We start from the raw sequence: 60,948 nt of genomic DNA, 5'->3' as shown, positions 1-60,948 counted from the left end.
ACTCAGGTCTTCTGAACTCCAAAGTCTGACATTTCCTCCCCTTCAATCACTTCCAGGATAAGGGGTCCACCACCTAGGAACTGCTTCTTCCGTTGTCTAGACAAATGAATTCCCTAGAATTCCCTAGCCCTTCCCTAGAAGTCCCTTTTGGAACTTGACTTTGGTGTATCAGAAAGGGCACAGAATTCAGTCAAAAGATATTCCTTCAGATCTTGTCTTTGCCACATCTGGGTGGCTCTGAGCAGGTCACTTTAACTTCTGGGCCTCATTTATTCATTCATCCATTCATCCTCAAAGATAGATTCTGGGCTTCTTTTGATAGTGGGGGCTACCAGACCAAGGATGAGGGAATGGAATGAGGTTGGGCAGAAGTGGGGATGTTTGTCACCTGACTGAGGCTAGAGTAATGTTTTGTATCCTGAAGACACAGGAGGTGGGCTGGGCATGGTTTAGGGGACAAGTAGATGTCCTAGATTACAGCCTGATGGTATCAGAGTATTACCGGAAGATATATGGACATATATATATATATGTCCATCTCAAAATCTAGGGGAATATTTCTCTCAGTGGTCTTTCCTTATTGTGAGTCTCTGATGCCCAGAGTCACCTTTTCCTCAGCATTAACAAGAATGCAAGGAAGAAAATGAATTTTCTTGCTTTCTGTTTGACCTGAAATATCTCTAGGGTTTGGTGTGTCCAAAGGAAACCCCAAGGCCCCATGCCACATCCATCTATCCATCCAATTGAACAACCTGGAATGCATAGATTTGGGATTCAAAGACTTGGATTTAAATCCCAGACCTTCCACCTTAATCCTTCTGGGACTTAGTTTCCTCATCTGTAAAATGATAGGGAAAGAAGGGGATAAGAGGTTGTGGTTAGAGTAGATAACTTCTAAGGGTCTTTTTAGTTTTAAGTATACATATTTACCGTCTCCAAGGGATTCAGGACCTGGGAGAAGGGTGAGATCTGACTGAGTTTAATTGGAGGATGCTCTGAAAATACACCTTTCTTGGTTTTCTGGGAGCAGAATCTGAGGGGAATACCCTGAGGAGAGGAGGGATGTTTACTTAAGGGTGTTAGAATCTCTGGGGCTGCTCTGGGAATGGGAACTGAAGAGCCCTCAGGTTTGAGGAATGTTACTCTAAGGACAGGGGTGGCAAGGTCTGAAATGAATTAATATGAAGAGAAATCCGGGACTGTGGGCTAGGCTAGTGGGGAGAAAGGGATTTGAGGGAGCAGAGCCCAAAAGGAGAATGGAAAGGGCATGATGAATCTCAGAACTGGAGAGCTGGAGGGGATCTCATCGCTCATCTAGTCCAACCCATACAGAAAAGGAACCCAACAAGTCGTTGGTCATCTGGCCTCTGCTTGAGGAATTCTACGGTGGGGGAAAGCCACCACCTTTTGAGGCAGCTCCCTCTACTTTGGGACTTCATTAATGTTGATCAGGTGCTTCCTGAGATCAAACTTAAGGAGCCTCATTTAAACTTCCATCCCCGGCTCCCTCCTGCACTCTCGCCAACCAGGATTAGTGTCCACATGCAAATTCTCCAAATATTTGAACACAGCTCTTTTGCCCTTTGAGAGTCTTCACTTCTCCAAGATAAACACAATCAGTTCCTTCATTCATTCGAAAGGTAGACTTAAATGGCCTTTCGCCTTTCAGGTTGCCCTTGTCCAGAATTGAATACAATCCTCCAGATAAGATCTGAGGAAGGCAGAGGACTGTGGATAGGTGAGGCGAGTAAAAGAGAGAATGAAAGAATGGAGAATGTGTGCCAGATAATGCGCATAGGTGGGGAAACCGGACTTAGAGCCAATGACGCCGGCATCACGGATTTCTGGTCTTTGCTTCATTTAATTCCTTCAATCATTCATTACATCAAACAACCACTGCTAGAATCTGTGCTGGCCCCTGCGATTTGGGGGCAAGAGGTGTTGGGGTTCGATGACTTGGAGCCAGAGAAGCTGCGTTCAAACTCCAGATCTCCCTCTAATAAGTGCCTTTGGGCCAAGTTATTTCACTCCCCTGGTCTCAGTCTCCACAACTGTAAAATGAGGGAGGTCGGGTCGGACAAGGGGGGTTGGCCTTCCCTTCTAGAGCTAAGTCGAAAGTGTTTTCCTGTCTGGCCCTCCCACCACAGGTCAGAAGTAGAGGAAGTGGGAGGGTTGGGGAGGCACAGCCCCGCCACTAATCAGCTGGGCGACCTTGGGCAACTTATTCGCTTCCCTTCTCTGTACCTTGGTTTCCTTCTTTGTAAAAAGCGAGGAGGGGCGTTGGCTTGGACTGGGTAGAATGATCTCTAAGGGTTTTTTTCCTAACTCTAGAAATCCTCCGAGCCTCCTTTAATTTGAATGACCGGTTGCTCCGCCCCGTCCAAGCCAGACTGGAGGTTCGAGGGGTTGGCCCTTTAAGAAAAAGTAGATCCGGCCGGTCTTCGTAAGGGGAACCGGGAAGGGGCCGGGAGGAGGCCGGGAGGGACGGGTCACAGGGTAACTCCCCTCGGAGTGCTCCGCGGAGTTCGGGGAGAGCCCCTCGGTAGTGAGTGGTGCCGTAACTCTCACGCGCGTGCGCAGCTGGGCGGTGGTTGGACTGCGAACCTGGGGGGCGTCGCGGAGCTCGAGCAGGTGAGAGGGGTGAGGCTGAGCATCAGCGTTCTGACAGCCGTGGGGGCGGGGAGATGAGGAGAGGGAGAGAGGGCACACTGGGATCCCACCTTGAGGAAGGGGTGAGGGGTGTTTTGGGGTTGGGGGATCCTCACGGCACGCGGAGCCCTGTGGAAGGCCTGGAGAAGGGTAAGCCTCCTTCCGAGAGAAAGGGAGGGAAGGTGCCCCTCAGTCTAGGGGAGCCTTGCTCTGGGTTCAAGGGCCAGCTATATCTTTCTCTTCTCTGGGTCTCAGTTTCTCCGACTGTAAAATAAACCGCACCCTCCACCGTATTTGAAGCGAGGGGGAAGGGGGTTTGGACCGAATCGTTGACCTGGGAACTTGATTTTTAAAAAAACATTTTGATGCTTTTATTTTTTTAAAATGTTTTTAAATTACTGACTTTTACAACAATTGATTTCCTTTGTAATCCTGTATAATTTATTTTATGCCCTTAAAAACGACATTCAAAGGAGACTTCACCAGATCCACTTCCCCCTAGAAGTGAAGAACCCCCTGCCTGGGTGGTCTCTATGACACCACCCCCCCAAAGTGTTTAATGACTCTCTTGGGGGTATGTCTAAATCGCGACTTCCTGGGCCTCAATTTCCTAATCTGTAAAAGAAGGTTGGGTTAGAGGACTCCTAAAGCCAATCTTGCTCCAAATCCTTGGGATGGCCTAAGGAAAGCTACTTTTTCCTTAGTCTCCTCCGTTGCCCCAACTGGAAAGTGAAAAGGTTGGACGAGAAGCTCATTTTAATTTGAGTCCTTCCAGCTCTTAAATCCCGTGGTCCTCATAAATCGTTTCACTGTCTTGTGCCTTAGTTTCCTTATCTATAAAATAAGGGAGTTAAGGTAGTAGAGCCTGCTCTGATGTATTCAGTCGTTTCCCTTCTCTGGGATACAGGGTCCCCCTTCAAATGAGGTATTTTCCAGTTTGTTGAGTTAGGGGTGACTTTGAGCCCGCTGATTTTAGAAGGGGACTGCCAGAGTGGTCTTTACTCCCTTCCTTGTGAAGATGACTGTTAGGGAAGGGGAAAACCTAGTCTTTGAGAGCAGTCTCAAGTGGTCTTTCATTGAGAATTTGTTGGAGACTTAGGTGAAGACTGTTCCTGTTGGGAGTTTTCTGTGGCTTCTTCCTTTCTGGTATTTTAAATTGTGAAACACCAGAAAATTTCACCAGGGACTCTGAGTATGAACTTTGGATTTTCTTGGTTGTTGACTTTATTTAAAAATACTTGCATATATATGTTGCCTTTTTAAAGTTTAAAGATACAATGCTTTAACTTTTTTTTTTTTAAATAAAAGCCCTTATGAGTCTGGCTCTTGAGTTTAAACAACTTTCATATTTGCAGTGAGATTTCTGAGAAAGGGGCAATCATCCAGTGTATGTCCTAATAGTGAGAGCATTGTAAACAAGAGAGTAAATAGTTCATACGATAATATAGGGCAAGACTTTTTTTTTTTTTTTGGAGGGAAGTGGTACTAATTCCATTCCCCTTAGGAAATCCCTATGCCAGAAATTCCCATGCTGGAAATCCCCACTGTGTTGGCATATTAAGAAGCATCTTGGTGTTTTTTGTCCTTTAGAAAAATAATTCCAAATGTGGTGATCCTAATTTTCTGAATTGTGTGAAGTCATTTTCAATTTCCTTTCTTAGTGATTCAGATTAATATTTTTTTTTGCTAATTTGCTAAAGGGAACTAGATATTAAAAAACTTGAAACTGCTAGGTTTTTATAGAATTCATATAAATTGGTCAGTCACATGATTACAGAGTCTCAAGAGATAGAATCTTAAATTTTACTTCCAGTTTTGACATTGAAAAAGTGCCTCAGTTTATCACTTTATTAAATAGGAATGATATTCAATAGGAACTTTTTCTGAGACAGGTATTAAGCTATATGCTTTGGATATCTTGACAGACTGCAGAAATGCTAATTAAGTACATGGATATTTTTAGAGGAAGATTTTTTTTTTACATTTTAAAAATAGATTTTTATTGAACTCTTGTTTTTATATCAAGTAGATTTTACTCTTATCTTCAGAGAACCATCAGAAATAACAAAGAACTTTTGGAAAGAAAAAAAATTCAGCAAAATCATTTAATACATTAAAAAAATCTGGCATTATATACAGTGTTCCCCTCCTCCTTTTTCCTCTCCCCCCCCCCCAGCAAAGGAATTGAAGGGGAAAATGTCTTCTCGTATCTCTTCTTTGAGGCCAAGCTTGTTCTTTTACTTTTGCAAGACTTTTTTGTGGTTATTGTTGTTTCCAAAAATTATTGAAGTCTTTTGGGTATATTGTTTTCCTTGCTCCACTTGACTTTGCTTCAGTTTTTGCTTCTATGCTTCTCTGAATTCATATTTGTCATTTCTTAGAGAAGAGATGGTTTTCTAAACAATTTTAGTGGTATTTTCTTATATAACATTGGTCAGTTTTTAAAAAGTAAAATTATTTTCTGAACTTTATTCTTTTTAAAATTTTAGCAGTAGATAACTTTGCAAGGACATTTTTTTTTCATTTTAATTTTTTTCCAAAGTAGAGAATTAAAGAAACTGAGCATATCTGAATTTAAAGCTGTTTTAACTTGTACACATTTATCTATTTGTGTATATCCACACATATGTATATATTTTACTCTTGGAACTTTAAAATCTTCAACTGTGTGTGTGTATGACTCTTCCTGTTTTCCTGGAATTTAGAAATTCAATTACTAAACCAGACAGAAAGTGAATCAGCCAGGCTACTGATGGGTGGGAAGAACTAGAAGTTTTGTCTTTAAAGGCAATCTTTACTGATAGTTCCCCAGAGTATCCTAGCCTCGATTGAGGAGTTAAATAAGAGTGACTCTGATGTTTAATTGCCTTTCCTGATTTTCTGAGTACTAGACATCTTTTTGTGATTTTTTAAAATAACTAAGCCCTTATTTCATCCTGCTTTATTTGAGAGGTTTTCCTTGAATATTTCGAAGCATTTTTTTTTTTAATTTTCTAGCTAGATTGGTTTCAGACCTACTTTTGTCAAAAGGAGTTTTGATCCCTTCCTTTTGAAGTTAAAAAGTACATTCCAGAATTACTGACCAAATTAGAACTAAAAGCCTCCAGTAACATTTGATGCATATGAGATTGCCACTGGCCTGGCTTATTAGGCCATACTGAGGCTAAAATAGTTTTAAAATAATCTCATATCAGTTCTCCACTTACTAATTTGCCAATTAAAAGTGTCCAATTACTATTATCTTTTAGACTAGAAGGGAAAAGAGATTTATCTTTGGATAGATATATTAGAGCAACGATTCAAGATTTTAGGAAGCTTGAACTTGATTTTAGCTGTAATGACAACTTCTGTGACCTTGGGTAAATCTTCTCTTCATGCTTTCACCATTTTTCTACTTTAATAGTGTAATAAGACGTCTAGGTATCATAGTGAGTAGAATCCAAGGCCTGTAATCTAGAAGACATGAGTTTAAATCCAGGCTCAGACACTACTAAACTATGTGAGCCTGGGCAAGTCAGGCAAACTGCTTCAACCTGCCTCCAAAAGTGGTCATGAGAATCAAATAAGATAATATTTATAAAGTGCCTGGCACATAGTAGGCATTGTATTATTATTATAATAATAATAATAATCCATGACCCCATGGGAAGATTGGTTTTATATGTGCATTGGTTCTTTTTCCTTCCTTATGTTGTTGCTTATATATGCTTGATAGTTTTAAAGGATTTAAATTAAACTTTTCTATTGCATTACCCCTGTAAACCTTAAAATTTCTTAGACTTGTGAATGTTGGAAATTTCACCATTGGAAGGTTTCATGCTTGTCTTTTAAAGTGATTTCCTTGTCACACCCCTATGATAAAAAATTTTTTTTCTGAGTATGAAAATTGTGTATTTGCATTGAGGTATAACTTCTTCTGTCCTACCCAAACAAAAAAGATGGAGAGGGTGTACATGAGGCTTTTTACTCTTGTACTCTTTCTGGGACACAAGTCTGCTTACAGCCAGGAGGTATGAATTTTCCCAGTGTTGCTATGAGTACCCACTAGCAGTTAGGATATAACTGTTCTGAGGGACTTGGTAAGACAAGTGGAGTGTTGAGATAAAAGAGAATAGGGATAGTTTTGTTAGAGACTAGTACTGTGATTGACTATTGCAGGTAGGGTGGAATTTGAACTCTTTCTATACCACCCCTCCCCCACTACTGAATTGTAAATCTGTAGAAAAGATTATTAAGTTGGGAACTGGAATGAATAGCTTTTGACTTGCTAAACTTTCTGGTATCTTAGCCTAGGATAGTATTTTGTGATGTATTCTGAATTGACGCTTTGAAATCTGGAGTTTTGGGGGCAGTTAGGTAGCTCAGGGGATTCAGAGACAGGAGGTTCTGAGTTCAAATCAGTACACAGTAGTGATTCTATGACAGAAAGTAAGAGTTTTTTTAAAAAAGAAAGGAAGGAAGAAAAAAAGAAATATGGAGATTTGAAGAAAAGAGCAGTTGTTAACTTAAATGTTTAGAATTTTAAAAAACCTTTGGCAATTGAGTGAATTTGACTATCTATGTAAGTGACTAATCTAGAGCCAAGTATTTCTATTCATGTTCACCTCCACATACCAGCAAATCTGAGTTTTTCTGGACCCATTGTTCTTGTCCATTGGTCTCTTGTTAGTGTCCTAGAATTTCAGAGTTGGAAGGGATCTCAAAGGCCATAACTGAAAAAGAATGTCTTCCACAGCAGAGTCTTTGCTTGACAGCTTTCTATGTGAGGAATCCATTGTTACCCAGTGAACCTTTCCTTCATTTAGTGCTCAGTGGGTAGTCATTTTATTTAGGTTCCATAAAAGTTGAATAATATTTAAAGTAACATAGAGGTAAGTGTTATAATTGCTCATATTTGGAGTAGAAAAGTTGGTTATTTTAAAATTTATTTTCTTTTTTCCCTTATTAAGGGAAGTGTATGGTTTTTGCTTGTTATTCAAATACAAAATTTATTGTTAAACTTTTTATGTCTGGGCAGTTTCTTATTCAGTCCTGGAGGTAATTGGGAGTCACTGGGGTTTATTACCTCTTTGGAGAGGCAAATAAAGAAATTGATAGAATTGACTTTATTGTGGCTCCAAAGGTAAGAATAATAATATTTATGTAGTACTTCATGGTTTAAAAGGCCCTTTACAAATATTATCTCCTTTTATTCTCACAATAACTCTGTGAGTTAGATACTGTTATCCCCATTTTACAGATAAGGAAACTGAGACACAGAGAAGTTTGATGACTTATCCTAGATCATACAACCAGTAAGTGTTTGAGCTTGATTTTGAATTTAGGACATCTTGACTTCCAAGACCAACAATACTACTGTGCCACCAAGCTATCTTCAACAAATATAATTAAAAAAAAATTTGTTATGAACATAACTAACACAAACAGAAAATATAATTTCATGCAATAATCTTTTCATATTGCAATCCTTGTGAATATTTGCAAAAGAACTACCATGAAAATAATTGCAGGTAATTTATGTACTATCTACTATCTACAGAGTAGGAAATAGAGGAATCTTATGAATAACTCAGATTCTCCAAATTGGATCCACATATATTTTAATAGTGACTTCAATAAAAAGATGGGAGTATCATGAAGGGCAACCATATATATGGCAGAATTGAAATTGAAATGAAAATTCTCATTCTCAGGAAGATTAGATGTAGTCCAAGTCAAATAAGCCCACTAGGTTGAGGTGTTCCAGTGTACTCAAATCAAATTAGTGCAATTTGGAAATGTTTAACAAAATAAAAAAAATACTATGTAGATAAGCATCAGGGTTTCTTTTATGAGTTTGACCCTGATAACTTCAGGCAATAAGATCTTCCAAATGACTGTAAAGCCCCCTAAGTGAGATCCATGGTCACTCATTAGTAGATGAAGAATATCTGTTGTCTGTACATGTAGTAGGTATGTAGTATGTAGTTGGATATATGACAGCCTATAGAACTTGTCCTTAAGCATATATTTCTTGGACAGATACTGTCTACAGACTGTAAGTGGAACCTAGAAATAAGCAGAAAGAAGAGAATGAGCCAGAAAGTTCTATTAATGATGCCAAGATTCTCCCTGAAGCAAAGGCCCATCTTATTTTGTAATTTCTTTGCTCTTAAAAGATGAATAATACCATTGATATTTTCATTTCCAGATACATACTCCCTATTATCTTAGTGAACCTTACCTTGAAATAGAGGGGGGGAACCCCAAAAAACAAAACCAGTGTCTGACATAGGAGGGAAGCAGTGTGGTACAGAGAAAGCATTTGGAGTCTGAAGTTAGAGAATGTGGGTTCTAATTGTCTCAGACACTTCCTGGATGACCTTGGACAAGTCACTTACTCTTATTGAGCCTCAGTTTCCTCATTTCTAAAATGAAGGATTTGGACTGGAGTGCTTCTCAGGTCCTTTCTAGCTTTACCTTTGATAGTCTTAATGTATAGGCTCCACCCCCCCAAAAAAAAGAATGGCATGCATTTCATATTTTCTCTAACCAAGATGTGCCATTACAATTTGTTTGCTTATAGTACTGGTTTAGTTTACATTATTATAGTCTTTGGGAATACTTTTTTCCTGGTTTTTCTTATTTTGACTCCATCATTTCATGCAAGTTTTTGATGTTACTCTGAATTCTTCTTTCATCATTTTATAAAGTGCAGTAATGTTACATTATAGCAGTGTTCTCTAATTTATGCAGCCATTCCATACTTGATGAGTACTCATTTTTTCCCCAATTTTTTGCTAACATAAAAAATGCTGCTATAAATAAGATAGTATTTATGAGATCTTTCTTTTCAACTTTAGATCTTTTGGTCATAAAGTATCAACAGTTTAATGACTTTTATTGCAATTCCACATTGTTTACTACAATGATTGACATATAGGCTATCCTATCACCTCTCAGTGTCCTAGGCAACTAGAGTTACTGAGCAAATGCTGATCTGCATTGATTTTGTAGGTCTAGATCAAACACCCTGCCCCTCATTCACCAAACATGCCCTTAGCATAAAACAGTAGTCAGACCAATTCACAGCACTGTAGTGTGTTCATGTAGAGCCCTCTTCTTTTCAAAACCAGTATTCTTCTAGTGTTGTGTAGGTGTGAGTTGTGGAACACTACTGTTCCAAAAATGGAAATGAATCAGTGCATGATGAATATAAGTAGGCTACAGCACTTAGAAACAAGGAACTGCATAGTAGAAATAGTAAAGGAGATGTCTATCATCAAAAAAAATGGAATGGGGAGTGTGGAAGAAGATTGGGTAAGGTAAAGGTGAGGAATGACCAATCATTAACTCATGTATTGCAGTGGTATTCTTGTGATCTCAAGAGAAAGCATAGAAGGTTCTAAGAATTTTATGAAGATCTCCTGTGGCAGAGTTATGAGAGGACAAGAATACGAGTGACAGGCTAGGCAGGTCTACCATCTACCTTGCTGGGGGGGATTCCTTGAACTGATGAGTTCACCAACCCTTTGGAGTATTTGAGTAAGCAGAAAACCCATCTGGGAGTTCAATGTCCTCTGTACAAGCATAGGATGCAGGCAGGGCTTGGCAACCATTCATGTAAGAAGAATCTCAGGTTGTGGTAGACTAGATAGTTATGGTTTTCCACTATTGGTTACAACCTTACTCTCCAGTCTGATTTCACAAGACTCATGAAGCTGAAAAGGATCCCAGAGGTCATCTAACCCAGCAGCCACCTGAGCAACAGTTGGTGATCCAGACTTCACAGAAGACCTCTAGGAAAGAGGAACCCACTAATTCTGAAAGGGTCTTATGTAGCTCTCATCGTTAAGAAACTTTTCTTAATATCAAACATAAATCTGCCGCTGGGACTTCTAACTTCTATTTTTGCTTGGTCTCTCTCACTCTGTCTCTGTCTCTTTCTTTGTCTCTCTCTCTCTGTGTCTGTCTATCTATCTATCTACCTATCTATCTGTATGTCAAATTCTGTGCTTTTTTCAGTAATTTTTCTTCTCCCAAATTTCTGGCCTTGCATTAGGGGAATTCAGTATATATACATGCTAATACTCCTTCAAACACCCTAAACACTTTACCTTCCAGTTCCTCTGCTAACTCATTTCCTGTGTCCTACTCCTCTATTCCACCTTAGCTATATATGGAGATGGTCATACTCTTAAACATAGCCTCTCACTTGCTTTTTTCCAACTTCCTTATACACACATTTTACATTAGCTATCCTTGAATTGAACATTCTACAAGTATTCTCCTTCCACATTCATGAACTCTGAAATTCCTTTATCTGATCATTATCGTTGACATTCTACCTCTTCCTCACAACCCTATATCCTGTTCTTCATTCTAATCATTACCCCCATTTCCTAGATCCCTCAATTCTTTCCCAAGCCCATCACCCTTGCACTTGCTAGTCTCTTTCTTTCCTCATTTTAACCCTTTGGTGAATTAGTTCAACTCAACACTGTGCTCATCCTGTCACCACCCTTTCTCTGCAAAGCCCGAATCCTGGGTTACTCCCACCATCCACTGCCTTTACTGATGTGCTGTTGAATGAAATCATGAAACCTTGCAGAATGGATCAACAACATATTCATGTTACATAATCTCAACTGGGCCTTCATGCAGCAAGGCAGTCCTTTTATACTACTCCATCTAGTTACTGTCTCATTCACCATAACAGCATAGAGAGACTAAAGATAAGTGAGAGCTTATCTGCTGGAGAGGAGGGAATGTTCAATAGTTTGATGCAGTTCTTTTCTGATTCTTTGAAAATTGATGTACATTCCATTTCCTGACCAAACTGGTTTACAGAATTCAATGTTATATTAATTTGACCTATAGATTTAGGGGAAAATCACCACTCATATTTTATAAATTGTAAAGTACTATGTAAATAGAAGTTATTACTGTTCTGTTGAAGTGCATGGGGATAAGAATCTCAAAGAGCAATGAAGTGAAGGAATAAAAATTTATATTCTTGGGGTAGTACAAAAGTTATGAAAATTATCTCATGCTAAATATCTTACTAGAGTGATTGCTTCAGTAATTAGAAAAAATCATCTTTGTTAATGTCTGACAGAGTTGCCGTTTTAAAAATCTAAAAATTCTAAATCTTAGTCACTTAAGTCACTTAGTCACTAAGATAAATAAAATACCTGTGAATATCAATTTTTAGATTTTTAAAACGGCAACTCTTTCACTAAGGCTTAGTGAAAGAAAAAATAAATAAAAATATGTATAAATACATTCTGTATTAATCCCAGAAAAGTAAATTTTTTCAAATAGATTAGATTTTGGTGTGCATCTTTTTTCTCTTGCCATTCTTTAATAATGCTCTGCTTCTGGTAGTCTTTGTTGACAAACTATAGAACATAATAGCAGCTGCTTTGACTTGAGTTTTAGAATTATTTTTAAACCACTTGGAGTGAGAGTTTTACTTTTTCTAACCCTTTGAGCCCCTCTGTAAAATTTTAAAACATAATTGCTAACAGCCTAAAAACTGAAACATTTTACAAGTATCCTCTTATTAACAGGATATGAAATGCATAGGCAACCGGAAGGAAAGGGATGAGTGGTGGTGTGTATCTCTCTATTTTTGAACCTCAGTTAGGGAGGGGTCAATGTTAGTTTGCTTTGTAAAAACCATAGGAACAATTACTTAAAGCAAAAGGGGGAAGTTTGGTCAAACTAGCTTTAGTTTGGTTTCTTAGCACAACACATACCATTCAAATCTCAAAGGGTATTTAAATAGCATGAACAGGAAAATGAAGGTAATTGTTTTATTTATAACTTATTTAACAATTCATTGAACACTTTACTTTTGCTTGAGAAGGTATCTATCTGAATATATTTCATGTCTAGTTCTCGATTCATAGTTTGTTCTCAACAGAGCAAGAAAAAAAATATGCTTTGTGGGGTCAGTCTGGAGCAGCAGTTTCCTTTTTGAAACTTTTTACTCATTTATCAGTTGACAATTAGTTGAGACTAAGGATAGAATTTTAGAGCATAAGTGATTAGGCCAAATCCTGCATTTTGTAGAGGAGGAAATTGAGACTTCCAAGGGAAAAGAATTTTCACTTTTATTAAGTGGCCAACTTGGGATTCAAACCTAGGTCAAATATAATACTTTTGTTTGCTCCATTACTTCTGAGTAGCAGCATCAAAAGCTAACATTTTCAAATCATTCTCCTCTTTCCCTTCATCATACCCTGCCCTCTCTCACTTCCTATAGCCCTCAAGAGGAAGAGACACCTTCTAATAAGGTGATTGTTTCAAGTCTGTGGGATGAATACTTGTTTACTTTTAGAATGCTCCCCTAGGAGTCCAGGAAGTTCTTCAGAAAATTACTTCCACTTAAAAAAAAATTCTTCCCCTTTCTAAGGAGGAACTCCAGCAGAAACTTTGTAAACACTAAACTTTTATTTAATTATTTTTGTAAAAAATAATTTTCAATGCTGTAAATAAAATACCTGTGAATATCAATGTTTCCATTATAGAAGGCAAACGTTGAGGAAGACTTGCTAATATTTGTATGCTGTTTTGGTAGCAGGATTATATGGTGAAAAGGGAATTGTCCTGAAAGTAAAGAGAATTCTAGCCTAGATCTTCATTTACCTTAAGTTACTTAACCTTTTCTGTTGCCTCATGTTTGCAGAAATAGTATCTAATTCTATTTCCTGAGTAGTGCTGGAGAACAAAAAAGAGTAACAGAAAAGACAACGATTAGACATAAGAAGAAATAGACATGCCATTAGCATGGAACAATTATGTCTTTTTAAGTTGACTTTGAGAATAGCTGACAATTTGGGAGCAGGAAGCATTCTTTTGTCATTTCTTCTTTAAGGGTTTTCTTCCTGATTTTTAGACATTTTAGCCTGAACATTTCACCTGTTTCTTGGCATTTCAAGCTTTCTATAATCTCTCACCTACCTTTCTCAGTTTAGTTCCTAGTCTTCACATATTTTACCTTCTAGTCCATTTGGTCTTCTAGACATCCTTGAATTCAACATTCCATCACCTGGCTCAGTGCCTTCAAACAGATAATTCCTGATACTGGGAAAACACCTTCACACAGTTTCTTCCCTTGTGCCTGCAATGCATTCATTCTTCACTTCTGCCTTTTGGAATCCTTAGCTTCAGAGCTCACTAGAAACCTTCCTGATCCCATAAGTCCTTGGGAAGAATGGATTTTTCCTCCTCAGCTTATCTCATTTTCTTAACTATACATGTTATAATCAGTTCCTCTCTAGCTGAACTTCCAGCTAAAGAAGAGATACTGAATGCCATCAAGCTCCTCTCAAATGGCATAGTACCTGGTGCCGATACACCATTGCATCAGAGATCTATAAGGCAGGGGGTCTATTGCTCATACAGAAGCAGACAGAAATCTTCTGGGTTATACAACAAGAGGAGGTCATCTTCCAGGAGCTTCAGAATGCCTCCATTATCCATCTCTATAGAAGAAAAGGCTGTCCTTTGGGGGGGGTGGTGCTTGTTTCCCTTCATTATGTTTTATTCTTCTTCAATTTGTTTTTTTACATTTTGAATACCAAATTATCTCCCTTTCTCCTCTACTCCTTTTCTGACACAGTAACCAATTTGCTCTTGGTTATATATGTGCTATCATATAATTTAATCATGCTGTGGAAGAAGACATATTTTAAAAACCCATAAAGAAAATAAAGTGAAACATGGTATGCTTTGTTCTCCATGCAGACTCCCATTAGTTCTTTTTCTGGGGGTGGGTAACATTTTTTGACATGAGTCCTTGGAGTTTGTCTTGGATCATGGTATTCTGAAGAATTACTAAGTCATTCACAGTTGTTCATTGTATGTCATTGCTTTTACTGTGTATTGTATTCTCCTGGTGCTGTTCACTTCACTCTACATCATTTTATATAGGTCTTACCAGGTTTTTCTGAAATCCTGATCCTTATTTCTTATAGCACAATAAATAGTATTCCTTTATAATAATATACCACAGCTTGTTTACCTGTTCCCAAATTGATAGGCAACCCCTCAATTTCCAATTTTTTGCCACCACAAAAAGAGCTGCTATATGAGTATTTTTGTAAAATAGGTCCTTTTTGCTGATAGTATCCTTGCCACAACCCTCTTTAATCTTCTGATTAATTTTCTGGAAGATAGTCACCTACCCAGGAGTCTTTGTGGCTTTAGAAAGGGCCTAGGAATATCATGGTGGTATTTGTTAGCCAACAATTGTTGTTCCCCTGGAGAAATGCAGGAGCAGAATAGAAGTCTGTATACAGTGTGTGTCAACCTGACCAAGGCCTTTGATACCATCAGTTGTGAGAGCCTGTGGAAAATTGTGACAAAATTGGGGTGCCTGGAGAAATTTGTCAGCATTGTGTGCCAATTTCATGATATCATGCTCTGACAGATTCTAGATAAAGGACAATGCTCTCAGGCTTTCCCAGTTGCCAATGGAGTAAAATAGGTAGGGCTGTGTACTTGATTCTGTGCTCTTCAGCATAGTGTTTTTCAGTGTTATCAAATACCTTCAACAAGTGTGAAAACAGCATCAAGATCAGCTTCTGCACTGATGGTAAGCTATTTAATTTGAAAGAGCTACAAACCTAGATAAAAGGAGAAGGAGAATTGGTGTCCAACTTTGTGTTCATAGATAATTGTGCACTTAGTAAAGCCTTTGAGGCAACAAAATGTGGATTGATTCTCTGCCACCTAAGCAAATTTTGGCCTGAAAATCAAACCCAAGAAAACAGGTTCTCAACCAGCCACCATTTGTATATCTGTAAATGGAGCTGTTTGATCACAGTAAATGGAGAAATTTTGGATAAGTTCACTTACCTTGGCAGTACATTCTCCTGGGCTGTCCACATAGATGCTAAGGTTGATGCATCTAGGTTAGCATTTGGGAGCCTCTGAACGAAAAGATAGGAGAGAAGATGTATCAGGCTGCTGTATACTGTTGTATACCTGTGAAACCTGGACAGTCTATTGGTGGCATACCAAAAAACTGAAATGCTTCCACTTGAATTGTCCCAGTAAGATCCTGAAGATTACTTGGTATGACAAAAATACCTAGAGATCAGCTGAATTCCCTGAGAACAGAGGAATGAGGGCTGAGTCTGAGCCTCCAGAGTTTTAAAAATAGAAATAACCTAGTACATTGATGGTGAACCTTTTAGAGACAGAGTGCCCAAAATGTGTACCCTCTTACCCCAGACAGGAGAGAGAGGAAGAGCTCCCATTGGGTTGCTGGGCAGAGGGGCAGGTAATGAGAGAAATGTCCTCAGGCAAGTGTGGAGAGGGGGAAGGAATCATCCCCCTCCAGCAGGCATGCCATAGCTTCACCAACACAGATCCAGTATATGAAGAATACATCTAATCACTGGCAAGATAAGGTGCTGAACACAGGTCCTCTCTAGAGCTGAACTGCCAAATATCCAAACTATTGCAGAAAATGCAGCTCTGGTGGGCTGATCATGTAGTTTAAATGCCAAATGCATGATTACCCAAAAAAACTATTTACAGAGAACTTGCAAAGGTAGGCTCTCATATTGTGGTCAGAAGAAGCAGTATAAGAATTTTAGTATCAACTGAGAGTCATGGGAAACTCTGGCATAAGACCATCCAGTATTGCATTCCTGAATCAAAGAAAGTGCTATACTCCATGAGCAAAGCAGAATCATAGAAGCATAAAGGAAACATGAGCTGTGCACATCCATAGCCACTTCCATTCTAAATGTTCTAATGGATGACTTGTGCCTTAGTAGTGCTTTCCAAACTCATATTGGTCTGATCAGCCAAAATCAAACACATCATATCCTGATTCCAATATTACAATGTCATTAGTCTTTGAAATCAGAGGATGAACAAATATCAACAGCAAGAGATAAAGAAATTCCATCTAAAATAACTCTAGACAATATGAAATACCTGGGAATCTACTTGCCAAGGCAAACAGGAATTATATAAACATAATTACAAAATACTTCACATAAATTAAGTCATTTAAATAATTGGAAAAATATCATGGGTAGGAATTGGAAAATGGATAGGCCAAGCTAATATAATAAAAATTACAATTCTACCTAAATTAATTTATTTATTCAGTGCCATTCCAATCAAACTACCAAGTAATTATTTTATGGAACTAGGAAAAAAATTCATCTGGAAGAACAAAAGGTCAAGAATATCAAGGGAATTAATTTTTTTTAAATGTGAAGGAAGGTGCCTACCAGTACCAGATCTCAAACTGTACTATAAAGCAGTAATCATCAAAATAGCCTGGTACTGGCTAAGAAATAGAATGGTAGATAAAGGGAATATTTGGTTAGATATACAATATAAAGATGTAAAATGAATACCTTTGATTATATTAAATTTAAAAACTTTTGTACAAACAAAACCAATGCAAGCAAGATTAGAAGGGAAACAACAAACTGGGGAAAATTTTTTAATAACAAATTTCTCTGATAAAGAGCTAATTTCTCAAATGTATAGAAAAGTCATATAAGAATACAAGCCATAAAGTCGGGACATTAATTCATTGCTGGTGGAGTTGTGAGTGGATCCAACCATTCTGGAGGGCAATTTGGAACTATGTCCAAAGGGCAATAAAAGAATGTCTGCCCTATGATCCAGTCATAGCACTGCTGGGCTTGTACCCCAAAGAGATAATAAGGAAAAAGACTTGTACAAGAATATTCATAGCTGTGCTCTTTGTGGTGGCCAAAAATTGGAAAATATGGGCATGCCCATCAATTGGGGAATGGCTGAACAAATTGTGGTATATGTTGGTGATAGAATACTATTGTGCCAAAAGGAATAATAAAGTGGAGGAATTCCATGGAGACTGGAAAAACCTCCAGGAAGTGATGCAGAGTGAAAGGAGCAGAACCAGGAAAACATTGTACACAGAGACTGATATACTGTAGTACAAGAGAACGTAATGGACTTCTCTATTAGTGTCCATACAATGTTCCTGAACATTCTGCAGGATCTAGGAGAAAAAAAACACTATCCACAAGCAAAGGACAAACGGTGGGAGTAAAAACACCAAAGATAAGCAACTGCTTGACTACAGGGGTGGAAGGGACATGAATGAGGAGAGACTCTAAATGAACACCCTAATACAAATACCAACAACATGGAAATGGGTTTGAATCAAGGACACATGTGAAACCCAGTGGAATCATGCGTTGGCTAGGGGAGGGGTGGTTGGAGGGGGGGAAGAAAAGAAAAGGATCTTTGTTTCCAAGGAATATTGTTTGAAAATGACCAAATAAAATAATGTTTAAATTGGAAAAAAAAGAATACAAGCCATTCACCAACTGACAAATAGTTAAAGGATATAAGAAAGCAGTTTTCAGATGAAGAAATCAAAGCTAACAATAATAATTTTTTAAATGTTCTTAATCACTCTTGTTTAAAGAAATGCAAATTAAAACAACACTGAAGTACCACCTCATCTATCGGCCTGGCCAATTTGACAATAAAGGAAAGTGATAAATGTTGAAGGAATGTGGCAAAATTGGGACACCAATTCATTGTTGGTGGAGTTGTGAACTGATTGAACCATTCGGAGGGTGAATTGGAACTAAGGTTAAAGGGCCATAAAATTGAGCATACCCTTTGATCCTATAATACCACTACTAGGTCTGTATCCAAGAGAGATAATAAAAAAGGGGAAAGGACCCTTTCAGGAGGAGAGAAAAGACTCAGGAGAACATTGTATACAGTAACAGCAAAATTGTACAATGATCAACTGTGAAAACTTGGCTACTCTCAGCAATACAGTGATCTGGGACAATCTTGAAAGACTTATGAAAGAGAATGCTTTCCACCTCCAGAGGAAAAAAAACTGTTGGATTTGGCTGGATGCGGATCAAAGTATACTATCTTTCCTATCAGTGTATTTACAATTTTATTTTGGGGTTTTGGTTTTTGTATGAGTATGCTCTTACAATAATGACCAATATGGACATGTGTTTTGCATGGTAATACATGTATGGCCTAGATCAAATTGCTTACCATCTCCAAGTGGGGAAAGGGAATGGAAGAACAGAGATAGTTTGGATCTTATAATTTTGGAAACTATTTTGAAAATTATTACATGTAATTGAGAAAATAAAATATCTTTGAATTAAAAATAAAATAAAATGAAATTAGGTATAAACATGTATGTGTTATATCTTCTAAGGTCAATGAAGTCTCCTTGAATATAGCCATTGTTTTTCTTTTTTATATTCTTTGTGTCAAATCCTAAGACCTAGTACATAGACTGTTTTCCTTCTCATATCTTAAAGCCTTTTGTCATTGTTCCACATTTTATTCTTCTTTGCTTTTATTTCTTCTGAAGAGATAACTTTCTACTCTTGTACTTGATCCCTTCTCTTGTCCTGTTTCCTGGAAACTTGTTCCTGGATTCAGTCTCCTCTGCACCCCCATTTTCCAATCTTTCCCTGTATTTTGGCTCTCAGGTATAGATCAAATCTCATACATGCTTAAAAAATATCCTTCATTTGACCCCATTATCTTCTCAAGCTATTATCCTGTACCTCTCTTGCTTTTCATGGCCAAACTCTCATTTAAAAAAACTGTATATCACCCGATAAAATCTGGTTTCAGTCTCATCACTCATTCCAAAGTACTCTCTCCAAGGTTACCAATGATCTCTTAATTGCCAAATGATTGGTGTATGAGATATTCAGGGAAAACTAGTACCTCTGGTATCTGTCGAGCCCTTTTTAAAGCTGCTTATCCTCCCTTGGTGTCTATCTGTCTATCTGCCATGGTTCTAAGAAGCTGTGACGTACACAGTAGCCACACTCCAGTAAACTATCAGGTTGAGGATAACTGACAGATCTCAGACCTGTCGGTTGGGGGGTGGGGTGGCGCATGTCTACACCAGGCATGTAAAGACTTCTCCTAGTGGCAGGGGCAGATCAAAACAATGACCATAAAAGTGGCAGAAGCAGGCTTTGTGTAATACTTAAAACTTAGACATTGAAGAAACCAAGATCATGTGCTGCATCTAAGCCATCACGAGTTCTCTTGATTTTGTCTCGCCCCTGGACTTCAATGACTCTGGAAAAGAGTGAGGCTGATGACTGCAATTCTGCTTCACTTAAATCCAATGTATGCTTCAATCAAAAGATATCACCAGTGATGTCATTTTGGTCATTCTGGACCTTTTCTAATACAAAGGAAAACAGCCATCTAGTTTCCAAATCCAGTGGTCCTAATTCTCATGCTTCTTTATAGCATTTGATACCCTCTTCTCCTGACCACTCTCTCCTCCCTGGGTTTTCATAACCCTGCCCTCTTCTTTACCTGTCTCTTCTATTTCTTTTTTTGGATCAGTATACATATTTTACTGCCCCCAACCTCAGTGCTTTGTTCTAGTTCCTCTTTTCTTCTTTTTCTGTACCCTCTTAGTATTCTCATCAACTCCTATGAGATGAATGATCATCTCTATACATATAGCTCATACATGTATATATGCAGATATATATGTATATAAGCACACATATATATATTTCCAACTTTAACCTTTCTTTTGATCTCTAGGCCTTCATCACTTGCTGTCTATTGGACATTTTCATTCGACTATCCTATTGGAATCTCATTCTCCAACTTCAGTCCAAAACAAAACCCATCATCTTCTCCTCCATCTCCCCCTAACTGATTTCCCTATTTCTTTTGAGGGCGTATACCTACTCTTCCAGTCATTCAGGTTTATAACCTCAATCTTGTCCTCTCCTCCTCGATTCCACTTGTCCCACATGCTCGAACACTTACCAATGTCTCCTCTATCTTGACATTTCTTGCTTCCACTCCCATGTAACCTGACACATACACTCATTAAACTACAATGATCCCTTTTTACCTCCAGGATCAAATATAAACTCTTCTCTTTGGCATTTAACGTTCTTCACAGCTCAACTGCCCCTTACCTACTTTATCTAGTCATATATTTTGACTTCTAAACATTTTTACTTCTGTTCTCTGACACTGCTCAGTAAATAGAACATTATTATCCTTACTATATGAAGTAGCCAATTCCCATGAAGCATAATAACAATTTTTCATATTATTGAATTTGTACCCTTTGTCAAGAGTTAAGTTTTTGTTTGTAAAGAGTAAGTTAGAACACAGTTTTGTTTGGTTACCACAATAAACTCCATGTGTATAACACTTATTCTTAGTAGCTTTGGTACTTGTGGAGTATGATTATCAGTTTATGTATCTATCTCTTGAAGGGTAGGGAGAGAAACTTAAGAGAATGTGAAAATGGATGCAGTTGTTGAAGATTGCAAATTAGGAATATAAATCACTTGTTTTCTGGTATAATCTCTACATGTTAAAATTGATTATAGCTGTATAAAGAGCGAGTTACTCAAACTAATTTATATTATTCTGCCCCTTGCTAACAATTCTTTCTCTTAATTACTTTAAGAACTTTCACTATAACAGATTTAGAAAAAGTACATTCTAAAGGTCTGGTGGCAGTTTTAGTATAGAACCTTGTCGTTTGGTTGGAGAAATTCGAATTATTATAGCTATCTTCAGATTTTCGAAGGATTGTCATGTAGAAGAGAATTTAGGTTTGTTCTGCTTCAATTCAACATAAATTTAAGTATTTGATGCTTTAATAAATATTTATTAATTAACCAGCAAGTTACTGGGCTAGGTGCTAAGGAAATAAAGACCTACTACCTACTTCCCCCACCCCACCCCAAAATAATAAGCCCTGTCCTGAAGGAGCTTATTTTCTATTAAGGAACATGTCAGCCAGAGGTGGACAAGACACAACATCAACACCAATAAATACATCAATGATAATTTGAAGCAGAAAGGAGTATGAACAATTTGGGGAGATTAGGGAAAACTTCAGAGGTAGTCAAACCTGAGCTGAGCCTTGAAGGATGATTAGAGTTCAAGGAGGGAGAGTTAAGGGAGTGTATTCCAGACTTGTGGAAAGGACTACAGAGGCAGAAGAAAGTTGAGTTTAGCCAACAGCTAATATCTACTTTGTCTAGATTACAGGAAATGCACAGGGGATTGTGGTATGGTGTAAGGAATTTAGAGTTAGAGGGCATGGAGCCCATCTCTACAACTTATGGTATAATTTTAGACATAACCAGCCCTCAATTTCTTCATCAATAAAATGAGAGTAGACTGGAGGTCTTCTAAGGTCTCCTCCAGTTCTAAAACTATGATCATATGACAATGTAAATGAAGACAATAAAAGATAACCTGAATTTTAGAGGGCCTTAAATGCCAGGTTGAGGAATTTGTAGTTTAATCTAAAGAGAGCATAGATTTCAGAATTCAGAGAAAGAGTAATCATAATAATTGCTGATATTGAGATAGTGCTTTTCACATTTGAGCCTCAGAACAACCCTTTGGTGATATAGTTATTACGTATATTATCCCCATTTTATAGCTAAAGGAACTAAGACTTAGAAACTTAGAATTGCCCATGATCATATCTACTATGTAGTGTGTTATATTTAGGATTTAGGTCTTCCTGATTCCGAGTCCAGCACACCATACCTGGCAAACATTTTTACAGGGGAAGTTTGTCCAAGTAATGATGAGATGCCCTTAATAATGAAATTCTTTTTAAGTTTTATTGAAATTTTTAATTTTTATATTATGTTTCCTCCTAACCCCCAGAGATGGGAAAAATGATTAGTGAAACTAACTAATGCAAAAGGTAAATCCAGTATTATATGTAATGTTCCATACCTATTAGAGTCCTCCACTTCTGCAGAGAAGGGAGGAAATTGCAAGAATATTCTTTTTTTTTTTTAAACCCTTACCTTCCTTCTTGGAATCAATACTGTGTATTGGCTCCAAGGCAGAAGAGTGGTAAGGGCTAGGCAATGAGGGTCAAGTGACTTGCCCAGGGTCACACAACTGGGACGTGTCTGAGGCCAGATTTGAACCTAGGACCTCCCATCTCTAGGCCTGGCTCTCAATACACGGAGCTACCCAGCTGCCCCCAAGAATATTCTGAATATATAAGCAGAAATTATTCAAACACAGCAGAATAAGGATAGCAAACATCTCTTTAGCAAGGTTTGGAAAGTACTTTACATATATATGTATATCTATACACATATATATATTTATCTCATTTGATCTATCATAATGACCCTGGGAAATAGATGCTATTATTATTCCCATTTTATGGAGGAGAAAACTGAGACTGACAGACAATCATTTGCACAGTGTATAGAACATAGGAAGGCTTGAGTTCAAATCTATTTTCAGATACTTGTGAAAATAAAATGAAATGTTTGTAAAGTGCTTTGCATCTAAATATAGAAAGTGCATCTATATAGTTTAGATGTTTGATAGTTGTTTTAATTATCATTACTTGTCCATGTATTTGTTGCAGGATTTGAATTCAGGTGTTCCTGACTCCCAACCAGCTAGGTAGAAAAACAAAAGTGCCCCAAAGAGACTTATCTGAATGCATAAGAAACTTATGAACAAACTCAGATTTTTTAAATATATGAACCAATAACTGAGAATAAATACAGAAGGCCCTATTCTATAGGAATTATGTCAGGACTACTGAAGCCTCCATTGATAACCACAATAATGTCAATCAGGAGCATAAGATTAAGGTGCTTAGCATTTTAGGTGGCACTCTAACACACACACACACACACATATAACCTCTGATGAATTTATGGGAAATTATGCCCAAGATTCACAGGATGCGCAGGTAGGGATGAGTTTCAATTTGTTTCATTAGTGGATCTACCTATATCAAAATCAAAGGTCTACTGTGGGTTTTTAACCTGAGACCTGTGAACTTGTTTTTAAAATATTTAAATAATAAAAGAATTTACAAATTCAAATAATTTGGTAATTTGAAAATTGGTATTTCAATATAAGTAGTTTCCTGAATAATACTATGTGTTTTCTTTTTATGCCTTCTGAACCATTATTCTCAGAGGGATCCATAGGCTTCACCCCACTGCCAAAGACATAAAGGTTAAGGACTCCTGCACTAGAGTACTAGATCTCTTGCCCTCTTTGTATCTCGTTTTCTTTATCTGTAAGAGGAAGGGGTTGGACTAGGTGAACTTAAAGGAAGGAAACAAGGTCTACTTGTAAAGCACACAATGCGTCAGACCCCGACATTCAGGAAAGCCTTAGTTTAAGCACTTTACAATTACATTACTATTACAATTACAACTTTTTACAGTTGGGGAAAAGAAGGCAGACAGAAGTTGAGTGACTTATTCAGAGTCCTACATCTAGTAAGTGTCTGAGGCCAAATTTGAACTCGTCTTCCTCATTCTCAGCCCAGAACTCTGTCCCCGTGTCTCCTAACTTCTTTACAGGTTATGTCTTTATCTTCCTGGGATGGCAAGGGAATGGCCTTTCTATCTTGAAGTTAAGATAATGGAACAACTTCATGACCTTTCACATTATAAAGAGTCTATGTTATCTGAAAAGCAGGAGTATCCTGGAACCAACAAGTGAGCCAGTTATTAAATTTTCAGTGAAATCCAGAAACACTACAAATCAAGATTTGAATTAATGTTTTATTGATTGTCTGGACTCAGGAAAGTAATGGAAAAAGTGTGAATAAACTGAGATAGAAGTTATCCAGGGTCACACAGTGTCTGAAGTTAAACTTGGGTTTTCCTGATTCCTGGCCCTGTGCCCTATCTCCTGGGCCATCTAGCTGTTTCTAACATTCCTTCTGGATCTAAATTCTGTGATTGATTGAATCCAGTATTGTCTCCACGTTATGATTAGGCATCAGAGTAGTATTTAGTGGAGCTTAGTGACAGAAAACAGCCATCAGGTGAGAAGAGAAAATACAGTTGTTTATGGAAAAGCTTGTCTTCTGTTTAGGGTCTCAGACTTTAAGCATGTCCTGATAAAAGACATTCTCTGTTATTCCACTCCTGGTTAGGGACCTATTAACAAGGCAAATACAGGATTTGAGAATTAATGGAATGGGGTGTTGCTGTTAAAGTTTTACTAGAAGCAGCTAGATAACACAGTGAATAGATGACCAGACCTGGATATGGGAATACTGGGGTTCAAATCTGGCCTCAGACACTTCCTAGCCATATGACCCTGGGGAAGACATTAGCCCTAACTGGCAACCCTTTCTGCTCTTAGTATCAATCAAAAAGGCAGAAGGATAAGGATTTTTTTTAAAAAAGTTTTATTGGTTTCCATTGCTTACAGGATAAAGACCAGAATCCCCATTTAGAGAATGAGTAGAGCCATCTGCAATTTTGTTCCAGTCTACATTTGTTCCCCTACCTTTCATTACTTCATTACAAAAATCTCTTCTTCACCATAATATAGTTGGGCATTCCTACATTAGTCCTGTTGCTTAACACCATTCCCTTTAACTGGAATGTTTTAAGTTTCTCCTTTCCACTTGAGTCCTATCCAACAGAAGCCTTCCCTGAATCACTCCTCCGCCCCAAAAAAATCAAAACTCTTCTAATCATTTAGTATTCAGTATTTTACCTTTGTATATCTTGCTTCCCCAACTAAAATATAAGTGCCTTAAGGGCCAGTATTATGTCTTATATCTCTCACATCACTGTGTTTATAGTAAACATTTAACTATTAAATAAATAAATAAATTTACTGAGTACAAATCTTATAACTTGGCATTTCTCCTTTCTTACTCCAGACTTTGAAGGGTTTTGGTAGAACTTCAGCCTGCATTTCTTGAAGGGAAGGTCCCCTAGGAGTCAATCAGCTAATCCCTCTTTCACATCTCTTTTTTCTATACTCAAGAACCAATTTGATAACCTCTCTATATTAAAGTGAGTCTTTGTCTAAACAAAAAAATCCTGTTTAGACCCAGGGAGTTCTCTGAGGCTTGTTTTATATTCTTTTCTGTGCTTCCGGGGTAAAGATAATTAAGGACTTTTGGGTACAGGATGTGGTGGAGTTATGACTTGTCTCTCACTAACCATACATTGAAATCAGAGAAATATAGATACCAACTATCTCCCTCTGCAGCTTGTTTCTTTTTCAGAATCATGTTGTTTGTTATACACCTACTAATAATGTACACTTGGGTTTGAAGGAAGCTCATTTTCTTCTGACTATTTGCTAGATTTTAAACCTTAAGCTAGATTATAGTGATAATTATGATTATACTTACTGAGTTGGACCTTGTTGCCATGTTTGATGTCACATTGCCATTCTTTAGCTAACATAGGCTATATTGCTATCTTAAAATACATTAAGTACTTGTACTTGGGTACAAATTAACTACACCAGTATAAAATGGAGGAGATATGGAGAGACAGTCCTGAAAAAGAAATGTCTTAATTGACTTAATTAAAGCCAATATAGAGTTAACAGTGTAGTGTAATAGCCAGAAATGATCATGTGAATTTGGGCTACATTAAATGAGGCATAGCCTCCACAAATAGGGTAATGATAGCACCACTGTAATCTTCCCTCTTTGAGTCTCCTCAGGAGCAAAGTGTTCAGTTCCCATGGTCTAAGGACAACTGATAGACTGCCCATCTGGAGGAGGATAGCCAGGATGATGTAGGAGCTTTGGGAAGATTGAGAGGGTATATGAAAGCTATGTTCACATATTCAAAGGAGTGTTATGTGGAGAACGGACTAGGTTTGTTCTATTTGGTCCTAGAATAGAAGTTGTCAAGGAGCAAATTTAGGCTTAATATCAGAAAATTCCCAACATCTCTGTCAAAAGTGGAATGGGCTGCTTTGACAAGGGATGAGTTCCCCTGCTTAGGAGGTCTTTAAGCAGAAGCTAGATGACCTCTTGTCAAGTATGTTATAGTTGGGATTCCTTCTCTATATGAGTTGGACTAGATGACTGCTGAGGTCCCTTCCAACTTTCAATTCTATGAAATTAGAGCCATGGATAAGCAAGATAAACCTCTCCATGTTTGACCACAACCTTGGAACATCTTTGAAAAGAAAATAAATTAAGGTCAAACTTTAAGGATCTGTGTTTTCCTTTATGACCACAGTTTCAACCTGCTGTTTTCTGGAGAACATTAATGTGTGTCTCTAGGGAGCCAGGAAACTTGTACCATTTTGTATGGATTTGAAATTTCTCAAGAATTCAAAACTGGCAACACTCCTCATTGTGAAAGTTCAGCCAACTTTTGCATTGGCAGTGGAGAACTAATGCCAAGGGAGAAATCCCTAACTTCTAACACATACTAATTATTTAATTTTATATTACAGATCTCAGAAAAGGGCCAGATCTTCCAGTGAATTTTCAGGGCCCTCCTTCAAGTCAATAGGCATCGTGCATTTTCTTTGAAGAAGTGTAAGGAGAGGACAAAACCATAGCAGAAGGGGGGAAAATGTCCAACCCCTTCTTAAAGCAGGTTTTCAACAAGGACAAAACCTTTCGGCCCAAGCGCAAATTTGAACCAGGCACGCAGAGATTTGAGCTTCACAAAAAGGCCCAAGCCTCCCTGAATGCAGGACTAGATCTGAAGTTAGCAGTTCAGTTGCCTTCTGATGAGGAGCTAAATGACTGGGTGGCTGTCCACGTGGTAGATTTCTTCAATCGCATCAACCTCATTTATGGAACCATCAGTGATAACTGCACCGAACAGTCATGTCCAATAATGTCTGGAGGCCCCAAGTATGAGTATCGATGGCAAGATGAGCAGAAATACCGGAAACCAACTGCTCTCTCTGCACCCAAGTATATGAACCTTTTGATGGACTGGATTGAGGTTCAGATCAACAATGAAGACATCTTTCCTACCAATGTTGGTGAGTTATGGTCATGGGGATCCTATCTGAGAAATAAGAAACAAGGAAAAGAAACTTTTGCTACTTCCAACCTTCTCCTTTCCATTTGCCACTCCTACTTGCTTTGACAGCCCTGTCTGCCTGGGGCACTTATTTCCAAGTCTGTAAATGCTGTGTTTCCTGAGATGTTGAGACTTGAGTGTGACTATTGTGAGTCAGTTCATTTCAGGACCCTGCTGCTACAGAAGCTGAACCTTCTCTTAGAGAAATTGGAAAGAACATGTAGATACTTCACTTCATGAAGTTCCTGGAACCAGAGCAAAGTTGTGGCAGGGGAAAATGAAAAGGAATACTTTGGAGGACAGAGAAATACTGATTTCTGGTTGTCTCTGTGTTCTTTTCTTAATATACTTGTGGTGCAAGGGTCCAGCTGATTCCTTGTTAAAATAACCAGGTCAGTTTGGGACTGGTCACCTTTAACATGACCCATTTCTGACAAGTCACAGAAATTTCAGGCAGTGTGAGGTTATACTCACTTAGCAGCTCTAATATCATCCCAACTATCCTGCCCCCCCCCAACCCCCCCGTCAAATCAGTAACTTAAAATGTAAAGTCAAAAACAAAAACAAAAACAGGAAGGCTAAGCCAAATCTTGTTTTCCTTTCACACCAAGATTCCTATTTTCACTTTTTTCATTTTAGGGAAATAACAAATAGGTTCATTACCCAAAAGACCCTTGCTAGCTTCCTTGAGTGAAATTTATCAGTACTTAAAGATTTCTTGTTATGGCGAGGTACATTAGCAAAAGCCCTAGAGTCCTTATTCTTGAAGAGTGACCTTGAATTTTTCCTTCTGGGTCTCAATTTTCTCTTCTGTAAGAGATTTAAGTGTCCACCCACCTTTTATGTGTTATGATTTTGTTCAGTTATATGTCAAAAGAGTTAAGTGGTCCTAGTGCAGAACAGTTAGTTATACCAGCATGGTGATGGTGGTAGCAAATGCTCAGATCTGGACTCTGGTATTTGAACAGTAGTTTTCCTTGTCATTCTTCTCTTACAATACATATTTTGTCTCCCATCTGTTGACTTCTTATTTGCTGTGACCAACAGTAGTCCATGCTGTGACAAACTATGTTAGATCTTTGTTTTTTAGCAGTCTCAAGAGTTTTAAGTTTTTTGAATCACATTTATAATTTTTTTAAGTTAACCACTTTAACTGCACTTCATGATAGCTTCCTTTATAATTTTGTGTATTTTATTTTATGCCTTTAAAAACATTATTTTGAGGATTCACCAGACCAACTGCCATAGTTGTAAAGCACCTAGCACAGTTCTGGCATGTAGTAGGTGCTATATAAATGTTATTAACAATTATTCTTAGGTACATATATTTATTTTCAAAAATAGGTTTATATCAACATCTTTGGGGTTTTTTTTTATAGTAACTAATTCCTATTGTATCCCCCTTATAACAGTGAAAAAAAAGAGAAAAAAAATTCAGCAAAACTAACCAACATATTGGAAAAATCTAACATTTTATTTTTTTAAACCCTTACCTTCTGTCTTGAAATCAATACTGTGTATTGGTTCCAAGGCAGAAGAATGGTAAGGTCTAGGCAATGGGGGTCAAGTGACTTGCCCAGGGTCACACAGCTGGGAAGTGTCTGAGTTCAGATTTGAACCCAGGACCTCTGGTCTCTAGGCCTGACTCTCAATCTACTGAGCTACCCAGCTGTCCCCAAAATCTGACATTTTATACAGTTCCACAATTGTATTTCTCCACTTTCTCAAAGAAACACTGGAAGATCTTTCTCCTATTTCTCTTTTGTAATCATCATGATTTCAGGGCATTTCATTTGTATTATTGTGTTGTTCTTTCCATTTGCATTGCTATGGTCATTGTATATTATTTTCATGGTTTGGGGCATATTTTTCTCTTGAAATTTCTTTATTATTGTTTTCCCCTTCATATATGTGTTTATTTTTTAACCTTCCTCTGCTTTCCTCTATTATTTCTTTTTTGCGTTAGAGAATTTCTGCTTTTACTTTTGTTTTTAAAAAGGCTGAACCCTCTCATATCTCTTTCAGGTAAGAAAAGTAGAGCCTGAACATTTCCATAACTTTCTTACTCACTTTATCAAAATGAGAACATTAATTTAAACATGTTCCCCAATGATATATATTAATCAATCCCAGACTTCTTTCCTGGAAAGGATACTTACCATCTAAATGAACCACATTAATTTTGATAATAAATGCCGAACTGATTTAAAATAATCCAGAACCTAGTAACAAATAATTTTTCAGTTGCTGGTAGGCAGATGTAATTTATAAATAAAAAGAACTCCATCAGAATGGCTTCCTGGAATCTCTTCAAGGAGTCCACTTTAACTCCATTTGTGATCATATTGATCATTTCTAGTTTTCTAGCCTTTTATTCTCTGTTTCATTGCTTCACTTTTTATTTGCTCTTTCTAGTTTTAGGAATCTATTGTTTTCTAATTTTATTTAGTCAATTTAGAACATTATTCCTTGGTTACAAGAATCATAGTTTCCCTCCCTCCATTTCCCCAACCCTTCCCATAGCCAATGTGCAATTCCACTGGGTATTACATGTGTCCTTGATGAGAGCCTAGTTTCATGTTGTTGATGTTTGCACTAGGATTATCATTTAGAGTCTACATCCACGATCTTATCCCCATCGACCTATGTATTCAAGCAGTTGTTTTTCTTCGGTGTTTCTCCTCCAACAGTTTTTCCTCTGAATGTGGATAGTGTTCTTTCTCTTTCTCATAGATTCCCCCCCACCCCCACCCCGGTTGCTCAGGATCACTGCATTGCCACTAATGGAGAAGTCCATTACATTCAATTGTGTCACAGTGTATCAGCCTCTGTGTACAATGTTCTCCTGGTTCTGCTCCTTTCGCTCTGCATCAATTCCTGGAGGTTGTTCCAGTTCCCATGGAATTCCTCCAGTTCATTAGTCCTTTGAGCACAACAGTATTCCATCACCAACATATACCACAATTTGTTCAGCCATTCTGCAATTGAAGGGCATCCCCTCATTTTCCCATTTTTTTGCCACCACAAAGAGTGCAGCTATGAATATTCTTGTACAAGTCTTTTTCCTTATTATCTCTGTGGGGTACAGACCCAGCAGTGCTATGGCTGGATCAAAGGGCAGACAGTCTTTTAGCGCCCTTTGGGCATAGTTCCAAATTGCCTTCAAGAATGGTTGGATCAATTCACAACTCCACCAGCAATGAATTAATGTCCCTACTTTGCCACACCCCCTCCAGCATTCATTACTTTCCTTTGCTATCAAGTTAGCCAATCTGCTAGGTGTGAGGTGATACCTCAGAGTTGTTTTGATTTGCATTTCTCTGATTATAAGAGATTTAGAACACTTTTTCATGTGCTTGTTAATAGTTTTGATTCCTTTGGCTGAGAACTGCCTGTTCATGTCCCTTGCCCATTTATCAGTTGGAGAATGGCTTGATTTTTTTGCACATTTAGGAACCTATTGTTGAAGGTAATTGCATATTCATCCTTTCTTCTTGTCTTGTGGATTTTCAAGAGTTGCTGCCCTAGATTTTAGATAACATTTTAATACATATTTCCATTTACTACCCGTTTTATCTGTTCTGTTCCTTGTCACCAAAGCCTCAAGTTTTATTGCTTATTTTGGGGTTTTTGTCTCTTGTGTATTCTTCCTCCAAGATTCCAAAGGTATTCTTTTTTTTTTTAAAAACCTTTACCCTCTGTCTTTGAACAAAATAAATCACAGGGGTGGCATTTTAGTTTTATGGTATTTACATTCATTGTATATGTTCCAAGTTCCCTTCTATCTGTGATATTGCATCATATTCCAAACTCCCTCCCTTCAGGAACAGCAAGTACAGCATAGAAAGAGTAGATATAGGGAAGAACAGTTGTTTATAGGAGATAATATCCAAGGAGAGCCAGAAATGATCCTTATGACTTCATATTCCTAAATACAAATTGTGCAATACATGGCTAACAGGAAGCAAGAGTTCCTAAAAAGAGAATTTTGACTTTATATGAATTACTGGAAGTTGGTAGAGTGGGAGTCGTGACAGGAGGATGGCTTTGGAGGGATATTTACCGAGAAAAAAGAGATTAAAAAGGGAAGTAGCATTATATATATCAAGTTATACTTACGAGCTAACTTAAGAACCTGATTAGAGAAATATGAAGAACATTTGGGTAAGGATCAGTATGGACCACTTAGATGAGGCAGAATTTGGACAAAGGATTAAAAAGAAATAAAGTAAGGCTTAATATGAGGAAAAACTTCCTAACTGAGAGCTATCCAAAGGCAGAATGAGCTGCCTGGGGTGTGGGGTAGTAGATTACCTCTTAAGGGAGCTCTTCAGGAAAAGTCTGGGTTGGACTGGATGACCTATAAAGTAAAATTAGTCCCTCTGTACTTTGCCCTGGTCAGACCATAGATGGAATATTGTATTCACTTTGGGGCACCACATTTAGACATTCATTAACCCATGCCAACCTTTTCTCTGGCCTGGACAAACAGAATACTATAAAAGCCTTCTTGGACTGGATTGGGAAGATGAGAAAAATGAGAACATGGTTGCATTATTTAGCCTACCCATAGTCTTCTCTGGTCATGTCAAGCTCTCTAGAATCACTACAAATAAATTTAACTTCTACTTCCTATGATAGATAACCCTTTCCTATTTCCCCTAGTTGTTAGTATTGCCTTTCTCCTCACCTACTCCCAGTTACTTTGTATTTTTTTTTCTATATGTGTATGTATTTATTCTGTTTGCTTATTGGTAACAATGTCTTCTAAATAGGGTATAAGTTCTTTTTTGAATGCCAAGAATCTGTGGCAGCAAAATGGGTAGAGTGTCTGGTCTGAAGTTAAGAGGATATAGGTTCAAATATGACCTCAGATACTTCCTAGCTGTATGATCCTAGGCAAGTCATTTAACCCCAATTTCCTAGCCCTTTCCCTTCTGTCTTGGAGCTGTTACTAAGACAGAAAGCAAAGGTTTAAAAAAGGCCAAGAATCCTGATTAGGAATACATTTAGACTTGATGTAGGAATAAAATTGGTAATAATGAGAGCTCTCCAGAAGTGGAGACTGCTCTAAAAGGTGATGAAGTTTCTTCTTTCTGGCCACTTTGATGGCATACAATAAACAGGATCATTGGACTACAGTATGATGTCCCCTTCTTCTGCCTAAAGATAATAGAACACACATTTGGCCCAGAGACATAATAATGTGATGAGGGAATTTAGCTCCCTGCATATCTGCCAGATATGTGTGACATGCTTTAATAGTAATTTCATTCTTCTAAATCTGGAGCAAGTAGGAATGAGAAGTATGTTAGATCTAATCCTGATATATAGGCTTTAACAAACTGATAAAGTTTAGGCCATGTCACTACTGTGTAGAAGCTTTAGTGTGCTCTTTTTCCTCCAAGATAAAATACAAACTCTTTTGTTTGGCCAAAAGCCCTTGACAGTCTGGCTCCAAGATTTCTTTCCAGATCGAGCTCACTCTTTCTTACTTACTCTGCTTCTAGCCAAATTACTATTCCATACACACACACCCTCCATTTTCTTTCTCCATTCTTTTGCACAAACTGCCTTCATACCTTGAATTCATTCCCTCTTCACCTCTTCCTTGTAGAAACCCTGGTTCCTCCCTTCAAGGTTCAGTTTAATTTCTACTTCGATGAGAACCTTTCCTGTTTCCCTAGTTGTTTAGTATTGTCTTTCCCCCACCTTCTTTGTGTGTGTATATATTAGTATGTGTGTGTGTGTTTGTATTCTGTTTTCTTGTTGGTAAACAATATGTTTCTTCCAAATAGCATGTAAGCTCATTGAGGGCAAGTTTTTTCTTTGTATTCCTTATGCCTGGCACATAGACTAAATAAATAAAATGCTCATTGGATTGGATTAGTAAACTATATACTTTGCCATTCAGATTTTTTAAAATTTAATCTCCCCAATAATGTTTTCATTACTAGTGAATTAAAGGACTGGGAAAAAACTTCATAGATCATCTAGTCCATTTTATATTGGTCTATTTTAAATAGATCCTAATGGATGAAATTTTATATCTAAATAAAATATCTCCAGAGAAAGATTTTCCACAGCCTCTTTGGTAACCTATTCCAATATTCAACAACTCTTCCAGACAAGAAATTCTTCCTCTTTAATCTAAACTCTTCATAAAGCTGTTTAAACATATTTCCTCTTATTCTATTCTGGGTGGCTATGGAGAGTGTTTTGTGTTGGCACTGTCCTTTATATGACTTGTTCAAATTGACCCCTCAGCTTCTTCAAGTTAAATGATACCTATTCCTTCCACTTATCCTCAAGTGTTCTTTATTACCTTTCAGTAGTTTCTCTGGACTTTTCTCTAAATTCTGTTCAGTGCCAAGGCTGTAAACAAAACTGGCAGCTCCATCAAGCATCACTACCATCTAGTTGTGTGACCTTTGGCAAGGTGCTTCAGTGCTTAGTGCCTCAGTTTCTTCAGTTGGAAATAGAGCTGATGACTCTAAATTGAAAGTAATAAAAAGAGGTAAATGAGTATGATAAGTGTCAGAAGACCCAAGTCCAACCCTGGCTCTGCTATTTATTCCCCATATGACCTTTGCTAATCACCTAAACTCTTTGAGCTTCCATTTTACAAAATGGAGGTGCTCCACCTAGGTGATAGCCAAGGGCTTTTTCATTTCTAAATCTGTGATCCTATCTTGCCTGCTTCCTAGAGGTGTTGGGAGGATTAAATGAGCTAACTTGTATAAAAAATGCTTTATAAGTTAACAAGTAATATATAAACCGAAGATTGAAAGAAATAATGTACATGAAAGTGCGTTAAGAAACATGAAACAATAGATCTTGCATGAACTAGAATGTTGGATTAGGAAGGAAATTTAGTCTGACTTCCTCATTTTACAGAGGAGGAAACTGAGGAAGCCCAGAGGAGGGCAGGGACTTGCTCATGGTCACATGTTAGTGGCAGAACCAACCTAGAACTTATTCTTGGTGCCTCTTTCGTGGCTCTTTGTCTCTAAATGCACTGTCATCTAAGATTGCCACTATCGTTGATATTATTGAGATACTGAACTAAACTAGAAGATAGTAAAAGGTTGAGTGCTGCAAATATGTAGTAATCTTTGAAGAGACTATGCTTTTAGATGAGTAAACTGACTAAATTACATTACAGTTTCTGCTAGTTTATTGAAAATACTTGTTTAACAAAATTTTTGTGAAAGCCCAGGTGGTAACTTGTTTATTTCCATCAGGATAAAGCAGCTAATTTCTAGGAAAACAAAAAATTTAGATAGTCTTCTGGAGATCATTATCTTAGTTGTTTTTTTTAAACTTTTTTTATTCTGAAGTTAAATACCAAAAAAGATAAGTTTCCATATACATCGCAGAATGCACAAAGAGGATTCTCTCTGCCAGCTGTGAATCTCCATTTCATACTATTTGCCTTTTTTGTTGTTTGTTGTTTTTATTTTTTTATTAAATTTTTTTCAATCAGTAAAACTGCTTCACCACACTCCTGCCTCCCCCAGATGAGAAAGAAAAAAACCGAAATTTCTGTTACAAACATTTCTACTCAACAAAACAATTGTCTTCATTGGCCACCCCCCTTCCAAAAAAGGGGCACATTATGTATTCTGAATCTTTTACCTCTTTCAGTAGGTAACATATTTCATTAACTCCTATGTAATCATGGTTGGTTATTATAATAATCAGTTCCTAAATCTTTCAGAGTTGTTTGTTTTTACAATATTATCATCATAGTATAAATTGTTCTCCTGGTTCTGTTCACTTCACGCTGCATCAGTTCATACAGATATCTCCATGTTTTTCTGAAACCTTCCTCTTCATCATTTCTTATAGCATAATAGTATTCCATCACATTTATATATCATAATTTATTTAGCCATTCCCCTGTTGACAGGCACTTCCTCTGATTCCTATTCTTTGCTATCTCAAAAAGATCTATCAATATTTTTATACATTCTTAGTAGTAGTTTGTTTTGCTTAGTACTAATCCTCCCATAATCTACCTCCCTCTAAATCCTCCTCCCTTCTTTCCGTTTCCTCCTGTTTTCCTGTTGAAGAAAATTTATTTCTGTATCTGACTCTGGGAGAGAGAAGAGGTTTCAACTTGTACAAAAACTCAGACCAATGAAATGATCCATAAATAAAGCGAGGCATTTATTCAATGTCAAATAATTGTAATTTGGGACAACTTTTCGCGTAGGGATGCCTGGGGATGGAAGGGAAAAGGGGATTCTTGTAGATCATAGTCCTGGGAAAGATCAGGAGAGCTTATAGTCTGGATACACAGAACAGTCAAATGGCAGGAGGGGAATGTTGCAGAAATGTCCTGGTGATTTTCTTTAGGAACGTGGGTGGTTAAAAATTGCTGGGATATGTGGAAGTCTTCTTGGCGGCAGTGAAAAACTGCTAGTCAGAGGAGAATAGGGGCCCAGAGATTCCCTGGGGTTAACAGGGTGTTTTTATGTCTTTTGATCATTTCAGTTAAAAGTAAAGTTAAAGTGTCAGATTCCCCTCATTTTCCATTCTTTTAAGATCATCAAGATATAACAGAACCACTCCAAACCTTTTGCCTTAGATTCCCTCTGTATAACCTCTGATAATGATAGAATTTTGAGGAGACATATATATATATATATGTCTGATATATATATATATATATATCAGCTCTCTATATTGGAATATAAGCTATTTATTTTGTTTAAAAGACACTTTTGGAGGCAACTGGGTAGCTCAGTGGATTGAGAGCCAGGCCTAGAGATGGGAGGTCCTGGGTTCAGATCTGGCTGTGTGACCCTGGGCAACTCACTTAACTGCCATTGCCTAGCCCTTACTGCTCTTCTGCCTTAGAATCAATACACAGTATTGATTCTAAGATGGAAGGTTAGGGGTTTTTTAAAAAGGGGGGGCACTCTTGATTATTTGTTCATGTTTACTTTTTCGTGTTTCTCTTGACTCCTGTGTTTGCATTTCAAAGTTTATATGCAGCCCTAGTGTTATCACCAGGAATGTTAAAGATCCATTTTTTTTTTCCTCTGTAGGATTATACTCAATTTTGCTGGATAAATTATTCTTGGCTATGAGCCTATAACCTTTGTCTTCCAGAATGTCATATTTTGGATTCTCCACCCCATTATGGTAGTGACTTCTAAATCATGTGTGATCCTGGCTGTGACTCCTCAGTACTTGAATTCTTTCTTTCTGATTGATGGTAGTATTTTTTTTCTTTGACCTGAAAGCTCCGAATTTCAGCAATAATGTTCCTGAGAGTTTCAGTTGGTGGTATGAATGTATAGATAGAGAGAAAATGGGGGAAGGTAGAGCCTGAGTTTAAGAAAAGCAGGAAAAAAGCTAATATATATATATATATATATACACACATACACACACATAGTAGTATATGTATATAGAACACTACATATAAATATACAGTAGTATATACATTTATGCATATGTGTATATAATTTGTGTGTATCTCAAATTCTGCATATTGCTCTCTTTTTTAAACCTTATCCATTTTAGAATCAATACTGCATATTGGTTGAAGAACTAACTGTAGGGACTAGGCAGTGGGGGTTGAGGAGCAAGAACTCCCATCACTAGGCATGGCTTTCAATCCACTGAGCCACCTAGCTGCCCCTGCACATTACTTTCAAGGCCATTTTTTCTATATGTTTTCTTCTAAAGTCTGGATCCTGTTTTTCTCTGTTCATTTAAAAAAAAAAAGTTTCAATAGCCCTCTCTTTTCTTTTTGGCAACACTATTGCTAACCCTTTTCCCAAAAATTTAAAAAACAAGAAAAAGAAGAAAAAACCCTTTTAACAAATAAGCAGAGTCAAGGAGAATTGATCCACACAGTGGCCACATCTGTCCATTATCTCTCAGGAGGTGATTAAAATAGATCATTATGGCTCCTTTGGAGACATAGTTGGTCATTGTACTGATCAGAGGTTTTACTTTCAAAGTTGTTTTACTTCACGTTGTTGTCTTTATGTGAATTATTCTCCAGGTTCTTCTCACTTCACTCTGCCTCAGTTTATACTGACAGTATTTCTTACAGCACAACAATATTTTATTAGATTCATAGACTGCAGTTTGTTCAATCATCCCCAGTTAGAAAAAAGGCCAATCTAAAGCACCATCTTAGATTTTTAGGGCTTTGCTTTTCCCCTCCTTTTTCAAATTCCCTTCAGAGTCTAGAAGTTTGTTTCATTTGCAACAATTTCCTTCCTGGTACTATTCTTTTTCTTAAGCCTCCCTTGATATTCCTTTTTTCTCTCTCTTATATACAGTCAATTCTTGTCATTCACAGTAATTATGTTCTATAAAGTCATGGTATTGTGGGGGGCTTGAGGTGAACCCCTGGGGTTCAGGAAGGGTCCCTTTTGCAAGGATGTAAGACTGAAACTTAGCTTAAAAATTAAGGAAAGAGAAATTTATTGATTTAGAAGGCAATGTTGAATCTGGCCAGGAGGACAGTGTAGGTGGAAGACTGCCTCCTAGGTAGAACAACATAGATGGAAATCTGTTCCTAGATGACATCAATTCTGGGGTCTTTATACTCTTTAGAACAATGAAGACGTGACTTTAGAGTGGTATGCACTGAGGCATGAGCAGGGCGGGGTTGGTCATCTGACCAGGGTCTGCCTGAAGACATAGGGGGTGACCCTCATAGTTTAGGGGACATGACAAGTAGATGTCTTAGATACAAATCTCTAGTTAGATACAAATCTCTAGACATAGTCTGGAGGTGTATCTCTCTGTCCATCTCGAATCTAAAGGATGATCCAAGGAGGATAATTCTCTCAGGGTCTTATCTGAGTTATCAGATGTTTTGGGTTAGGAATCACAGGAATGTAAGGGAGCAAAGGAATTTCCCTGCTTATAGTTTACCTGAAACACTTCTATGGCTTTGGGGGTACAATGGCAAACACTGAATTAGCAAATACTAAACCATTACTTCTAGGGGAAATACAGGATTAGGTTCCTAGTCACAACATATACTTTAGCACTTTCTGGAGTAGCATCATACAACTGGCAAATTTTCTCTTTTCTTTTCTGGATGTACCATATTTTTGTTTCATTAACATTGCACTCATGGCCAACACCACCATTAACTCATGCCTGAACCATGTGCCACAAACTTTGCACCTCAGACTTTGGACTCCAAAGCCATATGAGGGTACACTGTAGATGAAAACGCACAAAGACAATTGTCATTCTCGGACACCGAGAGACTACCACTATACTGAACAAAGCTTATCTAACCCATGTATTTTCTCTGTAAGACACATCATAGCCTTTCACTTAGGAGGACCCAACAGCACTTCAGCACTACACTTGAGGGCCATCTAAATAGCAAAATTACCACCACCACCAACAAAAAAACAACAACTAAAAATGTGAAAAACAGAGCTTTGTTATCAGTATGAGCACTGAAACAAGAAGGCAGAGAGCACGGGGAAAAGCACCAGTCTGTACATGTGAAAGTGCAACAAGTACTGATGTGGAGTCCCAATATATTTTATCAGGTTGACAAGTTCACAAATAAGGAATATGAAAAATTAAGCATCAACTATCTTTCTGCACCAAATTCCTTGTATGTATATTTGTGTCTTCTGCAGCTAAGCAATAGAGTGAGTAAACCACTGGGTCTGACAGATAGCAGAAACTTATTCTGTTCCTCCTTTATCTGTTTCAGATAAAGTTCAGCTGATCCCCACCATGGTTTTTTATAATCTCACTTGCCTTAAAATAAGCAAGTTCCACCCCTTCTTCTTCCTTCCTACACTAATATATTCTGTCTTTTACCCTTCTCTTTCCCCTCTTCAAACCCTCACAACAGAACCAGTCCACTCCAGGACCTTTCTTACTGAACTCCCTCAATACTTTACAAGACAGTAAGGTTCTGAAGGGATATTTGTTTCTTCTCCTCTTTAGATTGTAAGCATTACATCAATATACAGCTCCTTCCATTGTTCAAATAAATTTACCTTTTTGGGTTCCTCTTGACTCATGCTCTTGTATTTCAAAGTTCCTACTCATCTGTGGGCTTTTCGTCAGGATTGCTTGAAATTTCTCCATTCCATTAAAGGTCTCTTTTTCTCTGTAGAATTATATTCAGTTTTGCAAGATAAGTTATTTCACTTATAAGCCTATGTCTTTTGCCTTTTGGAATGACAGAATTGCAAGATTTCCTCTTATTTAAAGTAGAGGCTATCAGGTCTTATGTGATCCTGACTGTCATTCCTTGGTACTTGAACTGTTTCTTTCTGGATGCTTTTATAGTAATAGCCCTGGATTTTGGTTATGACATTCCTGGTATTTTTCTAGAATGCCCAGCAGCCTAGAGAATCCTGATGTGAATACTCAGGGCCAACCCTGAGGCTTTCTTCTCTCCTTCTATCTAGACATGGAGCCCGTTAAGCTACATCTTAGTCTGGTGAGCCACTTGTTATCCTGGGAGGCTGGGCTTGTTTGCTTCTAGCCCCAGCTTTATTGACTCCTTCCTTGGCCCCTTCACTTCCCTAAGCCCTCAGATTTCTGGCTGATATTTTGTGATGTTCCTTGGTAGAAGTCATCATTCAATTCAATTTCTCATTGGGTTTCTTAATCATTATTTGGGTCCATTTTTCTGGTTTAGGTATGTGGAAGCTGGATGTTCTGACTCCCATTCAGACAGCCATTTTGGCCTGAAGTCTTCTCCTATTATATTTACCCATGACCCCAAGTGAGGACAGTGGTGCAGAAATATGGGATCACAGTCAGATGGAAACTAGAATCTTTTTTTTAAAATAACAATAGCTAACTTTTTTTTGGTACTTTATTAAGTTTTACAAAGTGCTTTCCTCACAAATCTCTGAGTACAATAGAGCTGTGATTATTCCCATTTTGTAGATGAGGAAACATTGTCCCACAGCCAGTAAGTTACAGGATTTGAATCTGTTCTAGTTTCCCAAGTCCCTCTTATCTTCCACTCTACCACATTACCACAGGAACTATAGTAGTTAGCCTAGTCTCAATGATGAACTCCTCAAGTTTTTCCTAAAGCAAAAACTATACCAAAATGAAAAACAACATAAAACCTACTGGACTATTTTGAATAATATGAAAATCTTTATATAATTTTAACATTTTAAAAATTAGAATATTGAAATATATTATCCTGCCAGTTGTCTAGTGGATTTGGGTCATCAGTTTGTCATCAGTTTGGCAGACTAGTAGGCTTCCACTCTTGCTGTTGTTATCCAGGACACAAGTCCAGACTATATCACTGTGCAGAATAAAACCATTTTTACATCTTCTTTGATCGCATACGTTTTCTACAAAGCTTTAGATAAGGATTTTTAAAAATATATAATCCTTGTGGGCTGCTGGGTGGCTCAGTGGATTGAGAACCAGGCCTAGACACACAAGGTCCTGGGTTTAAATGTGACCTTCCTAGCTGTGTGACCCTGAGCAAGTCACTTAACCCCTATTTCCTAGCCCTTACCACTCTTCTGCCTTAGAACCAATATATAGTATTGATTCTAAGACAGAAGGTAGGGTTTTTTTTAAATAATAAATAAATAAATAAATTATCCTTCTCATTCTTTTAGGTACTCCATTCCCCAAGAACTTTCTACAAGTGGTAAAGAAGATCCTGTCCAGGCTTTTCAGAGTTTTTGTTCATGTTTACATCCACCACTTTGACCGAATCACTCAGATGGGCTCTGAGGCTCATGTCAACACCTGCTATAAGCATTTCTACTATTTTGTGAAAGAGTTTAATCTGATAGACACCAAAGAATTAGAACCACTGGTGAGTATGAGCAAAGCCATGGGGAGGAAAAGAGGGCGAGAGGATAATAAAATGTGGCTCTTTTTGTGTCCTTCTAGCTATCCTTACCACTTCAAGAGGATTAATGCTTCAGGTAGGGTTTGGATTAGGTGACTTCCAGGGCCCCTTCCAACTGGATTCCATAGTTCAAGCAGTAAAACCCAACTGGTACAATCTCTCCATGGCTTTAATTGAATCCATTAGTGAGCATAGTTTTGGGAAGTCGAGATGACCAACTTCAGTGTGAAGGGTTTTTACTAGGAGATAGACCTTGTTTCTGGAACTTGGCAATTGAAGCAGACATCCACAGCCTAGAAGAAAACATCAGAAAATCATATTAATAAAACAGCTTGTTCAGCTAACTTCCAAAATTGCCACTCTTGAATGACAGAGTAACAACATTTCCAGGCACTAGTAGCAATATGTCTGTTTTGTCCTAACTGGAAAGAAAATGACTAAGGCATCAGTAATTCTTGAGGCTTTGGTTTGGGAATAGGGTGAAGCAGAGAAGAGAACTGCCTTCAAAGAAAGTCACACTGGTATGAATAAGATCTCCTAAGCTTTTGGGGAAGGTAGATTACTAACAATAGCAGGTCCAGGATTTTCTTCGAAGTTTGAGTTCAGATCTAATATGGAGATTGTCCTCATCCTCAGAACATTTATTTGTTAAAAAAGCAAAAACTTATGCCCAAGGGGCAGCTAAGTGACTCAGTGGATTGAGAACCAGACCTAGAGATGGAAGGTCCTGGGTTCAGATGTGACCTCAGACACTTCCTTAACCTTGTGACTCCAGACAAGTCACTTAGCCCCAGTTGCCTAGCCCTTACTGTTCTTCTATCTTAGAACCAATACTCAGTATATATTCTAAAATGGAAGGAAAGGGTTAAAAAAAACTTATGTCCATTCAATTGAACATCTTCAATTCAGCAAATTTTAAATACCGACTATTTATAGAGCATTGTATTAGATTTTGGAATACAATGATAAAAAGGCAGTTCTTTTCTTCAAGATGCTTCTACTCTTTTGGGTAAAGTAGAAGGAAGATCAGGCAGATATATAAATAAATATAATTCAAGTTAATGATTAAATATATAAAAGATATTATAGGTTAGAGGCAGGAAGGCCAGTAAGGTCCTGAACTAGTTACTGATAGTGTGACAAATAGGAAGGGGAGGGGATAGAGTTAATAATACTGTAATAGATTTCACATTAATATCCAGGTGTTTGTGAAAGGTAAGAAAAAAGTCAAAGATAATCCTGGGATTTCAAGTCCGATGTCTAGGAGAATGGTGGTATCATCAACAAAAATAAGAAAATTAGGAAAGGGAACTGGTTTTAGAGGGAAAGAAAATGATAAATTTTAAACTTCTTGACTATAAGGTGGTAGATGTTTGTTTGGATATGTCTACTATGCAGTTGGAAGTATGTACCTGAAGCTTAGGGGAAAATTGGGAGGTAGATATATGCATGTGATTGAAGTTTAACAAGGAATGAGAGCACTAGGAGAGTATAATGTGAGAAGTCTGAGGGATTGTCCAAAGGGCACATGGAAAGGATTCATAGAGGAAAACATAGAGTGAAACACAGGAATGATCAGAGAAATAATGAGGAAAAGCAGAAGTAGTGTCAGAGGAAAAAATACAGAGAAAGGAGGAGGGGTAGTCAATTAATGAATCAATCATTTAAATGTCTACACTGTGCTAGGAATTGTGCATGGTTCAGGCGATACATATTATAAGTGTCAAACATTACAGATTTCAAGAGGATGAGAACTAACATGAGGCTAGTGGGTTTGGCAATTGGGAGACCCTGGTGGCTTTGCAGAGAGCAGCCTAAAATGTTAAGGAGAGTGAGAGTTCTATTGCAAGAAGATGAGAAGTCAGTAAGCTGTGAGGCAGTGAAAGCAGAAAGGGTGAAGGACTCTTCCTGTGCAGAAAGAGAGGAAAGACACTACTACTCTGCTCGATAAGGTAGAAGGGAGATGAGGCAGATTATATAAATCAATATAATTCAGGTTAAGTATGAGAGAGGAGGAAGCAGGGTCAATCAAGAACAATCCTAAGAGGACCTGTGCACCTTTATTCCTGAGCCCTGCAAAGAATAGCTGAAACCAACAGACCCTGCTGACTTCTTTTGACTTATCTAATGTCTCCTAAGTATACTGTTTTTAGTTCTTACCAAAGAAGGCCACGATGCTTTACTGTGGCAGGGAATGTACTTCAAAGCCTTCAGGGCTTCCAAAGCTCTGCCTGGTCAGCACAAACTCTGAGAGACCCTAATTAGCATTTAATTTAGCAGGTAAAACAACAAAGTGAGAAAACCAATAGTCATAGAACTAAATAAAAATGCAGCTCAGTCAAATTTCAATCCAAATTTTCTTAATGCAAAAGTCACAGAATAGAAGGAGAAATAGGGCAACAATCCTACTCAAAAAGAGCCAAAAATAACATCTCAGAGCCTGGCACCAAAGCTCCAACCAGCTCCTCCCACAGTGAAAAAACAAAGCTCTCACCTATTCTAACCTCCCTTGGATGGGACTTTGAAGCTCAGCTATGACCTGGACACATACAGGAAAGTGAGGCAGGCTCCTTTCCTTTTCTCTCAGCAGCTCCTCTGGAGAATAAAAAAGACCAAACTTGGAGGATGCCAACATAATGTAGTACAAAGACAAGGAGAATAGAATCAGAGCACCCTGGGGCATGGACCTCCACTCCCTCATCTGTGTCAAGTGATTTCTTTGGGCCCTTCCAGCTTCAAGTCCTGTGATTGTCCCCATAATTCAGGGAGTCCTCTTCTGCAATTATTCTCAAACTTTATTCTTTTGTGCCACTCTCAAAGACATCAGTAACTTCCTATGTCCCACACTACACCTTGTGCCACCTTCATCCTAAACTTCTCAGGAAGAGCCCCTATCTTAGACTGAAGACACAAAGCAAGATTTGAAGAGGAAAGCCATTTGGTAAAACCATCCCTATACCCTCAGATTTTCCTGAGGAGCCCCTTCCTCCTAGAAACTCTGCTCTGCTCTGTTATCTGCTTCCTGAATGCATGGTGCCCTCTAGTTCCCAGAAGGTTTATATTATCATAAACTCTGAATTGGGAGGGGACCTCAGAATTTGCTTCTTCTGGCCAGTACCTAAACAGGAATCCCTTCTGCAATGTTTCTGACAAGTGGCCATTCAGCTTTTGCTTAAAGACTTCCAGAAAGGGGGAACCATTACCCTCTGAGCCCAGTAATTACATTTTGGACAATGCTAATTGTTAGGAAGTTCCCTTTACATTCAGCCAAAGTCCTCCCACTAGGGCTTAACCAACGAGGTCATCTTTGTGCCACCTGATAGCTTTTCATATATTTAAGAACAGTTATCCTGTTACCCCTAAGATTTTTCTTCTCCATACTGAATATCACCAATTATGTCCATCAGGTCTCTATGGCTTGGGGGTCTGGTCACCTTAAGGACCTGCCTATCACCCTTCTCTGGATGCATTCTAGCTTGTCAATATTTAGCTTAAAATGTGGTGCCTTTTTTTTTTAGATGGTGGTGGTATGTAGTTAGTTGCTTCCTATTGCCTTTGAGTAGTGGCAGTGTCCAGCAATACCTCATTATTTACTGTCAGAAATCATTTCTGAAATTCAACCAGTATTAAGTGCTTGCTATGTGCAAGGCTTCATCCTAGGTACTTGGAATATTTAAATGAAGAATAAATGTCCCTGCTTTTCCCTAAGAGATAGAAGATGTGTATGATGAGAGAAGATATCACTTCTATCTGGAATGGACAGAAGGGTCAAAAACGTCCTAAAGGAAGGGAAGATGGAGGTTCTGTTATTGGAAGAGAACAGAAATGAAAAAAGTGGGAGAGAGCAGTAAGATGCATTCTGCTTTGGTATGAAGGGTGGATTAGGAAGGGAAGAGAATAGAGGCAGAGAGAACAGTTATGAGACTTACTTAATCTAATAGAGGACAATGGAATCTCCTACCACAAGTGTGGTAGTATTAGTGGAAATGAGAGAAAGCTCTGAAGAAATTAAGTAGGGCTACAGAAAACTGAGAATGGGTCCTCATTCATTCATTAGGCATTTTTAATGTGCCTGCTGTGAACAAGGCGCACTATACATGGAACTGTGAGAGACAGAAAGAAAAGTGTGGGTGGCTACCATCCTGAAGGAACTCGCTGCATTCTACTAGGGGAGATAAGACATGGGCATCAATTGCTTTTATGCAAAATTGCATGTCACGAGTCCATTGGGCAAGGTATCAGGGTCACTATTTGGTCCTTTGGACAGCCTTTAGGACACAGTTCCTATTAAACAGAGTAGGATCATAGAAAATCAGTGAAAGGGATCGCTGACTCATCTAATCCAACTTATTCATTCTACAGTGACACAACTGAGGTGCTCCTTAGATCATTCAGGTAGTAAAAGACAGAGTAAGGACTGAGACTCCAGATGGAACATTCTCTGTCATGCTCTGTGTCATATAAAATAACCTGTTCAAAGTTACTAGCCATGTGTTGAGCCAATAATTAAATAGACTTAGGCTTAGATAGCCCGTATGTCTTAGGTAGAAGAGAGCTCCCATCAAGATTTCCTATTTCCTTCTTGGTCTTTGTATCCAAATGAAAGCAATGGAAGGGAAAATGATCTAGTTAAGGATGGAAAGTGCAAATTGGTTACCAGTTTCCTCTCCTTTCCTAAGCAACTGTCTTCTAAGCTAACAATACCAGAATACTCATAAAGTGCTTTTAGTGCCTCTGTGAAATGCTGGAACAGTTTAGTGGCTGGTTGTGCCTTTTGTTTTTCAGGAGACTAAAAATAAATTCACAGTTGTCACCTACAATAGACTTCTTATAATTTTTTTGATTCCCATAATTCATTCTGGTGTTTGGGCTGGGGGGCTTGTTTTTGACAGAAGGAAATGACCTCCCGGATGTGCCACTGAAAATGGGGCCACCCCTCAGGACTGCTGAAATCCACCTTTCTGCACCCATGGAAATGCCATCTAGAAACCAGAGACTCTGATACACACATTAAAATTATATATTTTTTTAAACAAGAACATCCCCAGTCAAAATTCTTGTACCTTTTCTTGAGTACTGTGACATTACAGTAATCATTTTTAAGATGCTATAGTTGAAGATTATTTTTGTTGTGTTTTTAAAATTGATTTCTAGAGGGGCAGCCTGCAAGAGTGGAAAGAGCACTAAACTAGTTGTCAGATGTGATCTCTAGTCATGTCTCTGCCACCAACAAGCTGTGTGACCTTGGGCAAGTCATTTAATCTCTCTAGACCTCAGTTTTTTCAACTGTAAAATGAAAGGGGCTAGTTTAGATGGCCTTTAAGGTCTTTTCCTTCTCTAAGATTCTATAATTTTGTGATTCTAACTTTCCTTCTAGCCTTTAAAAATCTCTGATTCTCAGTGAATGGAAAAACCCACTATGTCCTTAAACCACTTATTTTTGCCAGGAGGCAGAAGAGTATTGTCAGCAAAAGCACCTGACACTTCATCATTTCATCTGAGCATCGCTGAAATCCTCTTCTCGAAGCCTCCATGGGCTGCCAGCATCTCAGCCTGTACTTGCCTTGGAACTGTGTTAATTGCCTTCTCCTGGATGTATTATGCACTGATCACCCAGACATGTGAGGGGAAAGATGGTTATTTTCTCTCGAGAACAAGATGGAGGACGTTCTGCAGAATAGCTGAGAGTCAGAAGGAGCAGATCGAGAGAGTTTGTTGAGTCATAGAAATTAATAAGAGCCCCTTAACCTCACAAGTAGCTACCAGTTTTTAGTTTTATTTTTTAGTATAAGGTACGACTAGCACACAAATTGCACTCTCCCTCAACTTTATTTTAACCCCAATTCTCCCCCAGGTAGCCTCCCTGGCTAGTCAACATGTGCTTCTGATTGAAACCTAACTCCTTACTCCTTCTCCATCAGGGTTTTCCCAAATCATTTTGGCCACAGAGCACTTTTGGCTAAAAAAAAGTTTTGATTGAATATTTAAATGGCTGGCCAGGAAACCTCTAATATAAAGGAAGTTGGAAATTTGGGGAAGTAAAATAGAAAACATTAAATCTATTTTTGTGATAGAAATTTGCTACTCATAATTATCATTTTAATAATGCACCATTTTATATTTAATATTTTAGAGATGATATTCCTAGCATCAGTTCTCTCATGGAATCCTTATTCATTTGTTGTGGAATCCCTGGGTTCCACAGAACCGTTTGGGAAACACAGACCTTGAACAAATAATAAACCCCAGCACAAAAACCATGTATTTCTTCTAAATTGGAGATTGAGTTCTCATAGAGTCCCATTTACCTCACTTAGAGGAACAAGGAACAATCCCTTATAATTGCTGAACCCTGAAGGATTTCACTTTTCTATTACCAAAAAAGCTGAGCTAAATCTTCTCTTATATACATCTTAGTTGAGGATTTGAGTTTTGCTTTTGACATGTTTTGCTTCCCTTTTAGCTGTTTTGAGTTCAGCTTTCTCGTGATATGGAAGAATCATTTGTCAGAGACTGATCTTTTGTTGATAAGAATTATTCTTTGAAATATAGGTCACCAAGGCCAATGGACCAAAATCCATATTGTCCTATTGCCTTCATAGGACAGTGTGAACTGCAAGTAAGAGTTATGTAGACTCTGCCCAAGTGATTGAAAGAAGCCACAAATCCTTTTTTCCGGTACTCTGGAGCTAATCCTTCACCTGAAGATTTCTCCCACCCTCAGATCATTCCTGAAATCATTACTATTGAGTTTTTAAAGACTTTTTGATCGTGTCTCTTTTGATGAGCCTGACTTGATTCTGAATTCCTGAATACCATGTTTGAATTTGGTTTTGCCAACAAATCATTCACCATTAGTAGTTGGCTGCATTAACTGTAAACCTTCTCTGCTGAGATAACAAGCTTGTTGAAATTGGCTGAGATCCATCCACTGCCCTATGTGTAAGAGCACCCATCTTCAACATTCCCAGGGCAAAGAACCAGAACTTGAGCCCCTTTTCACCCATATCAAGCATTTTCTAAATTAAAAAGGTCATATCAAGTGAATGTTTTTAAAAGTGTTTTGGTGTTTCTAGTGACCAAGCTCCCATAGCCGTCTCTTTTAGGTGTTTAGCAGAAGGCAGGAGCAGAGCAGCATCTGGTGGCAGCTTAAAGTGAGCTCGACACATTCCCTTCCACTGCTTGCTAAGTCAGAGATAGAAACTGGAGGAGTCCAAGTCCCTGTGTAATTCTGCCTTTGCTGGAATCTGTCATTTAGAGAATAATACAGTTGTTTGAAACATTCCTCTCCAGTCCACCACATACCACTATTATTCTTGGAAATGAACATAAAAATAAATTATGCTGTATTTGTCTAAGTAGTATTGGCTGTTACTTAATATACTCTCTCACATAAAAAAGTATCTGGGATTTGCATGAAGGATGTGTTGTACATTTTAGGAGGGCCTAGAGTTGCAGGCAGTATTGGAAGCTCTGCATCTCCTTTCGTGGCTAATTTTTTCCTGGAGTTGGCCTCAGTAATTCCTAAATAAGAGTATTAGTATCACTTGCTTTTTTTAGACCACTGAATAAGTCTAAGCAGGTTGAGGTAGTGGAAATAACAATAGCTGGCATTTAGATAGTACTTCAAAGTGTGCAAAGTATTTTGCGTGCCTTGGCTCATTTAAACCTCCCAACAACCCACGAGTTTTTATTTTATCAGTGAAGAAACAAACTCAGGGAGATTTAGTGATTTTCATATGGGCTTCTAGCCCACATGTGTTACCGGTGAGACTTAAGCTCAGGTCTTCTTGACTCCAGGCCTAGCACTTTCTCCATTGAGCCACCGGCCTGTCTAACATTTGACACAGTTCCACGTTATTCTTGTGGGTATTGATAATGATAGCTTTTGCATTTATATAGCACTGTAAGGTTTGCAAAGCACTTTCCCTACTTGGTATTTCATTTGAACCTCATAACAGTCCTGTGAGGGAGGTGCTCTCATAGCTATTACCGGAGTGAGGCAAGATTGGAATTCAGGGCTTCCTGATTCCAGGTCTAGCATTGCACCACCTACCAGCTGCCTAGAAAAAAATGCAAAGGATGGAATGCTATGGGCCAGATAATAGAAAAGGAATGGTTAGAGGAATTGCCAAAGTAATGAGACCTAGTGCATAGCTGTTAATGGTTCCATATCAACTTAGAATGCCATCATCTCTAATAGAACGTTCCAGGTATTCATCAGTGATTTGGATGAAGACATAAGTGGTGAGCTTGGCAAAAAGGGGCAGATGACCATGGCTGAGGGACAGATCCAACTTAATGTACTGAGTGATAGATTAGATTTAAAAACAACAGGCTAAAACCGCGGTGTCAGACCCAAACTGAAACAGATCCGTGTGGGCAATATATTCTTTTAGGAAACCTCAAATTAACATTAGTCATATTCTTATTTTGTTAAATATTTCCCAACTACACTTTAATTTGGTTTAGGCTACACATAGGAGTTTCATGGATCCTGCCACAGATCTGACTGGCTAGAATGTTGGACTGGCTGTAATAAGACAAAATTGAGTAAGTACAAATGCAGCCTTGGATTAAAAAACACCAAAAAACTCCTCAGCATAAGGAAAGGGGAGCATGTGACTCTATGACTGGATAAGTCCCTGAAAAAAGACTGGAAACTTTGGCGGAGTATAAGCTCAATGTGTGTCAGTAGTATAACCTGGCAGCCCAAAAAGCCAATGCAACCTACCAGAGGTTTCTAGAACTAAGAGGTGACATGCAGACGCGCTTATGAGGAGTCCTAGGGGTGACACATCCAAAGGATGACTACCAGAGCAGTGAAGAGACCTGAATTTATTCCACCAGGCATGCTCAGCCTGAAGGGAAGACACATTGAAAGGAGACATGGTAGTTATCCTCAAGCAATTTGAAGGTCTGACTGAGGAGGAGACATCAGACTTGTTCTGCAGGGTTCTAGAACTAGTGGTAATGAGTGGAAGTTGTGAGAAGCCAATTTAGGATTGAGGTAAGGAAAAAGTTCTAAAAAATGAACTATCTCATGTAAAACCCAGTGGAATTACTCATTGGCTACAGGAGGAGGGTGTGAGGAGGGGAGGAAAAGAACATGGAACCATGGGAAAATATTCTAAATTAATTAAATAAACTTTAATAAAGGGAAAAAATATGAGCTATCTCAGGGTGGAATGGATTGCCTCACTGGAAGGATACACAAAAAGACTAAATGGCATCTTGTTGGGCATGATATAGGGAGGATTTTTGTTCAGGTATGGATTGGATGAAATGGTCTTGTTACAGTAGAATTTATAACAAAAAAGGGTAAGTCAAGGCAGGCTTCTCTGAGCAAAGGTATGTTTTATTGATGGGGTTGCTACCCACCAATGAAACATCTCTTGGCCCTTCAAATGGCCAAAAGACCCTAAACTGGGGATGCAATACACTTTTATAAGGATAGAACAAAGAACAGAACAAAAATTACATCGTGAATTTAGGAAATTATGATTGGTTCCATTAATGAAGGTGGGCATAGGCACACCAGGGACTAGACTGGCCCCTCTCGGTTTCTAAGGAGCGTCCTTGTGAATTTATGGGCTCCAGCTGCACCTCAAGGTCATAGATATGGGGCACGAGTACCAGATCAGAGGTGCCCTGACATGAGATAAAGCCATTTGGAATTTACAAGGATGTCTGCCAGCACCGGGAGGGGGAAGACAAGGGAGGGAAGGAGAGAAGTTCAATCATATAACTTGGGCAAACTTGTGTAGAAATGTGTTCTAACATGTAATGAGTCCATTTAAAAAACTCAACATAACTGGGAAATATTTAATAAATAAAAATACAATAAAACAATAAAACAATTACAAGGATGGGAGCTTAGTAGGGCCTCAGGCTGGCACACAGATATCACGCTGCTTCTCAGAGACTAGTTCTGTGAGGAAACAAACCGCCCTTGGCAGGCCTGATTTATAGCTGTTGCTGAGATAACAGAAGTTTCTCTTTAATTGGCGGTGTTCATGGGAAAGCAATCGCTTCTCCATTCAGCCACAGAGAGGGAGACTGAGCTGCTTAGCTTAGAGACAAAGAATGGGCTCTGTTCAGTGAAGTGCAGCGTATGGTTACAGAGTCAAATCAGACGGGGAATAAAGCAGAAATGTGAAATGCTACAATACCGACTTCCCTCCGTTCTATAGGCCAGCCACATCCGCGCCCCAAGTTTTGAGACAAAGGGCTGTGGCTTAAGCAGCTCCCGGGACAAAATCTTATAAGAAAATGATACAGGATCCGTTGTCATTTCCTCCGTCTCCTAAACCCCTTTCCAATCCCGAGATTCTGTGGTCCAGGAGCCCCCTCGGCCCCCTATCATGTGGTGGTTTATGTTTCTGCAAACATTTTCTTTGCTACTGGCACAATGTTGAGTGGCCCCTAGAGGGTGCCCTGTGTCTGCGCTGAGTGTAGACTTCACGATGTTTGTAGTGTGCAGAATTCTTAAAGATGCTTCATTTTCCTTCCCCCAAACTCACAGGGATCAGAAACTCCCCAAAAAGCCACCTTAGCCTTGAAGGCTAATTATTTGAGGCTGCCTGGACGCATCATTTAGACTAGGCTGAGTATGGCTGAGGCCAGGAGTCTCAAAGGTTTTCGGAAAATCTTCCATTGCTTTGGGCTCCTTCCCTGGGCCCATTCTGGAACCCAAAGTGTTGGGTCCTCCGCCTGGCCCGTCCTCCCTCTCCCCTTGTTCTCCGGAATCCCAAGTCTTGCAACGTTCTCCCTAATGATGTCACTTTTGTCCGGGCTTCAAGAGCTCACTGGTTGCCTTCCAGATTTTGGTTTTAGATGTAACATTTAGGAACCCCAAGGTCAGTGGAGCACAAGTGCCAGCAGGTTCCACCACACTGGAAGAGCTTTGAGTAGAGTGCTGACTCCAGGCTCTGGCTATGAGTCAGCCTAGCCCAGGGTGGAAATGCTCCGGGATGGCTGCTGCTGCTGCTGCTTTTCTAACCACAGCAGCTTTAGAAAAAGACAGGGCAGGAATGGATTGTGGTCTGCACGATTTGAGAAATCCTTCAGACAGAGGCGCAGCCCTATCGAGGGATTTGTATCATTGAAGCCGGAGATACCCTGAGGAAGACAAGCCAGGAAGGGCAGGGGGCTGGAAACCACCTCATTCAGGGAACAGAAGCAGAAATAGCCCTAGAGTCCAAACCCTGCCTTTGACACACAGGAGACCTTGAGCAAGTCACTTAACCCTGGACCCCAGTGTCCTCGTCTTGTAATGGAAGGGAGTCTTTGGACTCGATGGCCTTCGGGGTCCTTCCAGCTCGAGATGGAAGCTTTGGCAGGGCCTCATCTTTCTCCAGATGTTCTCTAAGGTGCCTTCTGGCAAGTATCAGTTGTGGCCAATTCTTCATGACCCCATTTGCAGTTTTCTTGGAGAAGATATTGGGGTAGTTTGCCATTTTGTTCTCCAGCTCATTTTGCAGATGAGAAAACTGAGGCTAACAGGATCAAGTGATTTGGCCAGATTTAAACTCGGGAAGATGAGTCTAACTGGCATAGAAGGCTTGGATAGGGCTCAAATTAGGCTTTGGAGTAAAGGCAGGTATTCCCCGTAGTGGAATGCTCAGAGCAATGGGGATGGGAGAGCATGCATGACTTGGGCTGACCTACTGCACTGCCTGGTGTAGACAACCTCTTCCTTACTGGTAGCACAGCAAATAGAGCTCTGGGCCTGAAGTCAGGAAATCTGGCCTCAGACACTTAGGAACCACGTGACTTTGGGCAAGTCAAAGAACCTGTTTCCCTCAGTTTCCTCACCTGTAAAATGGGGATAATAATCATGCTCGCCTCACCGAGTTGTTTTGAGGATCAAATGAGATATTTGTAGAAAATAATTAGCCTGTTTCTGGCACATGGTAGGTACTATATAAATGCTTTTTCCCTTCCCCTTCCCCCCTGCCTTATAGAATCTATAGTAGCCTTTAAAACTCAGCTCAAATGCCACTGACTTAATTTTCCATATTAATATTGTTTCTCAATAGCGTGTGAGCTCCCTGACGGGTAGGGGCTGGCCTAGCACACAGAAGCCATGAATCAGTATTTGGTGGATGACCCATCACAAGGCATTTGGGCATAGATGAGGCTCCCCCCAGGCCGAGAGCACCCTGTCCCCTCCACACGTGGGCCCTTTGGGAGGATGGCTGCTACCACACATGCTGCCTCCACCAAGTTGCCTTCTGGGAGTGGCAGAGCGAAAGGACAAGAAACTCCCTTGCTGGCAGGACAGGACTCGGCTCCCCTCCTGGAAGGGATTCTTGAGACTCTAAAGATCTTCACTAGAGCCACACTGTCCTCTCCTCATTCACCTAAGATTAGGAAAGAATAAACTGAGGGGAGGCAAACTAGCGAGTACCGTCTATGTCATTTAAGGGTTTACCAATCGCCTAGCATCATGCTAAGCAACAGGAACTAGGCCCTGCCTCCTAGGAGCTTGTGTTCTGATGAGAGGAGGCAACACCCCAGAGAGGATCGGGACACCTCTTTGGGAGCTTGCTCTGAAAGTCTGGAAAGCAGAGTCAGGAGGAGAATGAAGGGTGGCCAACCTGGGCCCCTCTCCAAACGGGAGCCCCAGGAGGCCTGTCACGGGGATGGACTGGATGGATGTGCTCCGATGATGCCGAAGCGTGGTGGCAAACTCAGCAAGAAGAGAGGCAAGGAATATGGCCATGCTTTCCGAGCTTGTGACAGCTGGGGTGGGAGGATGGATCAGGCAGCCTGCTACTGTTCCTCCCACCTGGAGGCCCACACAAGTTCTTGCTTTGCCAGTGTCGGGGAAGGAAGAGAGAACCTTTTTCTTTGCACACTCGGTTTTGGCGGAGCAGCCAGTTAAAAGCCCTTTCCATTCAGTTGGCAGAAGGCAGCCCAAAGATTCCAGAGCCTTTAAAGGAGCTCTCAAGAGGGGAGAAAAAAGGCCCCTCATCATGCGTTTCTCATCAAGTCTCCATTGGATTGGTGACAGGCAGAGGCTGTATACTGGTTTTAAAGTCTGGGCCCTAATTGTTTAGTCTCTCAACATTAGTACTTTGGGTCAATCTGGGTCATAGCAGTCTGGTTGACCTTGTGTGAAAGGGAGACTGAAATGGGGATTAAAGGTAGAGAGAACCTCACTGGGAAGCTCGAGCCGAGGAGCAGAATTACAAAAAGGACTCTCTTCCTAGGAACCTTCCCTAGGAAGAATCCCATAGAGGCAAAGCCACTTCCTCCATGATTCTGTTCATGCAAGCTCCCCTCTACTGGGCAAGTTATTTCTTTCCTCTGGGCTTCGGTTACTTAAGCTAGAAAATGAACAATAAGTTCCATTCGTGTCTAAATCCCACGATTCTCTGATTATAGAAATGAAAGAATTAGCAACTAATACTTCTATAATGTTTTAAGGTTTGGTAAATGCTTTACATATGTTTTCGTCTTTAATCATCATGACAATTCTATAAATGCTGTTATTATCCCCATTTTACATATGAAGAAACTTGGGCTCAGATATTAAATGATTTTAGCCATGATCACAGCTCGTAAATGAATTGGGATTCCAGCCTAGAGCTGACTCCAAGTCCAGCCTTCTATCTAACCATTGCTCCACACTGCATATCATGATATCAGCCCACACAAGTGGTGGCACAGAAATTCTGTTAAGGAAAAAAATTGATGGAATCATAAAGTTGAGGTTACTTGACTCAGTGCGTCTATCAATCTTGTGACCTTTGCAATATCCTCTCTTTTTTCTTTCCTTTTTAAAAAAAAATGTTATTTTATTGTCATGCAAAACACACTTCCATATTGGTCATTGTTGGGAAAGCACACCAAAACTCCCAAATTAAACCATAAATACACTGATGTGAAAGACGACTCCATCAGTCCTTTCTCTGGAGGCGGAGAGCGTTCCTAGTCATGTCTTTCAGGATTGTCCCAGATCATCGCACTGCTGAGAGTAGCCAAGTTTTCATAGATAATCATTGTCCAATAGGCAATCTCCCCTCTTGCAAAAAGCCACTAGACTAGGTGCAGCCAGGGGGCTCAGTGAATAGAGAGCTAGAATCTGGGCCTCCCAACTTCCAGGCCAGCTTTGTCAGTCCAGCTTCCTTATCCTGAGCTCCACTGAAACGACTCCCTTCCAAGTTACCCAGGGTCTTTTTAATGATCAACTCTGACGTTTTGCTTGACAATACATGTATAACTCAGATCGAATCTTCTGCCAGTGTCAGGAGGGGGAAATTCGATCATATAACTTTGGAAAACTTGTATGAAATTTTGCTATTACATGTAATAGGTAAAAAAGTAAACATATTTAGTGATCCATTCTGAAAATCGTTTCCTAATTTTCATCCTTCTTGACCTTTCTTTGGCTTTTGACAGAATTTGGCCCCACTACAAGTGTCATGGGACTTGGGGTTTCCCTTTTGGACACCCCAAACTCCAGAAGCGTTTCAGGTCAAACCGAGAGCAGGATAATTCTTTTCCTTCCTTGCATTCTTGTTAATGCTGAGGAAAAGGTGACTCTGGGCATCAGAGACTCATAAGGAGAGACCCCTGAGAGAAATATTCCCCTGGGATTCTCCCCTAGATTTTGAGATGGACACGGATATACATCTGTAATCTAGGACATCTATTTGTCCCCTAAACTATGCCCAGCCAACCCTGTGTCTTTGGAATACAAAATACCACTCTAGTCCCAGACAGGTGACCCACACCCCACTTCTGCCTAAACTCACACCATCATGTAGCACCTGTTGTCAATAGGGTATAAAAAACCCAGAATCCATCCCCCTGCGAGGTAGTGTCCACTCTTGCGCCTGTCTCCCAATCCTTCAACATTACCACCAAATTAATAAACTTCTCTTTTTATTTTTAAGCTAAGTTTTGGAGTCTTGCAAAGGGTACCCTTCCCAAACCCAATCCCCCCACAATACAAGGACAGTAGTACATTTATATAATTTATACATAATAAATTATATACATAAATATATATTTATATATAATAAATATATATAAGCAAATACACATATATGGGAGGGTGCAAAAACTTTTTTTTTTAACAGACTAATGGTTCTTGATCAAGAAAGTTTGGAGGAAATTGAAGGCCAGAAGTTTTCCTTAAAAACAGGAAATAAAGGAAAGGGGTAGACTGGGGGGAAAGATAATCTGATCACAACCCATCCATACCTGCTTATCCTGAACTACTCACTCCCACGGAAAAGTGAGAAGTATGCTTCTTCCTCAGCCCTGGCCCCTGAGAGCAGAGCTGTAGTGAGAGGGGGGTCAGGGGAGGATGGTGGGGATTGGGTGGCACCATGGAAGGGGTAGCTGTGGGAGGGGATTGAGTAGGGACTTAGGAAGAGGGTAATGTATTGCCAAAGATAAGCCCATGAGGGACAGTGGAGGAGAGTTGATTGCAACGATGATCCCCTTGGCATTATGCCATTTGCCTCCAATTTGAAAACCACTGTTCTATATAAGTATGTATCTCTGACTTGTATTAGTAGAAGGAATGATCGCCAGGAATTTTCTATCCCAAATGAAATCTCAGGTCCAGTCCCTGTTCCTATCCCTGTGATTTTATTGGGATTACGTTATTAAACATCGCAGGTAGGTGGTCTTTAGCAAACTATTTCCCTGGCCAAATCTCAGTTTCCTTCCACGTAAAATGGGAAGAGTAATCTTTGCCCAGTCTACCTCAGAAGGTTTTCAGGAAGACCATGAGCTTTGGAGCTGAAGGGAATCTTGTTCCATTTTACAGATGAGAAAACTGAAGTCCAAAGAAGGTAAGATTAAACTTGACCGTGGCCCCATGGAGGAGGGATGAGCAGCAGAGCTGAGATTCTGGGACCCAAAATGGTTGTTTTTGAATAAAGTCCAAATTTGTAAATTGCAGGAAGTCATAGGAAGGTATCAGAGGCAATGCCAATGGTATGCCAATAGAAAGAGCACTGAATTTGGAGTTAGAGGACTGGATTTCAAATTCTCCCTCTGCCATTTAATGCCTGGAGAACCAATTCACCAAGCCACTGCCTTCTCTGGGCCTCAGACTCCTCCTTTATAAAATAAGGGTCAGACTAGATGATCTTTAAGGTCCTTTTCCACTCTAAATCTTGTGATCATCCCCCAACTGAGCAGAGACCTCTACATCCAGCAGATATAATATAAAGAATAATAAACCCTTATTGACTAGCCCTTTGAAAAAGAAAAAATATCTGTGTCCCCCTTCAAAGGGAAGGTTCCTGACCTCTATCTGTGGCCCCTGCCTCAGTCCCAACTGGGCTTCCCACACACATGTCCCCTTTCCCATGTATGGGCCACCAGAACAGCTGCGTGGACTAGCTGGGGAATTCCAACCCCAGGCTATCTCAGCTCAGGTTCAGCTTCTGGGAAAGGGGCTGTTTCTGAGAAAGAGACCTAAACAGGGGAACTGACCTAATGTGGGTCCAGGTGTGGGTGAAGAGAAGGTCAGCCTCTTCGTCTCTAGCAACAATTCCCCATCTGAAACTTGATCTGGAGAGACCACACAATCAGAATGATTACGGAAATGGACTCTGAACTCAGGATTCGTGGAGTCTCCTTCTCAACTACTAATACTTAGACAGCTGGCCAGCTCTCCCATATGCAACAAGCATAGTGGAAAGAACCCTCAGTTTAGTGGCAGTGGCCTTTAGGGAAATACCTTTCCATCTCTGAGCCTCAGTTCCTAACTTAAGATCTAGAGCTGGAAGGGTAAAGAGGATAGACGGGCCCCCTCAGAAGTTATCTAATTCAGAGGCATCTTGGTGGCTCAGTGGATAGAGAGTCAGGCCTGGAGATCAGAGATCCTGGGTTCAAATCTGTTCTTGGACACCTCCTAGCTATGTGACCCTGGGTAAGTCACTTAACCCCAATTCCCTCACCTTTACTGCTCTTCTACTTTGGAACCAATATTTGTAGTAATTCTAAGACAGAAGGTAAAGGTTTGGGGGAAAAAAGACATCTAATTCAACAGCCTCATTGTACTTGTACTTGTGTAACAGATCCAAGGCCAGAGTTGAACCTGGATCTTCTGAGTCTGGATACAAAGCTCTCTGAACTATTCCAAAAGCAAAGAACCATTAAGTTAGAAGGGTTCTCAGTGGTCAATTAGTCCAATCCAGACACCAAAATAATACCTCCAGACTTTCTTTACTTGAAGACCTTCAAGAAGAGGGTCTGCCTCTGCAGGTAGTCTATTCCACTTTTGATATAAATGTCTTTTAGAAAGTTTATCTTAAGATCAAAATTAAATCTGCCTCTTTGAAACTTTACCCCATTGCTCCTACTCCAGCCTTTTATCCAGGAGGCCCCCCAAATTCTCCCAACCTTTTATCCTTTCATCCACATCTCCCCATCTAGTTCTTGCAAAGTCTTGTCTTTGAACCCAAGGATAAGGCTTTACATCTAGCACTATTGAATGTTATCTTTATCTGGTTTTGCTTGATGTTCTGGTCCAACAAGTTATATTTGGATCTCTGGCTCTGTCCCTGAGGGTGTTGGCTGCCTCTCATGGCTTTGCAGCATGGGCACATTGGCTAAGGATGCTATTCGAGCTCTTGTTTAAGTCATTTCCATGACCAAAAACAGAGGCCTGGGGCACTCCACTGGAGACCTCCTTCCAAGTGGATACCAAAACTTTAATGACTCCTATTGGCTTTTGACCTGGCTCCTTAGCTCCTGGAACACACTCCCTCTTCATGTCTGACTGCCTCACAGAATCAATCCCTCAATTACTTTCAGGCTCTGCTTTAGTACCACCGTCAACATAAATCACTTCCTGATTCTCTCAATGACTAGAGCCCTCTCTCCCTGACTACCTTGTATCTATTCTGTGTGTATATAGATTTTATACATTGTCTCCCTCAATATTATTAGAGTGCCAAGAGAACTGGAGTTGTTTCTTTTTTGTCTTTGTATCCCCAGCACCTAGAACAGTGCTCGAGAGAGCAGGTGCCTACTAAATGTTTGTTGATTGATGGGTGATTGATTCCACCCAACTGACCAATTCCAAATCCATCTGTGGTACAACCATCTACTTCATATCCCTCCATCTTTTTCACAAGAAAAACCTGAGGGCCTTTATCAAATTCTTTGCCAAAATATAGCTTAATTATATCCACAACATTGATCAACCAGAATAGTTTTGGAGCCTGTTTTGAGGGCCGTACCTGTGATTTCCTTGTCATAGAGAATTCTTGGCATAGAAATTTCTTTCATGGGTGTAGATGAGCAATTCATCTGCATTTTATAGTCATTGTTACCTGAGGCATTAAGAGGTTAAATGACTTGCCCAGGCTCAAACAGCCATGTCCTACCTAGTCTTCTTCATTCTAAAACCAGCCCCATATCCATTATGCCACACTGCTTCTAACAGGTTTGGTAACTAAATTAAAAAATAAAAATTTTAAAGTAGGTAACTGTGTATATGTAAGTATTAAGTTCGTAATTTTTTAAAGAGTCAAGTTAATCTACCATTGACTAGTTCTTGCAAAAGCCACGCCATCGCCTTCTAATCTCTGTTCCCCTTTCTAGATGTTCATCGACCCCCGTTTCACAATACATTCCAGAATTTTTACCATGAATTAAAGCCAAGCTCATTGCCTTATAGTTTGCAGATTCTTTACTGATCTTCATGACCACTGCTTCCACTAGATTCTTAAAAACATGTTCTAGAATTTTCCAAGCAATTGAAATCAAGCTCATTGCCCTATCAGTTCTGGTTTATGGCACCTTTCCTGGGGTCCTTTCTCTTTCTAATATCACTGACATTGACTCATTAATCATATCTTTCCGTATCTGAAGATATAGTTTGTGTAGGTCAGGGAACTTGAATTTATCCAGGGTAATAGCTAAGTACTTTCCTACTGTAACAATAATAATAATAGTTACCTTATCGTTATGCTTTAAGGTTTGCAAAGTACTTCACTTGTTATTTCATTTAACCCTCACAACAGCTCTTTATATTTTTGAAGAGGAAGCTGAGGCTAAGAGGGAAGGTTAAGTGATTTGTCCAGAGTCACATAGCTTGTAAGTGTCTGAGGCGGAATTTGACCAAAAGAAGCCAGTGACTCCAGGAAACAACAAGAAATAGCCAAACAAGTTAAAAGGCAAAAAAAAAAATTCAAGAAAATATAAAGAATCTGGTAGAAAAACAACAGACCTCAAAAATACATTAAGGAGAAAAATACTGAACAATCTCTATCAGACAACCTGCAAACTGACCAAAACAAGAAATGTGTTCAAGGAAGTCTTGAAAGAAAACTGCTCAGATCTCTTAGAGCCATAGAGTAAAGTGGACATAGAAGGAATCCAGTGGTTACCTCCTGAAAGAAATCCCCTGAAGAAAACTCCCAAGGACACCATGTACAAAATCCAGAGCTTCAAGTTCAGATAAGAGTGAGACAAGCATCAGGCACTCAATTGTATCACTCCTTGTTTGCCTAGATCCCTACCTGCACTAATTCTAGCTAATCCCTAAAATCCAGAACTTCCAAATCAATGAAGCCAGCCAGAAAGACTTCAAGTACCAAAGAGCGATATGCAGGATCATACATAATTTAGCGGCCGCTGCTA

At 39.1% G+C, this 60,948-nt stretch overlaps 1 protein-coding gene across 2 annotated transcripts; it reads left to right on the top strand.

Moving 5' to 3' along the window:
• Positions 1 to 2,472: 2,472 nt before the first annotated feature.
• On the top strand, positions 2,473 to 48,683 carry MOB3A (MOB kinase activator 3A). Of its 2 annotated transcripts, none has more exons than XM_007489312.3 (4): positions 2,473 to 2,631; positions 26,890 to 27,432; positions 41,087 to 41,289; positions 46,218 to 48,683. In XM_007489312.3, exons 2-4 carry the CDS (start codon positions 27,012 to 27,014, stop codon positions 46,245 to 46,247), a joined length of 654 nt encoding a protein of 217 aa, XP_007489374.1. In that variant the 5' UTR covers positions 2,473 to 2,631; positions 26,890 to 27,011; the 3' UTR covers positions 46,248 to 48,683. The 2 variants fall into 2 exon arrangements, with proteins under 2 accessions (XP_007489374.1, XP_001364035.1); XM_001363998.3 differs by lacking the exon at positions 2,473 to 2,631 and adding an exon at positions 2,669 to 2,799.
• The last annotated feature ends 12,265 nt before the right edge of the window (positions 48,684 to 60,948 follow it).

Source organism: Monodelphis domestica, chromosome 3 (genome assembly GCF_027887165.1).
Source record: "Monodelphis domestica isolate mMonDom1 chromosome 3, mMonDom1.pri, whole genome shotgun sequence".
NCBI classification, from domain to species: domain Eukaryota; kingdom Metazoa; phylum Chordata; class Mammalia; order Didelphimorphia; family Didelphidae; genus Monodelphis; species Monodelphis domestica.
This window is presented reverse-complemented; position numbering and strand designations above follow the sequence as displayed.

Excerpts from the sequence above, each read along its gene's own strand:
- MOB3A (XM_007489312.3), top strand. The coding sequence starts at position 27,012 with ATGTCCAACCCCTTCTTAAAGCAGGTTTTCAACAAGGACAAAACCTTT. Across the intron at positions 27,433-41,086 it reads CATCTTTCCTACCAATGTTG|GTACTCCATTCCCCAAGAAC; the intron begins GTGAGTTATGGT and ends TCATTCTTTTAG. Across the intron at positions 41,290-46,217 it reads CCAAAGAATTAGAACCACTG|AAGGAAATGACCTCCCGGAT; the intron begins GTGAGTATGAGC and ends TGTTTTTGACAG.